Source organism: Perca fluviatilis, chromosome 21, assembly GCF_010015445.1.
Source record: "Perca fluviatilis chromosome 21, GENO_Pfluv_1.0, whole genome shotgun sequence".
Taxonomy (NCBI): Eukaryota; Metazoa; Chordata; class Actinopteri; order Perciformes; family Percidae; genus Perca; species Perca fluviatilis.
In genome coordinates, this window is record NC_053132.1 from 28,206,610 (window position 1) to 28,278,698 (window position 72,089).

General features: G+C 41.7%; 1 long non-coding RNA gene across 1 annotated transcript; it reads left to right on the top strand.

Moving 5' to 3' along the window:
* Nucleotides 1–36,130: 36,130 nt before the first annotated feature.
* LOC120551780 lies at nt 36,131–60,067 on the top strand. The gene is made up of 3 exons (XR_005637918.1): nt 36,131–36,215; nt 44,380–44,572; nt 59,933–60,067. It is a non-coding gene; the product is annotated as an uncharacterized LOC120551780 (long non-coding RNA).
* Nucleotides 60,068–72,089: the final 12,022 nt, after the last annotated feature.

A 72,089-nucleotide genomic window follows, 5' to 3' on the forward strand; every position in this document is an offset into this window, starting at 1 on the left:
TGGTCAAAAGTTTGGGGTCACTTAGAAATTTCCATTCCACTCCATTATAGAATACACAATACCAGCTGAGATCAGTTGCATTGTTTTTTTTAACCAGGACCATACTTAATTGAAAAGGGTTCTCCAATGTTTTCTCAGTTAGCCTTTTAAAATGATATCAGATTAGTAAACAGAATGTGCCTTTGGAACATTGGATGAATGGCTGCTGATAATGGGCAATGTAGATATTGCATTAAAGATCAGCCACCCACTCAGATCAGCTGTTATTCTGTCTATAATGGAGTGGAATGGAAATTTCTAAGTGACCCCAAACTTTTGACCGGTAGTGTAATATAATCGTAAAGTAAAAAAGTAAGATTTATTGTAATGTTTAGATATGAAAAATATTGCACCCCAATAGCTCCCCGTGTACAGGCTGAACATTGTATTACTAAATTTTACCTGGCAGAGAAATCTTACTCACAAAATATCACACTTAAAATAGGATGCATTATTATTCAATAAACTATCCAGCATTAAATTAGAGTTAAAAAAAAAAACGACATTGTGCTGATAATTCCTCCGTGGTTATAAAGTAATTAATTATGGACAATTATGCGATTCATTGTGAATAAATATTTGAATTGATTGACAGCCCTATTTTCACAAACAAAAACACTTATAGTCACTTTAAGGATTGGGAAAGATTGGTTTAACTAAGCTTTAGCCAAAACCATGATCGTTCCCTAACCTTAACCAAAGTGCTTTTCTTACCTAAGCCTAGCCACAGATGGAGTCTGTGTGAACCCCAATTTCTCATGTCACAGTCCTGCAATGTGTTCACCAACACAATAAAAGTGAATGAAATGTAGTGTATGTTGCTCACAGCATGAAAAACAATGGAATCATCAGCAATATCTTTTTGCAGATCCAGTGTCTCTATAACTCAATAATCTTCAGAACACACAATTAAGAGATTTCAGTGGAACTACGTTCTATAAAACAAACAGTTTCTCATTTCAAAATCTGGCAAAATAAAACAAGCATCTGCATGGATAGATACCATGATAAGCGTGAAAATATCTTTTTCTTGTAATTTGAGTGTTCCAGGCCTTAAAGTAAAAGGAAGCTCATAGATGAAATAGTCATGACAAACAGGCCTACGATCAGACGAGCAGACAGACTGTCAGTTTGGATAAAGTCATGCAGTGTGTGCTGTGCATTACTTGCAGCCCTCCCCCAGGCAAGTGCTAGCTCATTGCATGACCTGCCCCATATTTTAGCACTTACCAGGTGGCTTCACCAAGATAGGAATAACAACTCGGCAATCTGCTGACACTGTGTAAGCTGCAGAGAATTTGATTTTTGTGCAACACTTTTGATCATTCAGCGTTAGATGGTGCGGATCTGATGAAGCCGCCGACACGCTCTGCTACTGTAAAAGGTGTTCGATGGAGAAATATATTTACTGGCAGTGATGCCACCCTCTGGGTCTGACTGGCTACCATAGTAACTAACGCCGACTTGCATCCTTTTCCAGCCTGACCTCCCACCTCTTTCCCCCCACTGACTGTGTCCTGTGGGGTATGGGGGAGGGGCTGGGCATGGTGTTTGTATGCCTACTTCTGTGCATGCATGTGGGTTGTATGCACCACAGTGGGGGGTACTGAGGGGTTTTCACTGTAAAAGCTTCAGGATACAAAACACGCTAATGGATCCCAACAAAACCCCTTTCAGAGCAGACTGTCAAACAATGAGGTCTCACGATAGAAAAGCACTTGGTGGCCTTTTTGCAGCACAAAAATGGGCTGCTAACTTTTCACTCCCAAACATCATGCTGGCAAACCCACAGTATAAATATATAAATGGCACTCAAAATACAGAAAAATGTATGAATTATTAATGCAACCTACGCTAGACAGGAGAAAGGCAGTTTCAATGAACAAACCCAATAAACAAAATGTTTGTGTCTACTGTACGTCCCACTGATTGTTCACCGCATTGTGTGTGTGTTCCTTCGCTGAAGATGCTTGTGACTGCACTGTATATGAGGATGTGAGGAAGAACGCCCACACATTTCGGCTCAGAGGTAATGTCTCATCACAGAGAGGATGTCTCTTGTAGCTCTTATACACAATGTGGGATAACGTACTGTAAAATGAAGCGATGAAAGAGCAAAAATTACAGCTTTTCTGCTTTGATTTCTGTTTAAAGGAGCTCCTGAGGTGGGTGGGTGTGTGTGCATTCTTTGATTTTGTCAATGCATTTCACTCCGGGCCTTTGCAGAATCCAGGGCCTTAACAGGCAAAAACACTCGTCTTCATTTGCATTGGAATCATCGCATATTTATTTATTTATTTATTTATTGGGATCAGTGACGGCTGATGAATAATTTAGTCCGCTTTTATACCTCGCCTCCAGGGTCACGCTGAAGGTCCACTTCCCAAAAACTCCCCATTATCTGCCGCTGACTGCATTAGCACTGGCACCGTGGAGCCTCATGCTGGGAGCCGCCTGACCTTGCTGATGAAGGAGTTCTGGGGAGAAGGAGGTGACATCATCAGACTCCGGCTTTTCTTAAAGAAATAATCTCAAACATTTTCATTTAAATAATAGTCTGTTACAGTTTTTTTTTTTTACATGCTAAGGCATAAAAAAAAATTGTTTGGTTCTGGTTTGTTGTCAGTTGAGGTCATGGGTCGATAGGGAATTTATTTTATTTTTTATTTTTATTTTTTTCCCAGTGGCAGCAAGGGATAGGTAGGATTTTTTACTCAATATTTTCATAACATAGCCTACCTGTTACTACATGTACAGTTGTCGCTTAATAAATTGAAAACATGTAATTCACGTGCATATTAAGTAGCCACATGTATTTGTTGTGGTCTTATAATACATCCATAGGTTTACCACTCCAGCGGAGAGGATGGTTCGTTTAGACAGTTGCTACGTTTACAAGAGTTTGTCCAAAAATCAAGATTCGTTGCAAACTAAGAAACAGTTAGACTACAAACTGACATCTTTCATTTTAGCTTGTTTGTAAAGTCGCTATTTGCAGAGTAGAGCTTTGTTTGCACAGCGCGGTGGACAAGAGTGGACAGCGCATGCAGAGCAGACTGAAATATCGGTTTCTACAAGTTTAAATTAAATAAAAAAATAAAATAGCTGTGATTCAGATTCTTTCTTCGAAAAAAAAAGGAAGTAGCCCTGCAGCGGGTATTTTTACACTGAAAAACAACTGAAAATCTATCTGTACAATTTCCTCCAACTCATGCCCTGATTCACACAAGCAGGGGGGACTGCTTTTTGGCAACCAGTTCCCTCCCAAAGTATGGCCGTTAGGTGTGTGTGTGTGTGTGTGTGTGTGTGTGTGTGTGTGTGTGTGTGTGTGTGTGTGTGTGTGTGTGTGTGTGTGTGTGTGTGTGTGTGTGTGTGTGTGTGTGTGTGTGCATCGCTGTTCAGAATCCCGTCTATCTTCCATAATGCAGCGCTTGTATCCAAATGAATTGTGTTGTGAAGTTGTCATTAGCTTCACTGCTGTTAGCCACCTCCATTGAGCCACGGGGACTTGCTGTAACGTTAGAGCACTCTAAATGGTGTTTACCTTTCTTTTGATCGTGTTTGCTTGCTACATTGCCATCCTCTTGAACGACATTAAACACAACAAATAGTTCATGAGTGGTTTCATCTGCCCTGTTTAACGTGTTGAAGCTCCCCGGCGGCGCAGTAGCGCTGTAGCTGGCCGCCGTGGCCGGTGAGGGCTGGTTGAAGGCGCCGTCCTCACGCTGCTGCTGCCGTAAAACTGGACACGGCAACGTTAAGTGCCGCTGCGGCGACATCGGGTCCTCTTCCAGCATTGCTGGAGGAAAACGGGCATGTTGCATCGCAAGAGTGCTGTACAAAAATGTAATTATAGTTCGCCTTAAACTTTTTATTTGTGTATTTATTTAATTAGTATCATTTCTTCCCCAAGCTTATAAAATAAATTTGGGTCGCACATTAATTGACAGGGTCGGTCGGAAACCGGAACCAAACAATTAATTTTGTTAGGTCTAACATGCATCAGTCAAAACTGAAGTCACATTGTCAAAACTCTTCACACAGTCAGAGAAGAAACAAAAGTCTGTGTGGACCAAACTGTCAATCACATTCATTGCTTTATATATTTCACCACAAAACACTATATATCTGCAGCACGTTGTTCACGTGCCAACACACTGTTTTAAAACTATTACAGTAACACATTCAAATGAATGATGCAAATTCTGTGCATTTCTGCAATAAGCATATTAAAGATAAGGCAAATAGCTCATTCCCCAGGCTGGATCACCAGTCACTTTATAAAAGAAAACACTCAGGAACTCTTCCTTTTATATTGCACATTTTCAGTATCTTTAGTTTTCTGTACTGTTTGGATTTGCCTTACATTTAAATCATTTAGAATGTATTATTGTATTGAACATATTACTTATCTTTCTTTATCTTATTTGCACATATTACGTATCTTTTATATTATACTTGTTGCACCGTGGGTCGGAGAGAAACGTATATTCAATTGCTCTGTATGTCTGGCACATATTGCAGAATTGACAATAAAGTTGACTTGAAATATATAGAAAATCTTAGAAGAATCAAATGAAGTTATCAGCTGAAAGAGAAGACAGAAGATGAGATGTTGAGAACTCGTGGAACCCTCACAGTACTGCAGCAGAGTGATTATACTATACATGTTTGTTTTGTCATTAGCATTTTGGTTATTTTTTTTGTTTTAGTTACATTGCTCAAACATTAAGCTACATTTATGACTTTTTGTAATTACAGTATTATTGCAGCTCTGGAATTTCATTTTTTGTTTCAACGTTTTTTTTTTATTACTATATGCACAGATATAGAAAACATAAAGGATATTGTAGCAAATTTCAGATTCATTCTTGTAACATAACCTTTAGTACAGTCAAAGTGAAAGGTGTTATTCTTATTATTTAATTAGATATGTGTTATTCTTATTATTTAATTAGATACAGATTTATGTGAAAAATCATTCAAACTTCAAAAAGTTCATAATTTATGTAATGCTCTCTGTTGTTGGTGTTTTATAGGCCAGTGTGTTCTGAGTTCTGAGTGGAGATGTTTGCCGTTTGTGGAGACATGTATGAAGTATTTTAATGGTTGGAGTTTTGGAGGTAAGACTAACTGCTTGGCCAAGATGCATGTTGGGAATGCCGACTGTATGAAGAGTTTGAAAAAGTGGATTCAGTATTGCCCGATGCTTGTTAGAAATCTAAATGAGGTAACAGAATGGTGGTTGAGCCTACGGTCCACTGATGAAAGCACTTGCATTTGCAGTATTATCAATTGGCTCAATGGTGTTTTAAGCCCCCAACGTCTCCTTCCAGGCAACACTGCGACCGTTGACTTCAAGGCACCTAACCCTAACCTTAACCTTAACCCTAACCCTAACCATAACCATTGCCTAATCCTAGTGCCTTCCAGGCAGCGCTATTAACTATTAACTGTCCCTGGAAAAATCACAAGACACACACAATTAGTGACTGTTTCTCATCACCCAGCAGTGGTTGGTCCGCCAGAGGGTGGGCGGAGGTAACGCAACCGACTCACTTTTCATTTGACCACTCACTGATGTCATACAGACAACACTTTGAAACTCCGAGAGGTGGGATCAGAGATGGCAAAAGTACTCACTTCCCGTACTTAAGTAGAAGTACAGATACTTGTGTTAAAAATTACTCTGGTAAAAGTAGAAGTACTGATTTAACTTCTTTACTTAAGTAAAAGTAACAAAGTACAGGCTTTGAAATGTACTTAAAGTATAAAAGTAAAAGTAGCCTTGCGAATGACAACCACTTTTTAAACAAAGCTACCTGGACCACACACGTTACTAGAGTGCAAGATGAGAAACTTCAGTGGACATAAAAGCCAGGCTCTTTATATGCCATTGTCTACATTTTAAATGGATGTCTGCCAAACATCACATATATGATTATTGTGACAGAGACTGGGACTCCAGCTTAATAAGATTCGGACTGAGTAGCAAGATATGAATTCAATTGTGATTCTGTGAGAATTCACAGATCCAGTTTCTCTTTTTTAATCGTCCCCTTAACATTTAAAGGAATCTACATGTATGTGTGTGTGCTCAAATATAGAAAGAAAATAAAGGATACAATATGAATTACTAAACATAGATTAATTAAGAAGTTCCCCATACTTTTAGAGTTACACAGCACATTGGCCAGGAGTCATACTTGACGCCTTCTAGCCTATCTCAAACATCTCTCTCAGATAAGGCCAGGGATGATTGGGAATGTCTTGCTGCTTGTCTGCCTAATCTCTGGGATCTCTGTTTTCTTCATTTTCAATCATGTCGCCGTCCATACTACTAGTGCTAACGTTACACCAGCGCAATTATTTGCTGCAAATGAATGCAGAATGCGGCCGAATCTGTCGAGTCGTCTTATAGTGGTGCGTTACATGCAACGTAGCGTAACAGTATATTCCCAACCCAATTAGATTGAATTCGGTATTGATCACGTGAAAAATAATAACGGTAACTCCAGTGAAATTATTTGAAACTTGCTAGTGAGGACTAGATTAGGACCGTATTTAAAGCTGATGCTGGTTTCAAACTTCGCCCCCCCCCCAACCCCCCCAGGTGTGTCTGTAAAACACGGACAGAGACAACTTCTTTCTTTTGATGCATTACAAGCAACGTGAAACCTAGCTAACAGGTGAAGAGCACAAACAACTAAATCACTAGCTAACCTACTTTAACTGTGCAGGAACTATAGACCAATACAACAACAGGCTTACATTAACTGACAACATAAGTTATACTACTTACAGTTCTCAAGGACGCACACACACCATCTCAACTGATTATCCTCCGGACAGCAGTCTCTCTTTCTTTTTTCTCACTTTTTTCTGTGTGGCGCACGCGCCCGCTCGCGGTGTGAGGCGCGTGTCCGCGCTATTCTCCGACATTACGACCTCTTGTACAAAACTAAAGTAACGAGCCAATTTTAAAAATGTAAGGAGTAGAAAGTACCGATATTCGTGTTAAAATGTAAGGAGTAAAAGTAAAAAGTCGCCACAAAAAAAAATAGTAAAGTAAAGTAGAAATATCCGAAATATCTACTTAAGTAGGGTGATATCAGGTAAAATGGGCCATCAGGTAAAATGGGCCATTTAAGGTTTGGGGGTCCCAGCCCCTCTGGAATTTAGAGCCAATGACTGCAAAGGATTTCAAACTGTTGTCATAACTGTACTTGACAAGTAACAGGTGATTTGATTGGTTCATGGTTGCTATGGTGGGCAGTGCAATAATTCAAATCAAGACTGCACCAGAAAGCTGCATGGTGAGTAGCCTGGCATACCAAATCTAACTAAACTATTATAAGGATGATAAATCTGTAAAAAAACAACAACATGCCCATAAAAAACTATGCATAATATCTGTCTTGATGGCATCAATCAGAAATAATGTTGTTAGTTTGGTATATGAACATATTTTTTGAAAAAGTGATGCTTTTTTGGGGGGCCCAATTTACCTTAACCCCTTGAGGTAAAATGGGCCACATGGTTTCAGCTAAAATGGGCCATCATTTGTGTCACTCACAAACACACATACACATGTGTTTGAGTGTGTGTGAGTGAGTTTGTGTGTAAGGGTGTGTGTTTGTGTTTGTATGTGTATGTACGTGCATACACACACACACACACACACACACACACACACACACATCACACCATGACCCCCCCCAACAGTAATAATGGTAGTATTTTATTTACAGTGAGTATGGACGAAACGAGAAGGAAGCGAGAGGAGGAGAGGGAAGAAGTGGAGAGGAAAAGGAGGGAAGAGAGGGGAGACAAGCAGAGGCAGAAGTGAGAGAAGTGGAGTGAAAGGAAAAGAAATGGAGAGGAACAGACGAGAGAAAAGAGAAGAGGAGCAAGGACCAGAGAGGAAAGGATACAAAGATAAAACAGGGAGGGAAAGGAAGGCCAAAGCAACTACAATCTGTGGAAAGAGAGAAGGATGAAGGGTGCGTAACAGATGAGTAAAGAAGAGGATAAAGTAAGTGGATATACATGGAGTGTGTGCACTCTATCACGAATGCAGTAGGTGTTGCTATCACCAAGGCAAATAAAAGAGGGGTTTCCCACTTCAAAGCGTGATGTCCAGCAAGTGGCCTTTGATTTTGCAGCCAACAACGACATATCTGGTTTCTCCCTGACAGCAGGAAGGGGCCGGATATTACTGGTTTCAGAACTTTCTAAAGCGAAACTCAGATCTTGTGATGCGGAAGCAAGAGTTCCTGTCTGCAGCACGGCCTGCTGGACTTAACAAAGAGGTGGTTAGCCAGTGGTTTAACCAGTATGAGAACCTTTGTCGATCTGGGTATTGAGGGCACAACGTCACATATATCGAACTGTGACGAGTCTGGGCTTCAGGACCAGTTCAGTTCGACAAAGGTTGTTGGACAGGTTGGCCAGCCATGTGTGGAGGTGTGTGCCGGAGAGAAGGGGAGACAACAACTTGTCTGGCAGCGTTCAATGCAGAAGGTACATACAGTCGAACAATAATTATTTTTAAGGGAAGCGTGTTCGTTCTGAGTGGCGCTACAAGGGATGCCCGGAGAACACCAGCGTAAAGTGTTCGGACAATGGCTGGATTACCTCTGACCTCTTTCTGGAATGGGGTCAAATGTTCATTCAGTCCCTCCCCAGGGATGACCCCAGGCCCCATCTTCTCCTCCTTGACGGCCACAGTAGCCACGTCTATAATCTGGAATTTATTAAGCTACTGAAAAGCAAGAATGTGCACATCATGTGCTACCCTCCCCACACAACCCATGCGCTGCAACCGGCGGACAAGGCCCTCTTCAAGAGTCTAAAGCACCACTGGGACCAGGAAGGGAGGAAGTGGACAAGGATGATGGCTGGGCAGAAGCTGTCAAGGATGGAGTTCTTTGCGGTGTTCAGCAGGGCTTGGGCAAAGGCTGCCACTATTGAAAATGCCCAGGCAGGGTTCCGGGGGACAGGGATGTTCCCTCTCAATAAAGATATTCTCCCTGAGACTACTTTTGCCCCCAGCAAGACCACCGAAAGAATGCTACCATCCACTCTACCATCCCCGCCCACAAGGCTGCAGTCTCTCCCACCCCCGCCCACTAGACCATGGTCGCCCCTGCTGACCTTGACCCACTCTGCCCGCCAGCCATCAGCCCTGCTCTCTGGACCTCAGCCCTCCCACCCGCCAGCCAGGCGTCAGTCGCCTGCCCGATCCGCCAGCCAGACCTCAGTCCTCTGCTTCCCTGACACCCCTGCTACCTCGGGAACCACTGCACTTTTTCCCAGAAGATGAGGTGGTGCTTGAAGAGGTTGTGTTGGAGGATGTACCGGAAGAAGATAATGACCTCTTCAATCAGTTCACACCACAGGAAGAAACCCACTCCCAGGATGAGGGACCTTCAACCTCCACAGTAAGTGATATTTTATACTACTTTTCAAACTTAGGCTACATGACATGTTACACATGCATGCTCACGCAAACATGCGCATGCACATTCATGCACGCACGCACGCACACACACATACATACACACAATTTAGTCCCTAATCATATAAAATGTACACCAAATAATTATTCTATTTCTTGCAATAATATAGGCTCTTTTTGTTATTTTCTTTCTGTTCAGTCTGTGAGATCGGTCACATTCAATGACTTGATCTCAATGCCGCAAAGGGAGAGGGCCATCAGAAAGAGAGTGAAGCCACCATCGTATAAAACCTAACAAGTGAGCAACACATTGAATATATTCAAACAAAAAATCATCCAGCAAGCATCCAGCCAAGCAAGCCAGCTGGTACCCGGACGCAAGCACCGAAGGGAAAAAAAGCAGGGCAAGAGAAGCAAATCACCTTGCAAAGTCTGCAACACACCTATGGTGACCCAAATGACCCTAAGGCTACTGAGGAATGGTTAAAATGTGTTCCATGTTCTGCCTGGTTTCATGAGAGCTGTGGTGAAGACAATGGTATCTGTGCTGACGATGGTTTCATTTGCAAAGACTGTGTTTGAAAAGTTTTCACACAAACATATCAGTTAATAATTTGGAATGTGAATTTTTGTATTTTTGTGAATGCACATTTTGTTCTAAAACAACACACACACACACACACACACACACACACACACACACACACACACACACACACACACACACACACACACACACACCACTGACAGTTCACTGATCTATGCTGTTCCAAAATGGATTTTTTAATTGCACATTTGAATATGTGGGTTTGCACCCAAAATGTTTTTGAATGGCACATATGAATTTTTGTTTAATGCAGTTTAAATGTTATGTGGCTGTATAAGCAACTGTGTTTTAAAATTAAAATTGATGATAAATGACTATTTCCCTTTGGAGTTTTTGGACCGGCCCATTTTACCTGAAGCTGTGGCCCACATTTTACCTGAAACTGCTCATGCAACAAATGTTGGCAGAGCTGATGTTTCAAGAACTGTAGGGCCTAAATAATTATATTTTATTACATAATTTCAACACAAAATTATCAAAAACAGTCATTATTAATCATAAAAACACATGGAAAAGGCATATATGGTATTGTATTATTGTCCCAAACGATTTACCAAAAAGTGGCCCAATTTAGCTGATGTCACCCTACAGTAACGAAGTATTTGTACTTCGTTACTTCCCATCTCTGGGTGGGATACAAACACACAATTACAGAACGAAACGGAGATCTTGGCGATTGTAACTTTAAGGGCAGCGCTTTGAGGCTGCGCTGAAACAGACTTTTTTCATCTGTAAATATTACAGTTTTTCTCAATCGATTTGGCACATTTACTGAAACAAACTTACAATTGTCAAAACTCTAAGTACAATCCTCACACCACGTGGTACATTCAGCACACCACTCTGTGACCTGCAAAAGGTAATTACTCAATAAAAAGAATTAACTCCTATTTAAAATGTAAATAAATCCATCAATGAATAAATAATTGCCATCAAAACAAAAAGGTTCATTTATCATTGCTTAGACCAAGACAGTCAAAATGCAAATACATCTTGTCAAATGAGAGCGTGTTCTGAAAGGGTGATAGTTCTATTTCATCCTTATTGACCGCCAGAAGCAGTGCTTAACACTGAATATATTCCGTATAATGCTTGCGCAGGTCGAGTATTTATATCAACAAAGTCACCTGTGACCTCGGGGTAACCCTGGCCAAGGTATTAAGTTCCGGTGTCATCCCCGAGCTCATTCCTTTTTCATCTTCTCGCTAAGCAGGTCGTCTACCATCTGTGGTAGCATTATCATCAGCTTTAGTTGGAACTGTATACTATTGATAGTTACAAAGTTCGCCGCTTGTAAACTTAAGAGTACGGTCGGAGTTGCGGATTTTTCGCCCTCCAAAGGCTGCGGCCAAGCTGTCCCTGTTCAGAGTAGCAGTATTCGCCGTTTGGCTTCAGACAAAGCCCCAGACTGGCGGATGCTCCAGACCCACTCGCAACTTCTACACTCGGTAAGATTGATTTTGCTTGTGTTGACATTGTGTCAGTGAAGGTAGTGTGCTCGCTTCCCTTTCCTGTATACAATTGTATACAGAATGTATACAACTGTGGCTGAGCGCTTTCGCTGTGCTGAGTGACATTAATGACTGATAACGTGTAACCTCAATTACTAACGTGAGCGTTTTCGCTCTATGTTAGTGTTTACGGTAGCTGTATTAATTACCAGTGTAACGTATTCACCGACACATCATTTTGTGTCGGTAAAGAGAGTGTCCTCGCTCCCCTCTTGCTTTACCGTTGCCCATCGTCTTACCAAATTTGCAATTAGCCATAAATTTCCGTAAAACGGCCCATATTTGAGGTTTATATAGTTGATTTCTCGCATAAAAAAGTCTCAGAAGTGAATTTAATAAAGAAATAGTAGACAAACAATGTATAACTTTGCAGTGTCTGAAATATGAGACCTGCTTTCTCGTCTCCAATGTGTTTCTATATGGTTCACTCAAACCAATCAGAGCTCATCTAAATATCTCATCTAAATATTCATGAGCATACCATATTTGGAAGAAAAGCTCTTGTTACAAATAGGGCCATAAAATAATCAAATAAATGAGCATTCGGGCAATTTTCAGCCCAACCAATGTTACATACCCTATTAGGAGACCTTAAATGTGTGTAATTCCACTGACTGCAGAATGGCTGCGTTCCGACTGCGTCCCAGCTCCGGCGATCCGCAGCCCTCCAGAGCAGATAAGCAGAGCTTCTATTTTTGCCGGACGCCGGAAAGCTCCGCAGCAATTCACCACACGACAGATAGTGCGGCACAGAAACAAAATAAACATCCAGTTAATTTTCAAAATAAAATACACTCACAGTGGATCATATTTCCCTGCACTACACCTTGAAAACACAGCACAGAGTAGTTTCCCCTCTATTCCTCTGGATGGAAACAAACTGTTGTTGGTTTTGTGGTTCTATTCTACCTGAATAACTTGTGAGGCCTCTCAGAGGACCCTGCATGAACTGCAGCTACATGCGTCGCATGGTGTGGACTGCTAGGCTGGCCAAGATGGGACTCCTGAGGTCGTACTGTCCTGTCCTTTTCTGAGCAGTTGACCCCAGCCCAACCTACCCTATCCAAGAATGCATCAGACAGCAGGCTGTGGGTGCTCCTTCTGGGAGGAAGGCTGAGTCTAGCAGGCTGAGAAATTTGGTTGTGGTTGCATGCCAGCTACTGGGCCAGCCATTGCTTCCCTCATAGTTTCCGCTGACGAGGCTCCGAGGCCGGATGCCAGATGCCTCGACCCCAGTGTCGGGTCACTGACAGTCTTCTGTGTAAGGCGTATGATACTGTGGATACATATGTATGGGCTGAAATATGTGCCACCAGAAACTGAATTTGAATCATTTATATTTGAATTTGAATTGCTAAACTTGAATAATTGCATTGAAAAACTGAATTTGAATCACATAATTTGAAATTGTATTGTTTAATTTGAATCATTGCATTGAAAAATTTAATCTGAATAGTATAATTTGAAATTGAATTTATTCGTTTGTAACTGAAGTCCAATACAATTTGATCTTCACTGAAAATTCAACTCTCTATATATCCTCACATTCAGTTCTCACAATTCAGATTACCAAATTCAATTTCAAGTTACTGAGACAGACATCCGGGTACTTGGAGGATGAAGGAAGAGCAATCGAGCGCAGAGTGATAGGTAGAGTTCAGATACACAGGACTCCACTTGGCCAATCAGCACCTACGTTTTGGAACACAGCCTCGCCTTGACCCAGAGACTCATAGATAATATAATCTACCTGTTCACAATGTTCACAATGTAATGCCTGGTGTTAATAGGCCTAGGTTTATTAGTCACATTCTTCCACTTAAGTAAACTTAAAATGAACTATTGCTACTTACCTTAGCCTAGCCTACTGCATGCAAAATATTGTGACTATCCATATTTGAAAATACATGTTAATTAATTTAAACATTTGAATTGCATTGGTTTACTTTGTACATCAGCAAGCCTGCAATACAATGTGATGTAAGAGCCAGTCCCCTGAGTTTATACAAGATGTTTCCACATTAAAACGCAAAATAGTAAATTATTATTTTAGTATTTTTAATCAACTCTAATATCTGATCGTTTGTCTCCTTCCTTAGAGCGTTTATATACATATTAAAGTTAGTTTTGTTTGTGATTTAAAAGTGTAGCTTTATCATCATGTGCAGTAACAAACAAAACAAAGAGATTAATTCATGTGTTTATAAAAAGAAAATTTATTATAATCAGTTCACAGATCTGAGTCCAAACAGAAACTTCACCAATCTGAACTAAGAGGTTCTGCTTCAAAGTGAAGTTTAAACAGACTGAAATGTCCAGGCTCACTCCTCCACTATTCATTTCATTTATTTCTGCATGTAGTTATTTATTTAACGAGACTTAAAATCATGTTACGTCGTCCACAGTCCGAGTCCCGCCATACTCCCTTTAGGAAACCTCTGATTTAAACTTCAGCAGGCTGTGACAGTCTGCTCTGCTGAGTCCTGGTTCTAGTTCTCCCGGGCTTCCCTTCCCTCCAGCCGTCCCAGCAGTACGGCCCGGGCCTCCAGCAGCGTGGTGTCGGTTTTGGCTTCCAGGAACCGGGCAGTGAGCTTCAGATCCTGCAGCCGCAAACGGACTCTGCTGCCCCGTTTTAGCTTCTCTCCGTCCGCCGGCAAACGCAGTGGAACTTCCAGCCGAAATCTACATACAGGTCGTCCTGGACTACGTGGAAGATCCTGCCGATCACCATTCTGTCTTTCACCTGTGAACTGTTATCCCTTGCTGTTTGGTTTTTGTCATTTCTTTCGTTCCAACATCCAAAAACAGTTTGGTATCTTTAGTGCTATTCCTGCGCCACTGAACTCTACCTATCGATCTGCGCTCGATTGCTCTTCCTTCATCCTCCAAGTACCCGGATGTCTGTCTCAGTAACTTGAAATTGAATTTGCTGATCTGAATCTGAATAGTGAGAACTGAATGTGAGAATATATAGAGTTCAATTTTCAGTGAAGATCAAATTTTATTGGACTTCAGTTACAAACGAATAAATTCAATTTCAAATTATACTATTCAGATTCAATTTTTCAATGCAATTATTCAAATTAAACAATACAATTTCAAATTATGTGATTTAATTTCAGTTTTTCAATGCAATTATTCAAGTTTAGCAATTCAAATTCAAATATAAATGATTCAAATTCAGTTTCTGATGGCACATATTTCAGCCCATACATATGGCCCGCATTGGTAACTCCCTCTCTCACCTCATGCTTGCCCTCTCGGCTTCTCTGCAGCGGGCAGCATTCAACGCTTCCTCCACCAGCCTCAGTGATGCTTCATTGCAGGCTTTTGCTCTAATGTCTAGTGAACTAGGGCGCCTAATGTCCACTCTGGTTCAGACTCGCCGCAAGGGTGGCTTGCGCAGTCACCATTGTCTGAGATGTGTAGGCGGACCCTCTGTACTGTCCAAGTGGAGCCTGGGGAACTTTTCGGCTGCTTTACAGGTGCTTGAGCAGACTGTCCAGGCTAATCAGACCAGGCAGCAGTTCACTGATCTTCACAGGGACATGCCCCTTCCTGGCATGCTAAGGGGTCCACATCTGCCCCCCCCCACCCCCCTTAACAGGGCCTCTGAGGTTTCCCCCGAGCGCCCCAATGGCTCCTGCATGGGACCCGCCCCTGGTGCTGGATGCCCTATGCTCGCCTCCCTTTGAACCCTTGGCACAGGCAGACCTGAGGTGATTGTCAGCCAAGGCTGCATTTCTCCTTGCAATCACTTCCACAAACGTGTTGGTGAGCTACATGCCTTGTCCGTGGGTGATTTCTGTTTGTGGCGGAACTCAAATGGCTCAGGTGTCACTCTGTGGCCTGTTACGGTGTTCCTCCCTAAAGTGCCTGCACGCTCACACCTCAATCAGCCTACCCATCTGGCACAGTTTGACTCCCCTTTCGGAGAAGGGGGGGGACAAGTCGGGAATATTGTGCCCAGTGTGGGCCCTTAGTGCTTATGTGGACATTACCGCATGCTAGGTTGGAATGAATTCCGAAAGTCTAATACAATTCCAAAATTAAAAAATCTATTCTATTTGAATGCTGAAATAACTATTCAAATGTGATTTTTTTTTATGAATAGGTTGGCTAACATTAGCTAATCTCCCTCTTCTCATGTCACGTCTGATGAACAATAAGTTACAGAAGTGAGAAACACAAGGTATTGTGAGCTAACGTTACGTACCGAGTAAAGTTAGTACAGGGGGGAGTGCCAGGCTGTGGCTGGAAATCAAAAGAAGGATGGGAAATTGTTTTAACATGACTTTAAAATCGACATCCACCGAGCCAAAATGCTTATTTTATCAATAGTTAGCTCGTTCTGGTTTTCTAACTGCGTCGTGAGTTATAGGAGCTTAGCTGGGAGCTTCATGGAGACAGCTAAAGATTGTTAGCTGCCCTACAGCTGTCAGAGTTAGCTTCGACTTCATATATTACCTTCTAACAGCTGCATTCTCAGTAACATGACAATCTGCAAGAAACAGGTTGCTTTTAACCTCTCAAGGATCACTGTCCCATCAACGGGACACTTTGTGACTGTGGCGTCGCTGTAACCTCGATAAAACTTCCACTCATTAGCGTTTTTATATCTTTAAAGCATTAAATCTTCCAAATATACAGCCATGCGACACACCAATTGAAAGCTTAGTATCTAATGATTAATTTAAGCCCATATACAAAGCATAAGATGATTTATAGCAGTTACACAACTGTTACAAAGTAACAGAAAATATAACAATTCAGCCATAACCTGTGCAGCTGGTCGTTAGAGCTGAGAGTGCATGCATACCTGTTTTCGTTGTCCTTTCAGCAACAAAGTTGTATTTTGCCCAAAACTTGATTTTCATAAATCCCCAGGAGTCCAAGGAAATGTAATATCCAAGCTTTATATTCCAAAACGATCTGTTCGCCTCACAATGTTGAAGTTTCTGACCGAATCACAACGGAAAAATGCGAAACAGTTTTCCTTTTCCGCACTTCAATCGCCGATTAGTGTTGACGAACTGACCGAAGAGCCGGTTAATTAACCCGACTCGTGTCACTGAGCCGGGAGAATCGAGTGCCATACGTCAATGAACCGACTCACTCCTGTTTTTTTCTTTTACTTCATTAGGCCGTTGGCCGTTGGCATTATATATATGTCAATGTTTGGCCGTTGTGTAGCTGGTATTCTTCTGCTACTGTGTGTGTTGTAATCTAGCTCATTAGCGCCTCCACTGGACTGGAGTGGTGGTGGTAGAATCAATCAGGAAATGAGCTATGTAACCCATGATGTAACCGTGCAACCGGTCGGCCGCTAGACTCTAATGTAACCGTGCAACCGGTCGGCCCGCTCGAGTCTAATGTAACCGTGCAACCGGTCGGCCCGCTAGACTCTAATGTTACCGTGCAACCGACTCTAATGTAATCAAGCGGTGTCTTGGTTCTCGGCAAGTTTGAGCATCTTAGAGGATTGTGTTCACGGCAATTTACACATTATCGATGGGGAAGTACAGTACATCACATACAAATACACGTCATGTTATCTTGGTAGTTATGTTAAGTTACATGTTAGAGAAGTAAATGTTGCTACATGGTAGCTAGGCTAGGCTGTCACAAGGAGACCGTAAGGACCGTAACCGAGGGTAGGCTACTGCATGAGTCTATGTAATCAAACAGGTGTCTAGGTTCTCGGCAAGTTTGACTTATCAACCGATAGCAGAAGCCTTTATCTCGTGCATTTTAGAATTGTGTTGATGGAAATTCATATGCTACATTACCAAGGGGAATGTATTAGGCCTATATCACATACAAATACACGTAATGTTATCTTGATAGATATTAAAGTTAAATGTTAGAGAAGTGAATGATACAGGCTGTCACGAGCAGACCGGGCGGGCACCCGGCTAGTGCCGAGACCGGGAGTCGAGACCGAATGTAACCGTTAACAACCGCTCGAGTATATAAGCAAACGGTTTGTCTAACGGTTCTCGGCAAGTTGGAGTTATTAACCAAGCCTTGTTTCTGATGCATCTTAGGTGATTGTGTTCGGAAATTCACACATTATTGATTGGGAAGTGCATCACATACAAATACACATGTTATCTTATTTATGTTAGTTAAAAGTGTGTTTGTGTATTTGAGAAGTGTTTTATTATGTATTTATTGGCTTTTTTCTCTGCACTTTTCAAATTGAAATAAGAAAAACGAACAGACATTTCTGTAGAAAAAAATTCATATAAAATCAATTGTTAAGTCTTTTGGCTTCTGGATTTTTTCTATAGTAAGCTGAGACATGTGGCTATGGCATGGGTGTATCTGTATCTTACCAGATGTGTTTACAGTATTTTATTTTAATCATTTAACAGATGTATGAATTGGACGGAAATAAAAAACCTCCATTCTAGCCTCTGTAACTCTGTGTCAGTAAGGCCTAGAATCACACTTTTAACAAAAAATTTAGAGTGTTTCCTTTACAATGATGTCAGGCACACCCCAGAGTGTTAGGCTATGTTTACACGGAAACGATCTGGAGAGAAAACGCAAAAGTGGCGTTGCGTTATCACTTTTTATTCTGCGTTTAGACGAGCGTTATGGGGGGGAAATCTGCGTGCATATGGTGATGCAACACCACCAAGGCACCCGCCTGCGTAGAACCTTCATTCTACTTCTCTCCTTAGTAGCACGAAACCAAAACATGTCGAAGCGAACAACAAAAGCTTGTCTGGAAAGACGAGGAGGTGGAGTTGCATGTTTGTCTGATGATGACCGTGATAAGCCACAACACAGCACCCACGGGAGCACTACCAATACCCTGAGCCTCGCGGCCCTTCAGCCGCCGCTTGAGAGTGAGAGGCAGCGGGCAGAGGAGGCTGAAGCAGACCCTCCTCTGCCCGCTGGCCGCTGCCACTAGCTCTGTCTCTCTCTCTCTCTCTCTTCATCCGCAAGGTTGTCGCCTGCTCTGGCTCAAATGAATAGCCTATACATATCATCATCGAACTGTAACAACCTTATCCACGTTGTCGAAATCATTTAAATATTGAGCCATTACATTGAAATTCTAACAGGAGCCTATAATTTCTGTAGCCTATTCCGTAACAACAGACACCTTTTTCTCGTCTCTCTCCACACCTCTGTCTTCAGACTTTTGCGTTTTTACCCTTTAGACGGTAACGCGACGGTGGAGCGTTTTTAAGATTTCCACTCTGGAGGGTGGTTTCACTTTTTTGCGTTTTTAAGCCCCAAAAACGCCGTCGCCATATAAACGAAAGGCACATCCGATAAAATATTTTTTTGTTTTCACCCGAGAGCGTCATCGTGTAAACAGGGCCTCAAAGTATATGGGAGCTGTACCACTTTTAATTTGGGAATGTCGTTTAGACCAAAAAGCATGAAATTTCAGCCGTTTCTTAACAGGTTAAATCACTAAAATAGTAGTGACAGCACCGTTTGGCTTCGTTATCAATGCAGTTAGCATCGTGGCTAACACTATTGTTAGTGTTACTCAGTTTATGACAAATCGTTTCGGCTGTGCTTTCTAACATGATATCATTGTTAACGTTAACCGAGCAACATTAGCCTTTACAACAGAGCTGCTTCAATACACTTGTTAGATAATGTTGTATTACAGAGTTCTCTGTTGATTTGTGTTTGTCGCTGTGTGCGTGGTGGAATATAATGTAAAGAGAGAGCGGCGTGCCAGAAATGCAATGCGCCATGACATAGTTCCCCTTCAAGGCCAGGCTGATGTTGGAAGTCCCTCTAGTGGACAGAATGTGTAACGACAACCACATGCTTATAGTGGCATTGACAATGGCCTGAGTAGTGTAGTACATATTTATAACAGGCTGCATATGAGCATTAAATATTTGAATATTATTTGAATAATTAAAAAGATAACAAATGCAATTTGAATGGTATTATAGAGGAAGACTGACAGCTCTACCACATGCATACAAAGGTCAGAGCAATTTTTTGTCTGTTATGGTAGTCGTATGAAAGGCTGTGCGCTCTCGTAGCAGCGCCTGTCCCACTGGATTGTGGATGCCTTTGCCTCTGCAGGGCAAGTGGACAATCTCTACAATCTGGAGTGAAATGCCACTCTAACAGGAGCGTCTCCATGTCATGAGAGACTTTGAAAGGGGTGCCCTTGGGGGAAATATGTGCTGCGGCCTCATAGGGATTGCCGAGCACATTCTCCCGATATTACAGGGTGAATGTTGCCACCCCCCATCCATTGGGCATGGTTCTCTGGCCGAGGTCCTCTGCTGCATCCTTGTGTGGTGGGTACTCTGGCTTCCGCATGACTCTGTTGATATGAGTCATCCAGTGTTAAGCACTGCCTCTGGCGTTCAGTAAGGATGAAATAGAACGAAAGTTACGAATGTCACTACGGTTCTATGAATCCTGGATGACCGCCAGAGTTCTTGCTCACTCGGAATATTGAGATTCTGTAGGAATGAGCTCGGGGATGACACCAGAACTTAAAGTGCTCATTTATGCTCATTTTCAGATTCATAATTGTATTTAGAGGTTGTACCAGAATAGGTTTATGTGGTTTAATTTTCAGAAAACACCATATATTTGTTGTACTGCACATTGCTGCAGCTCCTCTTTTGTCTGTTTTAGCTACAGAGTGAGGCATCTCACTTCTGTACCATCTTTGTTGGGAGTCGCACATGCGTAGTCAGTACTGCTAGGTAGTCTGAGAGAGTGCCATGCTAACAGCAAGGTGAGCATTATAACGTGTGTTACAAAGTGACGCACGTTCATCACGGAAGTAAAGGCTGGACTACAATAGAGTTGTTTGGAGCAGTTTGTGAACAGTGTTTTCTCTGGACGATGATAAGTTCCTTTGGGCTGGACTTTGGGCTTTTTCACTTTGTAAACCTATAACGTGCACAAAAAGATATATAACACAATATAGGAAAGGGGAAAAGCCAAAAAGCATAATATGAGCACTTGAATACCTTGGCCAGGGTCACCCCGAGGTCACAGATGACTGTTGATATAAATTCTCGACCTGCGCAAACGCGAAACGGAATATATTCAGTGTTAAGCACTGCCTCTGGCGGTCATCCAGGATTCATAGAACCATAGTTACATTCGTAACTTTTGTTACCCTCTGTAATATTGTCCAGTTGCTAACATTGTATATTTAGGCATTAATGTCAGCCATGGCACACACTATACTTTCTCATTGTATGTACACACGAGCCAACCGCAAATACATTAGGAAAGCTTTTATAGAAAAAAGGTATACTACAGCTATATAACCAGGATCTACTGCACAGTATGTGCAAGAAACAAGAATATGTTGCAAATGTATCGACCTCAAGGGTCATCCAATCTCCTCTCTGTCACACCACAATATTTTATCGACATCACACCTGATGTCCTCCCTTGCAATGCAACGAGGGAAAGTTATTTTGTCATGACACAGCATGCCCATAATATGATTGAATAGCATATGAATGCAAACTATTTTGATATGCAATTCCTCAATGCATTTATAACAACTGACCTAATGTTCATATAGTCATATAGTTTGACAGAGTTTAATAGTCATTCAACGATTGTGCGAAAGTGAGAAAAACTGTAATCTTTTGACTCCTTTATTAATTTTGCTCTGCAGCCAATATGTGTCTCATCATCATTCTTACAGTTTTTTTCGATTGCTAAACGACAGTGGGCACAACTGGAGTCACATGTGCAAAACTCAAACTACAGTCTGCACTACCTACAGTCACCTGAGCTAAACAGTTCACATCACCTGCAAAACTCATTCAAAGCAACACAACTCTTAACACACGTCTCAAACAGTATGCACAGGCCTCACTGAGATAACACACACTGTCACTCAGAACACACTGAGAGTAAAAACACTAGCATCAAACACCAATACAGAAATTACAAACTTTCTCATCTTTACAGTTTGAACAATTTGAGTGATTTGACACTACTCAACAGTTTATTTAAGGAAAAAATATAGATTGTATAGCATACCAATTTTTACATAAGGTAAACAAGAAGGAATGAAAATCATCAGTTTTCTTCAATAAAGTATTTTGTCTCTAGTAATTTATGGAATTACTGGGGGGAAAAAACTAAAGGTAACATAACAGTACCAACGAATAGTGTGACTAATCCTGCCTCTCTCCAGCATCATGTGGCAAGTTCATCACATTGGATGTATGCATTATCTCTAAATACAAATTACTGTAATGTGGTGTTTCTATTGCTTTCACCTCCATTACTTTCTGAAAAACAGTAAGAACACAGTTTTACTATTGTAAAGATATAGTGTTTTTCACTTTTTTTTATAGCTGCGTACATAACCTCAGACATCTTACCTGGACATATTGGTATCTTTGCTCTTTTACCGGTTTCTCTCAAACAGTACAGTGTAGAATTGTTTCATTCTTATTTGGTGTTTGTATACAAAAAAGACTTTCTGAGCTTTCTCTGTATAAATACCATATATGTTCACTAACTAGTCTAAAACAAGACACCTGCTTAGGCTTTCAGCTAAAATTGCAATCAGCAGTGTTTGATAGGCACCAGACTGAAATCTATTCTGTTTTGAATGTGTGGTTTACAGTTTTGACAGCAGTGTGTTAGCATTTGAACAAAGTGCTGTAAATCTACAGTGTTGTGCACGTTGTGGTTAAAGTCATGGGATAAGTGTGTAGAGTTTTGAAAACTGTGTTCAAGCAATGAAAAATGAACTAGAGTTTGGTCCACATGAACTGCTGCTGTGCAGACTGTAGTTAGAGTTTTGCACATGTGACTCCAGTTGTGCCCACTGTCGTTTAGCAATCGAAAAAAACTGTAATCTTTACATTTAGTTGAGTATTGTGCTGAAAAATGTGGAAAGACACAGACATCTTTGAAGTGGAGACAAAACTGTTGAAAAGCATCAACTTCCAATGCCAATCACCAAATCATAGCTGTGATTCAGATTCTTTCTTTGAAAAAAAAGGAAGTAGCCCTGCAGCGGGTATTTTTACACTGAAAAAGAACTGAAAATCTATCTGTACAATTTCCTCCAACTCATGCCCTGATTCACACAAGCAGGGGGGACAAGGCTGCTTTTTGGCAACCAGTTCCCTCCCAAAGTATGGCCGTTAGGTGTGTGTGTGTGTGTGTGTGTGTGTGTGTGTGTGTGTGTGTGTGTGTGTGTGTGTGTGTGTGTGTGTGTGTGTGTGTGTGTGTGTGTGTGTGTGTGTGTGTGTGTGTGTGTGTGTGTTGGAGCTTTGATTAATGTCCTAAATGAAACACAGTTTGGACGTGAGGGAAATGATTTCTTAAATAGAGATTCTATTTACTGTGCGCTCCCTCCCTCTGTGTCCTTTCTGTCTCTCTTACTCTTTCATATCTCTCTTTATGATCTTGCCCTTACACTCATCCCATCTCTGTCTTTTTGTTCTTTTGATTTTCCCTCTGTCTTTACTCAGCCATCAGTCTATATTTCACTCTCTGCCTGTTATTACGGTCTCACTCTATATCCATCTCTGGTCTCAGTTCTCACCCTGTCCAAACCTATTTACTCTCATGTTCTCTACCTATTCCCATTGCTCACCCATTCATTTATTCCAAACTGTATTGATACTGCTGTCATTTACATACTGTTAACCAATGTGTTTAGGATTGTCATTTGCATGTGTTGTTGTCAGTCCAGCCCCCTGAGGTTTTTCTGTTCCACTGTGTACTAATAATCAATTACAATACATTTCTGTGTTTTTACTCATTTCATTTAAAGCAGAGATCTTCAACAGGGGGTCTGCAACCTAAGGTAAGTGGTTCTTAGAGTTACCACAGGCTGCCTGCATGTTTTGAAATTTCAAAAATTATAATATGTCTGAAAATATACATTAACATTGAATCTAACACATTATTAGCAAAGCCTTTTTGCTAAAAACATTTAATTAACTCTGTAGCTAAAACAGAGAGCTCAACACACAGGGTGAAAAGAGGAGCTGCAGCAATGTGCATTACTAACAAAAATATGGTGTTTTTTGAAAATGACACCATGTAAACCTATTATGATATAACCTCTAAATACAATTATGAACCTGAAAATGAGCATAATTTGAGCACTTTAATGTTAAAAAAACTAAAACATTATGTTTCTCATACTGTCTGTCTGAATATACCTGTATTCACCACCTGTATGAAACGCTCCAATTTAGCACCTGTCTCCTTAAGCCCCCCCCCCCTCCTTAAAAAGCCCAGTCTGGTCTGACTGGTCAGTGTGCCCAGGTTTTCCACATCTGTGCTCTCCAAGTCACATTACAGCCGGGGAAAGACTGTAATGGCACTGTAAGAACTGTAATTTGATCGATTGATTGATATATTGTATATAGGGAGTCCTGGCGGCTTGTTTCTGAATGAGGCTGTTTCCCTGTGGATAGAGCGTTTTGATGCTTTCAAAGGATAGCACCTCCACTCCCGCCAAAAAAGACATGGAAATCTCACTTTTTTTACAATATGTGACATTTAAGGAAATAACTTCACATGCAGTTCAAGGCCTTACAGTTGGTAAGAAACAACTGGCCTGACACTGAGAGTTAATGAGCTCATCAAAATGCTGGAGCAGTATTACAGACTTCATAGGATTGGTATCCGTCAACACTCAGACGTCTTCAACACACATCCTATAGACAAGGCAACACACATGAGCCCGGCAGGACCCAGCTGTGGCTCCGTCCATACAAATGCATGTTGTGCAAATATGTATTGTTCAAATCTGCAGAACTTTATTTTACTGTTTATTTGAGATGCATTTTTTGGAATAAGAATTGGTACAGAAATTATCATGAATTCATGCATGACTTCATGCATGCAAAATCATGAATACCTCATGAACTATCAGTATTTTACCACTATTAATTGTATCTCATGCATGAATTAATGCAGGAACAATATCTTTATTAATGCATCAATTAAGGAATTTGAATCATCATGATTTCTGATTTATTAATGATGTTCAAGTCTTCTTCGTAGGTAAATCTGTAGTTAAAATGACATGCTAAAACACTGAATTGTAGTGTTGAAAGTGTTACCAAAATACTTTATGTATTTTCACTATGCTTTATCTTGCCTGTCATTAACATTAGGCTACAGCTGCATACACCTTCCATTAGTCTATAGCAACGACGTTCCACTTCCGGGATTGCTCTCGTCCCTTTTCGAATGTCGGTCATCTTTCTCTGTCTTTGTGTTGGCGTTCTAAACTCCGGTGGATTTTGTGTTTAACTGCTTCTCAGATCTCTAGCTAGACTATCTGTCCAATCTGCATTTTCTGTTGAACAACCAAAGTAACTTTTCAACTTACACGTTCCACCAAAACAAGTTCCTTCCCGAGGCTATTTTGCAGAGGCACCGTGGCTCCATCCGGAGCTTAGCACCGCCCAAGACGATTGTGATTGGTTTATAGAAATGCCAATTAACCAGAGCATGTTTTTCTGCCATCCAAGATTGCTGTGTGGACTAGCCAGACCTTCCTCCGCAGCACTGTGGAGGAAGGTCTGGCAATGAAAGATTAACCTTCCATCAACATGCTGAAAACGTATTGACAAGAAGAGCCGTAGATACACAGGCACTGAACTGCCCAAGAGTTTGTGTAACAGCAGGTGAGTGTGTCCTGCAACAACAGAGCAAAGTCGCTTCAACTCTCGCTTCATCTCTCACTTCATCTCTTTCTATTTCTCCGCTGACTTCACGTGCGGTCGACAATTTTGAAATATTCGCTGTTAATAAGTACCGAAGCTTCGAAGCTTAAAAAATGGTATTTGGTACAGCTCTAGAAATTTAAAAAGTAGAATCAGAGTTTCAAATACTGCGTTAAAGGTGAAGCAATCGTGAAGTTCTGTCAATTATCATACAAAAAAATCATAAAAAAGGATTGTGTTTTTACTATTAAAAGACTATGTTAGATGCTGCTGCTTGAACTGATCCTAACATTGACTAATGTGATTCACTCCTTGTTTGCACATGATGTTGACACCTGACACTCGACTTCTGACAGCAGCTTCCTTGTGGTGAAGGTAAACGGCTGACTGCTGTGTGTCGCCCCGCTGAAACAAGCCCTCTCTGGTCTCTGATGATTCTGTGAAGCTCATCTCCCCCCCCCCCCCCCCCCTGGACCACAACAACTTTGATTTCTGTGGGAGTGGGAGGGGGCGAGGCTGAGCATGAAGGCAATGCATCAAAACGCCTTTGCAGTGCTACTGATAACACAGCGCTGCCTCAGGAATAATAGACTTGATTGAATTAGCCATCCATTTTTCTCCCCATCCCCTCTCCTCATATCTGGCTGTGGCATGATCCCACTGGCAGCCAAACGCTTGTGATTGAAGACTCAGAGAAGGGGGTGGTTGACAGAAAAAAAGAGGAGAAAGTCAAGAGGTGAGAGGACGAGTTTGAAAGATGAAGACGGAATGTGAAAAAGGGGAAGGCTGAAATGGGAAGACCGGGCCGGTGAATGTGTTTGAGTTGGGTTGGAGGGGGTCGTAATGGACGCCCAAGTCTCTCTTTTGTCTCTTGTCCTTCAGATCTTGTCCTTCAGCCTCTGAAATGGAAGGACGGTACAATAGTGCTTTCCCTAACGGGAGCATTCAACCATCAAACAGAATTAGGGGAATGAGGTCTTCTCGGCTCTCTACAATTAGAGACGCCCAACAAGAAAGAGTCCTTCACATGAATGATTAGAGTGCGAGCCACATGAATCGATGGTGTACTGAGAGGAAGTGTGCTGCAGCATGTTTGAAAAGCATTTCCACTGGAAACATCTGAGACCTGTGGTATAAAAGACGCATGCTACTCTTTGTATTCAACACGCCACACACCAGGAGAATATAAAGCATGAAATGGTGGCCACTCACAGAGGAGGAGGGAAGAGGTGTCAGTGTGGATCATGTAAGATTCTACGGGCCCAGACTTTGAACGCCGCGGCTGCTTATTAATATTCCGGTCTCACCGCATGCTTTTGTGGAGGCTGAGATGGGATTGCAGTGATAACTGAAGTACATGGCGTAGGATGCAATCCCCTAAATTACTGGAACCTGACCGGCAAGCTAAGCCACCCATAAGGCCGCCTGGAAGTAAATCAATGCCTGTAATTGGTTTGTTTCCCTTCCTCTCCCTGGCCCTCGCTCTCCCTCGCTAACTTCTCATGAACATAGTTGACACAGTCCCAATTTGTTTTCTTTGTTGCCATTTATGAAAGGATAGGAACTAATGAGAGTGTGTTGAGAGGGTGACAGAGTGGAAGAGAACTTGAATGTAGGCATCTCCTATTCATACCTCATCTCCAGCCAAAATAGTGTTCTTTGGCTCATCTGCCTTTGTTGTATTTCTGTTTAAAGATGCGATCAGGGAAAGTCATTCTTAGGTTCTATTCAAAGTTAAACTTAGTAGACAGAAAAAAAGATTTGTAACTTGAATAAATGGACTGTATTTATATAGCACTTTTCTAGTCTTGGCACCATTCACCTACTGAAATGTGGGGTTCAGGACACTTGGACATGTAGTCTGCAGGGGCCAGGGATCAAACCACCGACCTTCTGATTGCCACAGCCACCCTACAACTTGATTGCAAACACAGTGAGTCACTTTGAATCTGAAGCTCAGTCTTTGTTTATAAAAAACACTTCATAACTATATCTTTAACATCTGTATCTTAAATGTTTGTAAATGATAAGTTGTGCTTAAATGTGCTGATTCAAAAGCCACTCCACAATTTTCAATTCCGCTTACTAAATGACTGAATAGGCTGTTTGTCATGGCTTTCCAAAGTGACCCTGGCTGTCTAACAAAGTATACCAACCTAGCGTGTTCATATTGGATAATTCTGCAGCACACACTTTACATCCAGAGTCAATGCAGGAAGTTGTGTAGCAAATAATATATTAAACTAAACTAAACTAAATTTTATACAGCAAAGCAGGAAGTCAGGCTGTGGGGGTCAGGCAGGGTGCAAGAGACCACAGCTAGGTCCCAGAACAATCCAGGTAAGCTCTTCTGAAATTGTGATCTTTCCCTACCCTTAAGCCCAGTTCTGACCAAAGATTGGCGATGAGACAAAACAGTTTTAGAACGTCGCAGAGAAAAGTTTCAGCGGTCTAAACAGGCCCGTCTCAGCTCTACTCAAACTAGCTGATGGTATCACTCAGCTGGTTGATTCTCCGGAGGCTGGTTTTAGAACATGAGGGATGTATCCTGTTTCAACAGCCAATAAAGAAGTCATCTTGTAAAGTCAGCTACAATAAAATGATCCATAATCCATTTTATTTCTGTTACAAACTGTTAACGGATGCTCAACGTGCGCCCGCGAGCACGTACGGTGGAGCAAGCTAGAGAGTGACTGAAGAGAGGGCGCGCCTAGGACAAAGCCGTGAATCAGAAAAATAAAACGTGTTTTCGCCGATTCATCACTGCAAATGTAACTGTAGCAAGCATTTCACTATCACAAACGTCATTTGTCATTCATATTTAAATGCAACAAACCAGGGACGGACTGACAATCTGTGCGTTCGGGAAAAGTCCAGAATGGCCATCCAACGGATCACTTATATGCTACATGTAGAGTAGGCCTACTAATCTGGCTATCACCAGACCAAGCTCGCTGGTAGATCGGGCTGGGTTTACCCTGTCTATAGGCCTGCATCGTTAGACGTGACAATGGCTAGTAGAAAACATAAGGAGAAAGGTGGATGGGAAAAATTCAAAGAAAAGAGTCCCAAGTCTCTCGAGACTGATGACAGAGCTTTTTGGTTGCAGTGCAACTGCCAGCAGCAGTAATGTTGTAGTCCTTGACGACCAAAGCAGCACTGCATCACTTAGCCAGAGTGTAGAGGACCAAGTGGAAGCTGAGCCTGAGCATCCACAGCCTGGTCATGATGAGGGACAGACAGCAGAGTTAATTTCACATCAGCAAGACATACTGGTAAGTGCCAGGAGCAGGACACATTATAACAGGCTGCCTTTATCCCTATCTTAGCGAATTGCATAGTCAGCTATCAACAAGGGTGTGCATCATTATTATGAAAATTATCGTGCCATTTAGTGCTGTCAAACTTAACGTGTTTAATAATTTAAGTTTAACAATTAGCACTTGGATGGTAACTCACTCATGACGTCAAACTGCACACAGCAAGTTCATATATGTAAAATACATAAAAGTAAAAAGACGCAAGTGAAATTGTCTTCCTTTTAAAAGCTGAAAACAGTCTGCCTTTACAAAGCTGTAGCGCTAACAGCCAACTTGACACCTTGTACGCTCGTAAAATATTCATCAGTTTGGGTTCGTCACTAGTGTGCGCTAAGATTTATATCCAGTAGTTTGTGGGAAAACCCAGAAAGTGTCAGGTAATGATGATGGGAAGGTTTTCTCATGTTCATTCCACAAACAATGACAATAATAAATATCTATTATTTTACCATCAGAAAATAAATCAACCATTGTTTTTTATGTGTATGACAATTTTGAACAGATGCTGTTGATAGTGACAGTTTTAATTGTTCTCCCGCCTGGTCGCCATCAAGAGTCATCCTTTTTATGATTTGCTGGGTCATGATTCGGAAACCATGATGACTCGACGGATGGAGCAGCGGCGCCATGTCAGACTGTGGATTGAGAGCCAGCTTTTCTAATGTCCCACCTCTGATCTCAGCCATTCAGAGCCCAAACTGCCCACGGACCAGGGTTTACAGGTCTGCTCATCTGCTCTCTGCAGTTCTGTACGCAGATAAATGGCTCGGTCTATTTTCTGCTTTCTGGGGTTGAACAGGGCTGCAGTCGTGCTGAGATGAAACGGGGATGGTGGGGGGGGTGATGCACTCCTTCACCTCTACCCCCTTCATTCCTCTGCATCACATCTACCCCTTCTTCCTTCACTTCCAGCCCTGCAATCTCCCCCATTCCTCCCCTTTCACTCCTTCTCCGTTCCTTTCACCATCCATCTGTTTTCTCTCCTCTCCTTTCTGCACAGCCTCTTTAGATTTATCACCGGCTTGCCTATACCTCTGCTTAGCTCTCGGGCCCCGTCACCGAGCAGAGGGGGCAGGTGAGCCACCTCACTTCTGAATGAGGTGACACCCACCAACTGACGTGAGGTCAGACGCAGCAGAATGAGGTGGTGTGCCCATGTCGCTCTGCCTATTACACATGGCAGAGGTGAAATGTGTGGCCACATTACTGTCTTCATAATAACCCCCCCTCATGCTACCTGTCATTGTCGTTGACAAGATTGGGTTCATGAGAGAAGATTTTACCACTATTTTAAAAAAAACTCAAATGATGAAATATTATGGGAAAAATTGTCTTTTATTCAAGAAAGTCAGAAAATGAAAAATGAGCACTGGGGTTTTGCCACAAACTCAAAAGTTTTCTATCCTGTATAACTAACTTCTTCAGACCTAATAATTGTGACGTCCCTCTCTCCTACCAAACCCTTGCCTACAACCTATTAAATCAAATATTTCCTACACTTCACTATAACTTTTATTCTTGTATTTGTATCTTATTCTTTTTTAGCCTGTTTCATGGTCATGACTGTTCTTAATTGCTCTTTAATGTTTTAAGCACTTTAAATTGCCTTGTTGCTAAAAGGTGCATTTAGAAAAACAATTCCCTTGGCTTGCCCTACAACCTCCGCCTGTCAGTCAGTCACCAGGGCATATGAAGGCTTTTATCTTCTGCCTGTCAGTCAGTCACCAGGGAAATAGAGAATGTAAATGTAAATGGACTGTATTTATATAGCGCTTTTCTAGTCTTAACGACTACTCAAAGCGCTTTTACATAGTACAGGAACCATTCACCATTCACACACATTCATACACTGTGGCCGAGGCTGGTGTACAAGGTGCCACCTACTCATCAGATAAACTTTAAGCTTTACCAAGGTACCCAAATTTGGCACCGACTGATTTATGAATTGGTCCTTGGTTATTCTGCACTTGTGTACTGATGTCACAATGTACTTTTAACCTCGACGAGAAATATTGTAACGTTTTAACCTCGCGAGATCTCTTGGGATGAGCTAACGGTCGGTAGATAATGTTAGCAAATAACGGCGACGTTATTGTTCATATTTTGTAATTACAGTAGTATTGGTCATAGTGAGTGCAAATGTGATGTGAAATGCACATTGCAAAAAGTGTTATTTATCTGGAATTGTTCATATCTGTAAAGCTGAACGGACTCACAGTAGTAACATTAGGCTTAAACAGATTTTATTCTGATCCAGAGATTCTTTCTGTGAGAAAGGACAGAGAAGGGACACTAACATTATATCCTGGCATGTAATTGTAAGACATATGATGCTTTTGAAAAACAATTGCAAATAAAGCAAACTGTTGCTAAAAAGGAACTACACACTGTTTCACTTAGGTAACGTTACTCCCCCGCTGCTAAAAAGAATTCTAGTGAAAACAATGACATGGACTCGCCATGTTAAATGCTGAGATCTGAATGCGACATCACTAAAAAGAAATCAGATGCGTCAAGAAATATGAGCAGTCTGATAATCAGACAACAAACCTCCAGGTTAGCAGAATGAAGTCAAATGGGCTTTCTGGTTCACCGTACTTCACCATAGTTGTGTTGTCCAAATAAAGTGATTGAGATAATCTGGCAAAACTGCAGCTCGTAGTATTCCTGGATCTCAACAATTACTTTGTGAGTACAGGGTTAGGATAAGCAATAAAAATGATGGGTAAAATTACTAAAATAAGAGCAAAGATGTAAGAAAGCGTAACTGTCCTTTAGGGTGAGGACAGCATGGAGACAAATCGATCTGCCACAAGGTGCACAAGCCCAGGATAACATTTAGAGGTGGACCAGTGGTTCTGCATTGATGACTTTGTTCTCCGATCTTTCAAAGTTTGTGTGTGTGTGTGTGTGTGTGTGTGTGTGTGTGTGTGTGTGTGTGTGTGTGTGTGTGTGTGTGTGTGTGTGTGTGTGTGTGCAGTGAATGTGACAGCATTGTCAAGGACACGGCTACGAGGCAAAGGCCCCTGCCTCACACGGGGACAGAGGTCTGGTGTAATCAGGTCTCTGCAGGCACCACGTCAACCTGCCTGTCATACATACACACAAACACACACATATCAGAATCACATTAAGCCGGGCCACTGTGTTCCACTCAAGTCGTTCCATTTGCTTTGATCGATACATGAAAAGTGATCCAAGACTGGTCCAATGCCTTCTACTGACAAACAAGGGCCAGAGTGTCTGTCAATCGAAAGCCATGCATTGCATTTTGTTCTGCTGCGCTGCTTATCGGGTAAGAGCAGGACTCTCTGTCTCTCTCTGGCCGATAATCAAACCCATGCATGCCTCTTTGACCCTTTCTATAACAGCTTCTCCCATACTACCCCCTCCTTAATAAATCAGCGCGTTGATACTTAGCAGATTGCATGGCTGTTTTTTTCCCCTGGTAGTTCCAACAACCATGGCGATGCTGAGAGCATACAGTAAACACGCTCAGTAACACCTTGGTGGTAGCAGGAACAGAGAGACTCTCATCACGAGTTCTGCAATCCAATTTTCACATTATGCCGGGCGAATTGTTGTTGCCAGGCAATAGTGTATCGATGGTTCGCTTAAGTTGGCAGGACAAGCTCCGTCTGCATTCCTGTGTCTATTTAATGGCAGCCCAAGATGTTCCGTCACGTCTGTTGTCTGTTTTATTCAGAGTGTCACTGACAATGGCATCCTCAGGGGGGAAGTAAGGGAAACTGAAGATGGTGCTCAAATAGTGCTTTATATGAGTAAGATCTGAAAAAGCTGGCAAGAATATCCCAATACATAAAAAAATGAAAGAACTGTGCTGCTTAAACATGAAAAGTAACCAGCATTTCAAACAAGAGTAGCATTTATTATTATTGTCTTGTTGCTTCATTGCATATGAATATCAGTATCTGAATTTAAGAGTACAGCTTCTTTTCTCTCAGTAATAATGTGCATGGGAAGTGAAGCTCCTTATTAGGAATAAACACCGCCATCTAGTGCTGGTTGTGGCTGGTAACTGCAGATGAGCAATCAGAAGCTGTTGCAAAGGATGAAAGAACCAGAGATAGAAACTACACTGTCATCTGCACCAGCTCATCTCAGGCTCCGCTCCCTGTTTCCTTATCGAGTCCACAGCCAGACAAACAGATGAACACAAGCCCCGTCGAAATCCATAGCACAGAACATCTAGGATCAATAGCTTTCTGGGAACGCAGCCAGAGACACTAGTATCCTCACTGTAGCCTGCGCTCACTACCTGTGTCACTTTACTCATGTTAACAGGGGTTCTATACTAGGCTAGGATGTATTTTCATATTGGACAACAGGGTCTCTCACAATACAAACACTTTCAACCAGCTTTATGGTGTCAGTCAGCTCCCAGTAAATCCTCACATATTCTCATCCTCTCTTCTTCCTCACGGGGAACAAAAAGCACCAGCTCATTCATCACAAGTGTGGATTTTCTTAGTGATATTGTGCATTCAGTGTGAGTCTCGATCGCAGAGATGCCTGATAGAGCCGGCTGACAGAAGGCAGGAGGAGAAATTCCTCCAAGACACCGAGATTGCAAAAGCATTTTTGTTGCTTGTGAGGATAATGATATGGCGTGTGTTGCAGAGAGGGGGCAGTGAAGGTGGAGTTGGAGGCAAGGAAAAATGTCTGTTCTGGCCAACGAAAAAGGAAACAACAGCAGACATAGCCCAGTTGATATGAGGACAGCATATATCCACCCCCCAAACACATAAGCCACCATCTAATATAGATTGTGTTGTTCTCTGCAAAACTCTGCAAAGGATCTGCAGAGAACCGTAAATAGAAGAGAGCTGTCATTTGGGGGGAAAGGCAGTGGCCTGATATCAAAGGTGCAATTTCCACTAGGGATGGAGGGGACATTTTATTATTTCAGGTTTACTTTTTCTGTTAAGCCACCACAGTCCAGATGAGAGACGATCTGTGTTAATAAAAATGGTGATATTTACATCTGAGTTGCTTTTAGTTATTAGCATGTGCTCAGAGAAATGAGCTCAGCGAGGAGCAGCAGGTGGCACGTGAGGCATGTCGCCTCTCAGGCTACAGCCTGTCCACCCTAATGGTGAAGGTTGTTGTGGCTGTATGGGACCTGAAATAAAGACCTGCAGAATTCAAAATGATACTGCCCACTACATTTTTCCAGATTAATATTTCATACAAATACATGCATATTTCATTGTGCCCCCCACACTTCCGAAACCAAACCTACACCATTCCCCAATCGAATGCACTTTTGAATTGAAGAGGGTATTTTATAGATCTTTAGTTTTGAATCCATGTCTTTATATTTTATATTTTAAGTGTTATCCAAAATATCCCAAACATGTTTTGTCTTTATTCTGCTGCCGCCCCAATACAATGGCTGTGAATGGAATTTTGATTATCACAGCATTGAAAAATTACCTTCGAATTTTAAACCACTGACGCATTCCCCTGATTGTCTGCTGTTGTCCATTTATGAATTGTGTCTTTAAAGAGCACGGTGTCTTCCAGAAACAGTGTCCCCATTACTCTGGATAATCATCAGAACATGCTGTAAATTGTTTCCTAGTGGAAAGTAGTTCCAGTGAAAACTGTGAGGTCTATGGAATATTAAATTGGGCCAATACACACCAGTACATGGAACTTACTGTAATGTCGACCTACCATCTTTTTTCTGGAGCTTTCAACCATTTCCTCAGCAAATGGAGTTTGCTTAGTTGTCATTGAGAAATCTAATGTGACCTAAGGTAGTTGTATCTGGGGGAAGGTGGTGACCCCTGTCTTGATCTTGAAGTCATAACATATTATTTACTTTCACATTACATTTATACTTTCTAATAAATGTAGGTATTAAAGAGTACAGTCGATAAGAATGTGGGCTTTTACAATGCTATATAAAGAGCAGCAGCAAGTGATAACATAGTTTTAGGTAAGTGGGGTGGCAGCAAGCATGCAGCAAAAGAGTGAGCAGAACATTGATAGCTCAGACCAAAGTACTGAGTGTGGACTGGTAGCTGGAGAGGTGCGAGTTCACCTCCTAGGCAATGGCAAGGTGCCCTTCAGCAAGGCACCGCACACCCAACTGCTCAGGGCGCCTGTCCATGAGCAGCCCACTCACTCTTTCATCTCTAAATTAGTGCATGTTTAGGTCCTGGGCATGTGTGTGTATTTCGGCCCTGTGTAATGTGTGTAATAACTAACAACAGAGTGAAAAAGTTTAATTTCCCCTTGCGGGATTATTTAAAGTATGCCTCAATCTTAATCTTAGTTTGCAGGCTTTGGTTCTTTTTAAGTGTCAGCCAAATACCTTTTTATTGCACAAACAATCTGTAAAAGGCACAATATGTGGTCTAATACACTCAAAAAGCTGCCGGAGAAGATTTATGCTGTGTTTTAGCTGCTGCCTCCAAAATCAGCTGTCCATAAAGAGCCTGAATGATTATTTGCTCTCAAGAATTACTGTTAGTGTTTTGTATAATGAAGTAGTAATTTACTGTCAATCAATTATTTTTAAAGGCAATTTGTGCATTTGTGCATGCTATGCAGGCTGCTTGCTTTTTTTATTTTATTACAATTCAAGCACGGATCCAGAGTAACAGGGACACTGTTTCTGAAAAGACATGTTGGTGTTCAATTTTGAAAAAATATTTTTTTAGTGCTGTGAGCACTACAAACAGAATTCTATGCACTGGTATTGGAGAAGAGACAGTTATATAAAACCTAGGTGATAAACCCAAAACTATCAGCATAGCTAGATACAACAAATATGCTTTTTGTAATTTGTGTGAACTGACCCTTTAACATTCTTGCCGTGGTCACAACAATGAAGAGTTTCCAGTGGTAAATGATTAATTTCATCAAATTAATGAGACATGGTCTTATTGTCCTGGAATTCATTTCTAAAGGGACATGCACTGAGGTTATCTGAAATTCACTAATTTGAAAAATGTAATGACTCCTTAAATCTGGGACAGTGACATGATTTATAGTGCTTATTTTCTCACCACAATATGTCCACTGCATCAGAATAGAAATCACACTTTATCCAGGTCTATCCGGAGCTGTGTTCTCCCACCGCTATTCATTTGTGTTCCCCATTAGTAATCCAATTACGCACACTGGCTCCTGCCACCGACGTCGCTGATCGGTTTTTAATCTTATTAAGCCTTTCAACTCGTTCAATTGTTTGTTTCAAATCGGCTAGAAACATAGTCGCTGGGAGGACAGAGGAATGACACTTGGGCCAAAATCCGACGAATGGAAAATCAACAGAAAGCTGGGGGTGCTGCTGCTGCCAAGCATTTCTCCTCAATCACAGACTGTTCCAGGCAGGTTATACATGAGATGATAATAATGATAATAATCATAATAGTATTATATATTAAAAATAATATTAAAAATACATTATATTTATATTGGATTTTCAGGGGCCTTTTCATAGATGGGCAGGGTGTTGGCCTCTCGGATGTGGTAGGCGAGGGTGTTCCAGAGGGACGGGACAGCAGCTGCAAAGGCCCTGTTGCCCCTGGTTTGGCGCTTGGTCCGGATGGTTTGCAGCAGGTTGGTGTCTGCAGATCAGTGTGTGTGTGTGTGTGTGTGTGTGTGTGTGTGTGTGTGTGTGTGTGTGTGTGTGTGTGTGTGTGTGTGTGTGTGTGTGTTTGTGTGTTTTGTGTGTGTGTGTGTGTGTGTGTGTGTGTGTGTAGAATTTTGAAATGGATCCGGTGTTCAACACCAGGAGCCAGTGGACGTCTTGGAGGACAGGTGTGATGTGGTCTCTGCTCTCTCAGTGCCAGTGAGCATGCTGGCGGCAGAGTTTTAGACATATTGGAGTTTATGGATCTTGTTGGGTGAACCATAGAGGATGCTATTGCAGTAGTCAAGTCTGGAGGTTATGAGGGCATGGATAAGTTTTTCGGCAGCGGCAGAGGGCAGGGAGGGCCGGAGGCGGGCAATGTCTTTGAGGTAGAAGAAGGCGAATTTTGTAAACTGGTTAACATGTGGTAGGAACAAAAGGGTAGGATCAAGGGTGATTCCGAGGTTGTGGACCTAGGTGGAGGGGGTGACGATGTAGCCGTCGATGTTGAGTAAGAAGGGTCAGTGTCAGGATTTCAGATTAATTGCAGTTCAGTTTGAGGAAGTTCTGTTGCATCCACGACTTAATGTCTGCAAGGGAGGTGATAAGGGTAGAGTGAGTGGCTGGGATGATGGTTTTGGAGGAAGAAAGAGTTGAGTGTTGTCGTCGTAGCATTTGAAAAGGTGGCCATGACGGCAGAGGATCTGTCCCAAAGGAAGGATGTATACAGGATGAAGAGAAGGGAACCAAACACTGAACCCTGTAGGACTCTGTGGATGACTGGGGCAGATTTGCAGTTGTTAATGGAGATGTATTTATGTCTTTCAAAGAGGTTTGAGTGAAACCAGGATAGTGCGGTGCCAATTAAGCCGACGTGCTGGAGCCGTGTGAGTAGGATGGAATGGTTGGTGGTGTTGAAAGTGTCTGTAATACATTCACTCAGGACTTGTTATTTAGGGATTTTGTGTTGAAGAGTGCGAATTTGAGATGTGGTTAATTCTGAGTTGGCTGGTTTGCTTTGGCCAGGGGTCGTAGGTAGGTAGAGTGCACGTGTTGATGATTCAATAGAGCTGTGACTTAGCCTGCATGACCGTATGGTTGGGATGAAATGTTCCGACCCCGAGTGAAGAAAGTTTTGCCAGGATCCTCTGTGGATGTAACTGGGTCAACGCAACAGCTGAAGGTTCATGATGGGTGTCATGCACAGAGGTGGAGCGGTGAGGATGCAAAGTTTGAGGAGTTGAGAGGTGGAGAATCTTAGCATCATGAAAGCTGGGGAGGATGCTTGGCACAGTGGTAACTGCCTAGCTGCTGGCTAACTGAGAGACGGCGGCCGCAGCCAACAGGGGCTAACCGCACAGAGACAGCTGAGATGCTGTCCGGAACAAAACTCATAGGGTGATCAAGCAGTGGATTTTAGTGCTGTGCTAGTTGCTAGCTAGCTAAAGAGGCAACGTCCCAGCCAACAAAGTGCTGAACGCACTGGGGCAGCAAGGGGCTGCCCGGAGAAGAGCTCTCAGTAGAAGTGGCAGTGCTGGCCAGAGATGGAGAGATTCGGCAGTGGGAACTGTTGGCAGAGCCTCAAGCAGCAGCAGCAGCAGAAGCAGCAGGAGTAGCTGCTACAATTAGCTGAGGCGGCAGGTGGAAGGAGGTAATATAGCTGCTTACATCCAGCGAAACAGCAATCGTGCAGGGAATGTTTCCAGGCAGATAACAAGGTCGACAGCAAATCTAGCTAGCCAGAACCCAAAACTAAAAACAAGTTTCCAAAAAAGTAGCAGAAGCCAAAACAATGTCAAGTTAAAGGTCCCATGGCATGAACATTTCACTTTATGATTTTTTTTAACATTAATATGAGTTCCCCCAGCCTGCCTATGGTCCCCCAGTGGCTAGAAATGGTGATAGGTGTAAACCGAGCCCTGGGTATCCTGCTCTGCCTTTGAGAAAATGAAAGCTCAGATGGGCCGATCTGGAATCTACTCCTTATGAGGTCATAAGGAGCAAGGTTACCTCCCCTTTCTCTGCTTCACCCATGAGAAAGAGAGAGACATCATGGCTTGCAAACAAGCAAAGTGGCAGTTGGTCAAAGCCACACCCCCACCCTCCACCTTGCCCCCCCTCTCTCCTCTTCAATAGCATTTAAAGCTACAGACACAGAAATGGCACATTCTGAGGAAAGCTCATTATGGGACTGGCTCTAGTGGCTGTAATTGTGCACCAAGGCTGAATTTCGGGAAAGAGACTTCAGATACAGTATTAGGGGACCACTGAGGCCTATATAAAAGCATCCAAAAAGCAGCATGTCATGGGACCTTTAAGAAGCAGTGAATACAATGACAGCTCCCCGTGCACTAGAACAGTGGTTCCCAACCTGGGGTCCGGGCACCCCCAGGGGGGGCGTTAAAGATCACAGGGGGGGCGCGAGTCTTTATCTGGTTTGAGGTTGAGGTAAAAAAAAAAATATTTGCACATGTTAAATAAATTATGATAATACACTAGAATATATAATGTATACAAAAGTCTGTATGAAAACTATATATTTTGTTGTATCCTCGTTTTTCCTGCCTCCAAGGCATCACTATTTTATGAACGAAACATGGCGGAGAAACGTAACAGTGCTGATAACTCCTCTGTATCAAAAAAGAAAGTAAGGCTCTATCTCGAGAGTTACCTCAACTTCGGTTTCGGGGGGGGCTCAGCTTTTCTTAGACATGAGTAGGGGGGGTGCCAAGGAAAAAAGGTTGGGAACCACTGCACTATAAGATGTTAAAGAAACAGGATACGCCATGTTAATTAGTGATGTGTAATTGATACACTACTGTTTTTTTTAGTTCAGTTTATTTTATGAAAGGGGACAGTGCAAATGAATAAAACACATGATTTCCCATGGGTTAAAAAAGCCAGAATTAGCCAAAAGGCTATTTTTCATCTGTAGTCCCCTGCCCTCGATGTTAAAAAAGGCTTTTTAAAATACAGAGACAAAAGGGAAGACAACACAGAACTTAGCACAAGACACAACACAAAAGCAGAAAGATATACAATAAAACAAAAAAAATTAAATAAAAATTAGAATAGACACAGCCGTTAAGAACAATAAAAGCAGTATTAAACTAGGAGGTTTGGGATTGAATTCCACTCTCTTGACCCTCTGATGGACCAGGCTGACTGACTAAAAGAACTTTAATAACACAGTCTCCTCTTGAGGATTCCCTTGTGACTCGAACAGTATCTGATCTTCTGTTGATGTAGGCAACAAGTGGCGGTGGAGCTAGGTTGTGAGTGACTTTATATACCAAGCATACGTTTACATATTTCATTAGGTCTTCCCAGCTTAAAAGATGGTACTTCTTTAAAATTAAGCAGTGATGGAAACGCTTAGTTTGCTAGTATTATAGTTTCGCTTAGAGTGGTTTCAGTGTGCTGTGGTTGGCCTGGGACCAGCTTGTCAAACAATAATTCAGATGGGTGAAAATCATAGAATGTAAAAACATTTTGGCAGCCTCTGTAGACATGTGATTTCTGATGGAACAAAAATTAGCAATATTTAAAGGGGTGATAGAATGATTATATAGGGTATTTTACACTGTTCCTTAAGGTCTCCTAATGGGGTATGTAACATTGGTTGGGCTGAAAATTGCCCGAATGATATTTTATTAGGCCCTTAACTACCCTGTGAATATGGCTCTATTTGGAACAAGAGCTTTTCTTCCAAATATGGTATGCTGATGAATATTCAGAATGAGCTACGCGCTGATTGGTTTGAGCAAACTACATAGAAACACATGGGAGACTCTCATATTTCAGACACTGCAAAGTTATACATTGTTTATCGGGCTATTTCGTTATTAAATTCACTTCTGATATTTTTTTAAGCGAGAAATCAACTATATAAAGCTAAATATGGCTCAAATATGGGCGTTTTACGAAAATTGATGGCTAATTGCAAATTTGGTAAGACTGTGTGTCGGAGTTCAGCCGGCCGGTGCTGCCTCTTCGCCCCGCCTGCCTTCCTTCACAGACCCCGGCCTGCTATGAGGTACTTGGAGCTCGGTCACGGCTGCAGCCCACAGCAGGGACTACCAACACCGCTGCCCTGACAGAGCTCCAGGGCCTTCAACTCCCCTCTTCCTGCTAGCTAAATGGCCTGTTGTGTGAGAGTGAGGGCCCGCAGCGAGCTTGTTACACCAGCAATCTGTTACCACATGTTACACAGTACCACTTATACAAAATCTAATTAAAGGTCTTATAAATCTAACAACGGTGTCCAATTTCAAGTTAATGAATATTTGTGAAGACAAAGTGTTTTGTTAGCTGTGACTGTCCCTTCAATCCTAGCTATGTGTAGCTACAAACCACGGATAGTTAGCTTCCTTTTCGCCTTTAATTCGATTATATTTACAGTTTGAATTCTCGCCACGCCACTTACACAACATCTAACTATATGTCTTATAAACGCAACAACGGTGTCCGATTTCAATTTAATGAATATTTGTGAAAACTAGGGTGTGTTTCGTTCGCGACTGTCCCTTCAATCCTAGCTATGTGTAGCTACAAACCACGGATAGTTAGCTTCCTTTTCGCTTTAATTCGATTATATTTAGAGTTTGAATTTTACACGCCACTTACACAACATCTAAATATATGTCTTATAAAGCTAACAACGGTGTCCGATTTCAATTTAATGAATATTTGTGAAAACTAGGTGTTCCGTTAGCTGCGACTGTCCCTTCAATCTTAGCTATGTGTAGCTACAAACCACGGATAGTTAGCTAGCTTCCTTTCGCCTTAATTCGATTATATTTACAGTTTGAATTTCGGTCACGCCACTATACACAAAATCTAACTATATGTCTTATAAAGCTAACAACGGTGTCCGATTTCAAGTTAATGAATATTTGTGAAGACTAGGTGTTTCGTTAGCTGTGACTGTCCCTTCAATCCTAGCTACAAATCACGGATAGTTAGCTTCCTTTTCGCCTTAATTTGAGTATATTTACAGTTTGAATTTCGTCACGCCACTTATACAACATCTCCCTAAAGGTTTTATAAAGCTAACAACGGTGTCCGATTTCAAGATAATGAATATTTGTGAATTCCGAGAGAAATTCTAAGAGGAGGCTAGCTAGCTCTCATTGATAGAGCTACATCCAGCCCGCAGGCTATATCAATAAGACTTCGCGGACAAGCGGTGTTTATTTCCCCAATAGTTTGTTTAAATAACTTAACACATTATAATTACACACATTAAAAGATTAACTGGAACCTGTGGTAACAGATTGCTGGCGTAACAAGCTCGCTGACCGTGCTCTCACCACACACACCGCATAGCATTAGTAGCAGGAAGAGGGGAGCTGCAAGCCCTGGAGCTCTGTCAGAGCACCAGCGTTTAGTAGTCCATTATCCAAAAACCGGTGACTTTGCGCGGGTATGGAGTGCTGTGGGCTGCCAGTCGTGAAGGAGCTCCAAGTACCTCAGAGCAGGCCGGGGTGTGTGAAGGAAGGCAGGTCGGGCGGCGAGGCAGCAACACAGGCAGCACCGGCAGCTGAATTCCGACACACAGTTGGACAAAATTTGCAATTAGCCATCCATTTTCGTAAAGTGGCCCATATTTGAGCCTTACATAGTTGATTTCTTGCATAAAAAAGTTTCAGAAGTGAATTTTGTAATGGAATAGCAGAGATATGCGCGACCTAGATTCTGAAGACTACCTGATCTCAGGTCAGTTGTGTAGCCTATGTAAATGTTGGGGCGTGACCGTTCTCTTAATACACCCATGGGCTGACAAAGGTTCCGGTTTTTGGGAGGTTGACGTCAACTTCCAGCTTTGTTGGGATTCGCCCGTTTTCAGCGGCAGTTTCAAAATATGAAATTTTCATAGTAAAGGGGTGTCAGTGGGACTTTGAGCTTCTATGTATGTCCTATTTACCCACCGAACTGTCGTTATTCAACTATGACAGGGTAAAATCGGTTTTGCATTCTATCACCCCTTTAACTTGATTGTTTTTTCACATGTGACTTAAAGGAGAGGTTCGTGTAAATTAGCACCCCAAGATATTTAAATTCACTCACAACCTGTAATTTTGCACCCTCAACCATTATGTGATGATCACTTGTGGATCTATTGGTTTTGCAAAAGAACATGCTAACTGTTTTAGAGACATTTAGTTGCAGGCAGCACTCTTGTAACCATGTTGTAACCTGAGCCATGGATCTAGTGAGCTTAGCTGCAACGTCTGCTTTGGATCTGCCATGTACAAATTAAACAGTATCATCTGCGTACATTATGGTTTCAACCTCAGGACAAACAGTCGTTAATATATATGCTGAACAAGAGCGGACCAAGAATGGATCTTTGTGGGACACCAGTAACTGCACCAACTTCGATCTATGATTATCAATGGAAACTGACTGAGACCTGTTTGTTAAATAAGATTCTACCCATGTCATTGCACCATCACATAAATTAAATTTGGATAACATGGCAAGGAGAACTTTATGATTGACAGTATTTTTGATACTGTCAATCATAAAGTTCTCCTTGCCAAGTCAGCTTTTTAATTTCCTTCACTTCCTTGTTTCTTAACATTATGTGGTGATACTTGTCGTGATTGAATTTTGTTTTGATTACATTTTTTAGAGCAAGATCACGCTTCTTCATGAGTTTGAAAATGTAACAAGGGAGTTATTTTTGGCCCTATGTTTAATCTTATGGGTACATTTTGAGATAATTTCCTGTATTTTGCTTGAAAATGTTAGACAATCTTGTTCCAGATTATTCTGGAATATCAACTCATTCCAATTTACCTGTTGGATTGAGGTTTGGAAATTATTTTGCTCATTCCTTGGAATTCTATAAGATTCTGTTGCAACCAAGAGTTTAAATCGTTTGTTGTTTAGCTTCCTGGACACTGTAATCAAGTTATGATAAGACAGTCCTGTTAGCATATTAAACGATTTTAAGATTCTCTCAGGTCTATTGCTAAAAACTAAATCAATTTGTGTACTGGTGGAATTAGTTATTCTTATGGGCCCTTGGATTAGCCGAGTGAAATCAATCCCATCCATAACCTTTTTCAGATTTTTCCTATTTTGTTTATCCTCCCAGTTTATATTTAGGTCACCCATGATGATTACCTCTTTCTTAAAGTTGCATTCTTTCAACACATTATCAAGTTTTTCATAAAAATCAATTTTTGATGAAGGGGGTCTGTAAATAGCTATGAGGACAAATGACATTTGTGACGACAAAGTTACATTTAGACCAAGAAATTCCAGTCCATTTTCATTTGATACATGGATTTCATGACCATTAAAATATTTTTGACATATATAATAACCCCCCCCTCCCTTTGAGCCCAATCTGTCCCTTCTCTAGATATTATAAACTGGTACTGATACAACTGCTGAGGGTGAATATTCATGTAGCCAGGTTTCTGACAGGCAGGGAAAATCAAGATTAGATTCAATAAGAAGATGTTGGACTTGGTCACTTTTCAACTTGATGCTGCGTATGTTTAGATGTCCACATAATATACCTTTTGGCTTTGCTTTAGGATCCTAGATCCTAGTTATTAACTGTCTGAAACACTTTCCTTTTCCGTTTTTTTTGTGATTGCTGGATTTAGCAGTTTCCTGTGGCATCTGTTGACAGTCATACAGATTCAATTAAATTTTATTTATAGTATCAAATCATAACAAGAGTTATCTCAGGACACTTTACAGATAGAGTAGGTCTAGACCACACTCTATAAAGACCCAACAATTTCAGTAATTCTCCCAAGAGCAAGTATTTAGTGCGACGGTGGCGAGGAAAAACTTATTTTAGGAAGAAACCTCGGTGATGAGAAAAACTTCCTTTTAGGGAGAAACCTCGGACAGACCCAGGCTCTTGGTAGGCGGTGTCCGACGGTGCCGGTTTGGGGGTGTGATGAACAGTGGCAATAATAGTCACAATAAAGATAATGGAACAATGACCAGAAATAGTAGCTGTAGTAGTCCATGGCATAGTAGGGCGCTGCTCATTAGTTTCTATGTTGATTGATCAGTCATCTATGGCGCGGCTCTCATCATTTTGTGGCATTGTTATAGAAACAGGCATTATCTTGTTACTTGCTGTGGACGGGATGTGACTGTGGTTTGTTGTCATCGCAGCTGCACCATCCACTGGCAGCTCTGGAAACATGCCAGCCTCCAGCCACCGCGCTGGCGCAGCGCTGCTCCACACAGCCACCTGTGGTTGCCACCCGATTTCACATGCCGACACTCCAGATTCCCGACCTACTAACAAACGGAGCATTCCACACTGGGCTCCCACAGCACCGGAACAGCATTGACAACCAGCCAGGTTAGTTTGCCCGTTATCCGATATTGACACGCTGTTGAAGGAGCGTGTCAAGAAGAGTGTGGTTTTGCACCTGGCTGTAACTTCTCAGGTAGAAGTTCTTTCTTCTATCATTTCCGTGGAATAGCAGCAGTTCTAGCCATTTGTATGAACTGGGCCGGGGCATTGATGAATATCTCCGGATAATAAGAGACAGATCACGCTGATCAGCGTGTGGTTTCGCTGGAGTTTTACCACAGGGGGTTTGAAATGTTTGTTAAGACGGCCAGGTCTTTAAGGATCAGTTTGCTGGTTAAAAGGATCAGGATCCGCTTTAGCACTCGAAAAATGCATCAAGCACTGGCCATCTGGTTTTAAAATAATTACCAGAAATACAGTACATATACCTGGAGAGCCACAAGCACACCTTTACCACCTGCAGCCATTTTTGCTTAAGCAGTTGTGTGTAGGTTCGATCTTTAAATACTCGGCTGATTTAGATACAGAGTCATGCCTGGAGGGGCAATTTGGAATCCAACTTTACATTCTGTAGGAGTGGAAGTCAATATTCCCACACCTCACAGGGCTTTGAAAAGGGGAATTGGTGAGAAATGTTGTCAAATAGATAATCAGTCTAGATGAAGTTGGCCTCAAATGCCTCTCTGCCAGCTGAGATAGGAATCCACAAACTGTATCTGCCATAAAAGATAAGGGGGAATCTCATCTTGTCCCCATCTTCTTTCTCACAAACCTGCCACCGGCACCCATTTTTCTCTTAGTCTTGCTCTCTTTCCTTCACACTCTTCCTTCCAGGGAGCAGCTTTCTCAATCTGTAGCCCGCTGCATCGACACGTCAGCATTTGAAACAAAGAACACCGCATTACGTGGTGGTGGCACGTAATGTGTTAAATGAACTACTTGGTTAGGTTTAGGAAAAGATCATGGTTTTGGTTGAAGTAAGAATGGTTGTTACGTAACTTAAGTTGCGTACGTAAGTTAGTAAGGGTAATTTCAATAATTTTCAACCTGGACCTTTTGTCCCATGCATTTGAGTTTAAGTGACTAATCTTTGAAATTGGTCGGTTGGTGCATCCATCACATATAGATCACACCTACTCTCACGTGAAAGACAACCAAGAGTAGGAATGACAGCCATCTGTTTGCTGTCACACGGAACAGATCCCACCGGTGCATTACAACACGTGCGGACATAAACAGGGATGTAGTGGAGGCTAAACGCATGTAAACTCCGTTTACGCACCTCCCGAAATTCGGAAATAGCGTTTACCCACCTCTAAATTGTGTTTATGCACCTCTAAATAGCGTTTATCCACCTCTAAATAGCCTATCGTTCCTAAGCCATTCTAAATTAAGCTTATGTCATTTTAGTTTCATATTGTTCGTTATTAGTTTCATTGGTTGTTAAACCTAAAACGAAGTCTATCCATATTGCGCTGCATTATGGGACTGTCAGTGTTGACCAATTTCTTGCGTCTCCAGCAGGAAGCAGCAGACTGCATCAAAGATTTGTCAGTCATGGCCGGATTAGCTCAGTTGGTAGAGCAGGCACATATATGTAGAGGTTTACTCCTTGATGCAGCAGCCTTGATGCAGTTCGACTCCTACCTATGGCCCTTTGCTGCATGTCATTCCCCTTCTCTCTCCACTTTCATGTCTTCAGTTGTCCTGTCAAAATAAAGGCCTAAAATGCCCAGAAAATAATCTTAAAAAAAAAGATTATTCAGTCACTAGCCTACACTATATTGCGTCTCATGTAATGAATGGATTTTAAAAATGGATATCTGCCAGTTTTTTAAGCACCGTCAAGACAGCAGCCCTCCTCCTGATGCCAGCAAACAGCCTCGGCTACAAGCCCAAAGTGAGCGAGCTCAGAAAACATCACTAAACTTCCTGTTTTTGAGGTTAATTTGGTTCATGGTAGATTCATGCCACTGACTCAACAAGCCACGGCGTTGATTAGGTTACCCCTTTCAGATACGAAGTTGCAAGTCGTCTCTATCTTTTCCCATTAGCCCATGTTACAATTGTTAACAAGTACAATTCAGGATATATTGTCAGATAAATAACTGTGTGTAATTTCATGCATTCTCTGGAATTTAAGCCACTGAAAGTTAGTGACAACAAGCTCCCTTTGCTTGTCAGGTATTTAATGTTATAATAACACGTTTGCGGTGTAGCCTGAAATAGAGTTTAATTTATCATAATTAGCTCACCAATAAAACACAATCTAGAGTACAATGTCTTCACAACTAATTTATGCGACATGGCTTCAAATCCCAGACATAATAAAGAAATAACTGGGCTAGTTTACTCTGACTGGCTACCATTTGAAATGATTGACTGGGGAGTCCCCCCTCCCCCTTGCCCTTCTCGAAATGGTACTGGCACAGAGACAGTATTAAGTCAATTAACTTAAAGTTGTAGATAGGCTATAGCATTCAGACTGGATACCTAAACATTGAATGCATGCTAAATAATTTATTTTAATGGTTTGTCTGAAAGGGTTAACCTATAGGCCTTATAATGTGACCGGCTACCTGACAGGAAGTGGTGTGCTAAGCTGTCTTTTCTCCATTTTAACTTCATTTTACAGACAGAGGTGAGATAGACAATGATGCAGAGAGCACAGAGAGAGGAGATATAGAGAGGAGGGAGATAGAGAAAGGAGATGAGGAAAGAGGAGGAAAAGAGGTAAGACAAACAGAGAATGAAGAAACAGAGACAGGACAATACGAGAGAGAATTAATGTATGAATTGAATAGTGATTGTGTGACCTATGAGGGAACAACCAGTGATACCCTTGGTACCATCAAATGATAGCCTATAGTGATGTCATCAGGATACACATACACCGGTAGGCCGTGGCCCACCTTACCGCTGACCGTGTCATGGTCCACCTGATCACAGAATTTAGTTTACCCACCTCTTTTTTACCACTACACCCAGGGACGGACTGACAATCTGTGCGTTCGGGAAAAGTCCAGAACGGCCGTCCAACCGACAGCCGTCAGCACAAAAAAGTCTAATAAAGCGATATTAACAGCCAACAGCAGGGGGCGCTAATACGATCACTTATATGCTACGTGTAAAAAAAAAAAAAAACTGAGGAAGAAGAGTAGGCCTACTGCAGGCATGGATGTATTAAGACTGCAGAAATCAAATCGCTGGGAGATCGGGCTGGGTTTACCCAGTCTATAGGCCTACGTCATTAGACGTGACAATGGCTTGTGGAAAACGTAAGGAGAAAGGTGGATGGGAAAAATTCAAAGAAAAGAGGGCAGCAAAATGCAAAAAGCTCACAGAGAGACATGATGAGGGAAAGGCAGCAGAGATAATTTCACATCAGCAAGAGGTACTGGTAAGTGCCAGGAGCAGGACACATTATAATAGGCTGCCTTTATCTCTATCTTAGCGAATTGCATAGTCAGCTATCAACATGGGTGTGTATCATGATTATGAAAATGATCGTGGCATTTAGTGCTGTCAAACTTAACGTGTTTAATAATTTCTGTTAGGTTAATTTGAAACATTAAACACGTTAGAAATGAATCGCGGGTTTACCGCGATTTCACTTGGTTGTATATGAGAGGTTGTAGTGATCTCACTTTTGCTGCTAGGATGAAGACTATGGTATTGAATTAAATGGGAAAACATCAGGCATGCATTGGTACCACTCTAAACGTGCTAACAAACAGGGAAGGGGGCTAAATCATTCACCAAATTTAACCAAAAGTTTAACCAAAAAATCCTAGCTTGCACTTTGTCTGTCTTCCATCAGAGTGCAGTTTTTCCTTGTCTTTCATATTTGCGTTTACTATTGTGGAACCTGGTGGTTGTTTGTGAAAGCTTCACAAACAAAATTGATAGGGCCTAGTCATTTATGGTTCGGAGTAATTTCACCCTATTTGCACCATGACCTAGAGCCAAACAACCCCCCCAGAAGCTTTTTTCACCTGGGTCGAACAGCTTAGTGCAGGTGCTAATGGATCCGAGAGTGTCTCTTGTACATTACTCCACTAATAATGCCCGAAATGATACCAAACTTCTACACTAGTACAAATAGGTTATGTACTCATAAAACAATGGATTGTAAAGTTTGTAACTACACCAGAAGTTTATGTAAATAACACTTGCCTGTTGGCTTCTCATCTCTGCTGCTGCTGCTACTGCTACCGGGCAGTAAGAGTGCTTAGGGCCATCTACAAATTACAACACAGAAAAGAGATGCAACAAAAATATTTATTAATTTAATGATTAAATAAGGTAATGTCTCCAAACTTACCTCAATTATAACTTGTCTCCTGCTAGTTATACTACAGCACTTACTTTAAAAAATAAGTTAAATTAATAAATATTTTTGTTGCATCTTTTTCGGTGTTGTAATTTGTAGACGGCCCTAAGCACTCGTCTTACAGCAGCAACAACAACAGCAGAGAGCAGAAGCCAGCAGGCAAGTGTTATTTACATAAACTTCTGGTGTACTTACAAACTTTCCAATCCATCGTTTTATGAGTACATAACCTATTTGGACTAGTGTAGAAGTTTGGTATCATTTCGGGCATTATTAGTGGGGTAATGTTAAGAGACACTTTGGATCCATTAGCCCCTGTGCTAAGCTATTCAGCTGATAACGCTAACTCGTCCAATGTTCAACCCAGGTGAAAAAAGCTTCTGGGGGGGGGTGTTTGGCTCGAGGTCATGGTGCAAAGGACCCTAGGGTGAAATTACTCCGAACCATCACTTTAAGAATTGCTTAAGGAGCAGAAATTCTCAGGAACACCTGGAAACATTCATGTTAATGGCCACAGAGAAGGCCATCCTCATGTCCCTTGACAATGACCTCATAATACACAGAGTTGCTGAGAATAGTGCCCTTCTCAACTTCCCCAACATTAAATTTGCTTACATTATATTTGAATAGTTATAATTTATAGTATATAGTAACTAACACTCTCAGTGTAGTTTTGGTATAGGCCTACAGAATATCTAATCCCCATGTTCAGGTACAGCAAGTAGCCTACTTTATCTCTGAAAGTGTTGTCGGTAATACTCTGTACTAGTTTGTGTAATTCGGGGTTTCTGTTTTTTTATTTTATTTTCAATGCAGATGTAATGGCATTGTAAATTTTTTTGTTTTTATTTGAAGGCTTCATTAAAAAACACAACCCCAATTATCATCATTGATTTAGAGATATTACTTGCTGCGAATACCTTGTCTGATAGGCTACAGTATTTTGGCATAGTATCAAGACATCCTGGCTAGTGTCTGTCGCGCAGCTAGGGGGTGAATGGCCGGATGATGGGCCTATTTGGGAGAAAGTCCAGGGCTGTTTTTTAGCCGCAGTCCGTCCCTGACTACACCCCTGGACATAAACACCGAATGATGAGCGGAAGAAAAACCTGAAATACAGTTCACTAAAAATGGCCTCAGTAATGAGATTCTTAGTGATGTGTTGGCAGTTCTTCACTGAAGGGAGATCCAGACAAAATGATGCAAAGCTATGAAACATGGTCATGTATATTTCACCATGAGATTGTGTTGAAATTCTTGTAATGTGTTCCTTTAAGAGCTGTAAGGAATAGGAGGGCTCGAGGGCTCCAGAAATAAAATTTGCTTTGGAACAGATGACACACGCTGCAGACTGGACATTTCCCATCCTCCTCACGCTAACCCAATCACCGTGACCACCTTGAAGAGGACAGTTTGGCCATAAGACCCGTTTCTCTTTTTTTCTCCTCCACTCCATCTTCCTCTGTCCCTCCCTCCCTCTTCTTCTTTTAATCCTCCTCCGCTCTCGCACACCGTCTGATTTATATGACCGGGGTGAAGACAATAGCCACTCAGACAGGAGGATGGGAGTTGAGGGGGAGAGATTTCATTGGCGTCACCACTTTCCCAGTCACTTTCCTGGGCTGTGTTAAAGTGGAGTGGATGCGCAAAGGACTGTGACTATAAACAGACAGTGCTGTCCTTGGAGGTCTTTCAGGACAACAGCTGATGGGAGATGACCTTTAACCTCAAAGACAGTGGCCCTGGATGACTGCATGTTATCTGGAGGTGTGTGTTTGTACGAGGGAATAAAAGAAAAAAAGGTTCAGATGAGAAGACAGAGAATGCAAAAGCAATTTGGATTTTTACTTATTTTTAGTTGTCAAACATATTTTAGACTTAAGACTAGTCAAATTAATTATTAATTATTGTTATTATACACGGTGCAGTATGATTATACGGCACGTTTTCTTAAAAAATGTGATGGAATATGCAGGATATTTATGCAATTTTATGCGATGAAATTGCGGGAACTTGTAAAAATTTCGGGAACTTGCAACATCCTGCTTTTCGATGTTCACGTTGCGTAATTACGTCACTTCATAACGTTCCCATGGCAACAGGGGGAAATGGCTGCTCTTGTGTGGAGTAAACGCAACATTTTTTAACTTTCTGCTAAGATATATGTAACTTTTTTGCAACGAAAATGTGTAAAAATATAAAAGCACAAAAAAATAAAGTAACTAAGATTGGTCTCATCTTTTTTAATTTCTTGAAAGACGGGGCGGCCTCTAGCTCTCCCAGTAAGAGCGTTCGCCCCATGTTGGCTGAGTCCTACAGCGGTGCAGGGTTTGAATCCGACCTGCTGCCCTTTGCTGCGTGTCATCCCCCATCTCTCTCCCCCTTTCATATTTATCCACTTTCAAATAAAGGGAAAAGCCCCCAAAAAACAATCTTTAAATTTTATCCCCAGTGTGAAATCATGGTGTTGGATGTTATTAGTATTCAATGTCTAGCCAATAATGTTACAAAAGATCTTCTTAGAGCCTAGGCAATGGCAACAAAGGAATGCCAAACAGAGCAGTAATGGCATGAGGTTTGATAAGGTCCAATAACCAACCTCCGTAAGGGCATTGAAAAGCTCAGTCTAGTAGTTACACAGAGATGTACACAACTACAACATACACATGGTCTGCGGTCCAATTGTCCTTTTTGCTTAGGAAGGTTCCTAATGGAGTGAAATGATGCAGATGTATCTCAGTTGCAGCCATCATAAGAGCTGGGGCACGTTCAATCTCAAAATGGTGTTGCTACAGTTTCCGTGTTGAACGACATGTTTCCTCGGAACGGCGTGCAACGGCCTTGAGATATGTTTTCTCTCGTTTGGTGGCTGTGTCCCAGGTGATACCCAATCAGCAGAGACAAGTCTGTAAATAAAAAAGCAGAGCGCTTGCACAAACAAAAAAGTGTTCAACGCACCCCCGTTTCAGTTTAAAAAATTAATGTGGCTCTGGTGGAATTCTTCCTTTCTTATCTCCTTTAGCAGAGGATACATTGGACCATCCTTTACCAAAGGAAAGGAGATAATGACATCCTAAAATTCCTTTTAAAGGAACATTTAAAGGACAAATCCAGCGTAAAATGAACCTAGGGGTTAATAACGTGTACTGATGAATCCCTGAGGGGCTCAGTATGGACAGGCAAAGCTGCCATTCACACACACACACACACACACACGCAATCACATGCACACACACACACACACACGAATGTGACCAGTTTTATTGCAAACTGCTAATTAGCTTATAACGCTAGTTGTCAGGGCAAGGGTAAAGTAAAAAGAAATCGCTATTTCTATACCACTAAACAAGGCTCAAAATAGCACCACACTTCCATGGTAGCATAATGAGGGTCCCTACAAATAAACCGAAGCATTGAGAACTTTGCAAGCGTACAGACAGTTTATTAAAAAGATAGTTTAGAAAGACAGTACCGTTCAGGTATACAGGGGGCGCCATCTTGGGAAAGCAGTCACGACCAGTCGAACGACGAACGCAGTGCTTGAGCTATGTTACTGGTTACTGGTTGCACGGTTTTCGTTGTTCGACTGGCTGGCAATAAAACTGGTCACATTCAATTAGCATGAAAACAAATCCCAGAGAACAGTCAACTCGGTACACCTGTGTTATTAACCCCTAGGTTAATTTTGCACCGGATTTGTCCTTTAAAGCTACGCAGTGCCTTTCAGCTGTTCATAATCAGAATATTAACCATAACACAGAAGTCTGTCATTCAAGAAAAAGGGGTATGAGACATTTTATTGTTTTGTTAATGTTTGAAACGTAAAGGTCCAGTGTGTAACGTGTTCAGTTGTTCATTATCAAAATCTGTGTTGCCCGTTTGTTACTTGTCCTTTTTCATGAATATTTACCTCCACCATCAATTCCAAGTATTCCTTTTGGCTTGAAATTTTACATTTGCATTTGCATGAACTGGGGTAGACACTCTATATTAATGCGGCATCTTGAAATACGTTAGCCGGTAACGGACATACAGGACATACTGCTCAGCCTTTCACGTTTTCGCTGTCACATGATAAACTCACAGGTGCTGCTAATGCTGCTAATGGGTATCATAGCTTCTTGGCAAGTTTGAAGAAGGAAACATGGAGGACCACACATATTCAAACAAAATTTGTGATGATATGTACAGTAGTACATTTGCAGGCCTAACCGTTCTGCTTATCTTGCATAAATGTAAGTTATTTTCTTACAATCATACTGTTATTCATGTGGATGAATATGTGGACACGAGGGTGAGCTGAGCAACCATTTTCAATGTGACAACCATATTTTTTTATTCACTTCCAATCTTATTTGTGAAACACCTGAAATACAGCTCAAAGTGCTTAACAAAAAGGAAATGATATGCACTAAGTGCTTCACATGAAAATACGATAACTAATGCAAAATGATATGGAGAATAAAACCTACTTGATAATAATTGTACCTTATCGTATTGGATTGTAATAATTGTAATTACCTACACCGAGAGCTTCAAAATAGAGTTTTAGGTTCGGACATGAGTTTAAGTTCATGGTTCGGTAGGCTCGATGTGGCGGTGCAAGGCAGAGGTTAGGCTGTGAGACTATAAGGAATGTATTTCACTCACACATACAAAAGTGTGTGTATGTGTGTGTGTGTGTGTGTGTGTGCATGCGTGTGTGTGTGTGTGTGTGTGTGTGTGTGTGTGTGTGTGTGTGTGTGTGTGTGTGTGTGTGTGTGTGTGTGTGTGTGAGAGAATAGCAGCCCTGCCTGTCCATACTGAGCCCCTCAGGGATAAACAGGTAGAAATATACTCTATTAGTTGAAATGCAACCCTCCAATTTCCACCCCAGGTAGGGAAAAGATACCATCTCTGATTTGAAACCACGGCTTCATTGACTCCACATCCCTCACTTGTGTCTAAGGCAGTGTAAACATTTAATGAAATTACTCTGTTTAATCCCGCGAGTTCCTTAAAAGCGAATCCCTTTTTTACATCGCCAACAGGTGAAGCAGAAACAAAGCGGGCTTGACAGGGGAGGAGAAACAGGAAAGAGAGAGTGGATGAGAAGATAGAAGAGGCTGTAATAGGGAGCTGGGTGCCGTTTGGGAGCTTGGATGTGTGGGTGGGGTGGGGGCCTGACTGTTTAAACGCTCACAGACACCCATGCGTGTCGAGACTGCCAATCCTCTGGGAAATCAGGGCTCAGGAAGCCGTCAGGCTCCCTGGAAAGATCCCCATTTCTAAGGACAAAGCTCTGACAATTTGAAATGTGAAGCGGCCAAACCACCTGACACAACCAAAGGTTTGATATGAGGCTCTAAGGAGACAGACAGGGATGGGAAATGGGCCTCATTTGTTAAATTTTTAGATCACAGTGCTACCTTTCTCCTCCTCCTTCGTCTGTCTTTCTTTCTGCCTTTCTTTCCAGATTCATCATCATTAAGCTACAACTTTTGGAGGTGTCTCGGTATCTCCGTAATGAGAGCAACCCCCTAGATATTATTGATCTATGTCTTCAATTACCTTCCAACTCTCAATTATTAAACACAGTTCCAGCTCCTTTACTTCCAGAAGTTGTTCAAAGGGAAGTGAAGAAGGTTTACTCTCCAATCGTGCCTCTTCCTGGCACAGATGAAGTGTTTCTGTGCTACATGTCTTTTCTGATTGATTCTACACTATAATGCAATCTCTTCAGTCTTGATTTGTAAAGCAAGCGTTTCCAAAGTTATCCCACACTGCCAAGGTGACCAGGTCTCTGCAGTTCATAAACTCTCTGCAGCTCGACTTCCTCTGTGTCTTTAAAAGCAAATTTACTGTATTGCCTGTGGAACAATTTGTATTATTATCAAATTTTACCGAGGCTACGTGACAGAAAGCAGGGCTCTGATCGTAATGTGTGGTTATAATAAAAAGAAAATATGAGCAGGAGTGAGTTGAAGAGCCACCAAATGTCCTAGAGCAGAAAGAGGACATAGTAATGAGACAGTACCCTAATCAAGGGTTTATCAGCATACTTGACTTTATTGGAATCCCCCTGCATGCTAAAGACAAACTAAGTGAACTGTGCACGCTCAATAACGACCCTGCAGCACCAGCATCTCTTCATAAGCAGTCAATCAAAATGTTAAGCCCCAAAGTGGAGGGTGAGTGAGCTCCTCTTCACTCAGCTTTTAGAGGAAGAGCGGAGAAAAACAAGTATGTGCTGCAAATGGCTCTTAGGCATCATTTCTGAAGAATTTGATTTGGCTTGTTTTCATCTCTTTCAATGCCCTGAGGTTTGGTATATCATATAACAAAGTGTTTTTGTGTGCATTGATCAGACTCGCATGCACATGTTAAAAACTACTCTTGCTGATGTTGTTGTCGTCCGCTTTGCTAAAGATACGCGCCAGGTTTATTTTCACGTGAGCTGCCGGGCAGGAAGTGAAACCACGAGACCATCCAGTCAATTTACAAAAAGAAATACCCCCCCCAATACCGTGTACGTCTCTTCTACATGGACGACGTGAGATTCATCTTGGAGGTGTAACAACATGTAACAGACATCACATATATTATAAGGACAACGCCAGAAAAGAGAAGGCATGGAGTTTAATTACATGAGTGGTTGGAGTGGAGTGGATACTAGCTTAATAAACATAGGATTGTTCTGTAAAGTAGGGATAGACCAATAATCGGGCCATTTTTTGGCAGTTTGCGTATCTGCGTATTAAGGCCCTATTAAGACACACCAAGCCGATGGCCACCAACCACCGCCACCTGTGGCATCACCTCTCGTCGGCCCTCGTCACCTTTGTCTGGGCCAAAAATTAGCACTGGAACACACCACACAGACGACGGCCAAGTACCATGTACGTTTTGCACATGCGTACAAGGAAATAACTCCCCATACCAGCAAGCAGCGGTTATCTATTCGTCATACAACAAGGGAAACCAGATACCTTTGCTATGATATCCACAACAAACAGCGTTTGCTCTAGCAGTGGCAGAACCGAACAGAGCCTACGGTCCTTCTGCTTCACTCCCCGCTGGGAAGACAGCGGTACCAGGAGATGGCTAACTGGACTGTGCCTCTCCCGGGCTGTCATCCATTCCCTCACCAAAGAAGTCTCCCTACAGTTGGAGCGGAGTGAACGAACGGCTGGGTGCTGGCTCGTTAGCTAACGTTAGCTTGCTAATTTTACCCACCGAACATGCCTTCATCATACACTGGTTATAGAAAATTTGCCAAACTAAATTGTCACTTATCTGGCGATAGCAATGTGCTTTCCTATGATGTGACAAGAGTATGTGAATTAAACATGAAGTTGTTACATTTTGCTAATTTAGAGGCTGGCCGGCTAGTTTGCTGAGGGGGGGGGGGTTGTTTAGCAGTGCAGAGGGGGCAGAGAGAGAGAGAGAGTCTATTACGGTCTTTATATTAAATATCACGGTATAGGATATTAGTTTATTAACGTTAATTTAATTTGTAATGTGTATGTAGAGATCTTTTATAAGACATGTTATTGTTAGAATAAATATGCCTAAACAAGTAGTAATGTATATCTCGTTGTAGGCAACGTTTGCCATCTTATGGACATAATGTGCAAAAATAATTATTCCGATATAATAGTTCAAACCTGTTTTTGAGAAGCAACATTCAAACATAATTTTTGACAAGTTTTGACAGTTCTTTTTGTATTGGATTAATCAGATGAGATGAAAAATGAAAGGAGCTGGGGCCTGTTTCACAAAACCAGGATAAGGGATTAAGCCGGGATTTCCCAGTTATCCTGGCTCAATTTAGCCTTGACTCGGTTTCACAAAAGCGGAGGCACATAAATCACCATGGAGATTTATTCTGTGCAGCTAGCCTGCTCCTGACCAGGCTAACAGCCAGGATTTATTTAATCCTGGAACCTTTTCTGTTCACCCAGCACTGGTTTTACCCTATTGTTATTATCAGCCTGGATTAAAATACAGCATATTGCTGTTCATTTAAGAAAAGTTATTAGTTAAAGTTGTGACCATTATTTTTTTTATAATTATTCATGTGACAGTCATTGTTACTGTTATATTGCTGTATGAAGACTGATGTTCATATTGTTGTTAGAAGTTTGATGAATATATTATGGCAGTTTTTGAGATGATTAGAAAAGGCTGATAAAATTTAAAATGTGTTTCAAATGAAGTCTGTTACTAAGGGCAATATATACAATGCTGTACATTTCTATAGTTGACCAATTTACCTTGAATTATTTTAGTTGAGAATTAATTTTTTTATTATTCTTTAACAATAAGGATCGTGTTTATTCCTCTTTCATGTGCATTGTATTTGGAATTCTTAGCACACAATTTGTGTTGTCCAGTAAACTGGGACTATAATTTGGGAGGATTGAACAATTTTAAGAACATATTCTTATTGTACAATCCTCCCAAATTATAGTCTTAGTTCACTGGACCAGTAACTATCTAGTGATGTAGGCTACTGTACATTCATATAACAACAGGTAGAGGACAACTCAATGGTTTTTGAACTTTTTTGCTGGGGGGAAATAACTGATGAATATACTCTGTTCCATTCATGTTTACAGTGTGCATGGAATTTATCACTTAATTATCTTTATAGTTTCTAGATTTTAGTCCAATTTCTTCAGTGTCTTTATTTTCTATGTCCATACAGTATATGAGGGAGCAAGGCATATAATATGTAGAGAAAGAAACTCGTCCTCTATAAAAAATAAAAAAAAACGCGAGAAAAACCGTGGCAGATAATAGCGGACCGACTGGATGGACTGAATATCCATTTATGAACTACTGCTCTTAACTGAAACCATTCAATGAGTCACTGTCATTTGCAAAAACTAACAGTTGTATGCTACACTTTGCATTAAAAGCGAGCAGTGGAAGTTAATATGACTTAGGAAATTTATATTTTAGCCCATGAGAGAGAGAGAGAGAGAGAGAGAGAGAGAGAGAGGGAGGGAGGAACAGAGTGAAAGAGATATTTACGCATCATATTTTAGCGTTGTAGAAAATTGATCTTGATGGTAAATTTCAAAGCAAAGAGTACAACTGTTAATTTGTGAAAATGATTAGTAGCCTAATCCTTGAATGGTATGATTATGACGGTTTCAATTCAGAGTGGTTAGTTATGTTTAGGCTGCTTACACATTCAGTCGGTCCGTGATCGTCTGCTGCGCTTTTTCTCGCTGTTTCATTACAGCGGCCGTGTTTCTTTTCTTTTTATACAAATCATGTGTTTCACGTCATCATACTTCCACAAGAAGCTGCTGCTCACTCTGTATAAAGTATGAACAATACGTATTCTCCATTTTGGCATCACTAAATCTGTGATCGACCTCGCGGTCTTTTGAGGAAAGCCGTGGACGCGCATCTATCTGAATTACTTCAGCCTGGCTCGACCTAGTCGCTCCTCCTCAGCCTGGCTTGGCCTTCGTGAAACGCACCAAGCCAGGATGCACAGATTAGACTAGGTCAAGCCTCGCTTTATCAGTTATCCTGGATTTAGATATTCTGCTTTTGTGAAACAGGCCCCTGGTGTGCCAGTCACAGTCGTTTATTTGTTTTCCTCACTCTTGGTTCCAAGCTGAACAGCCAATCACATGAATTGGCCCCAAAAACAGGCCGACGAAGGCCGACGGTGCAGTTTTGCAGCTGCCATTTTCTTTTTTTTTAAACAGGGTTGAGTTAATAAAAAAAATGATGGCCCCTGTTGATGGTAGCTTGGCTATTTAAAAATAGCAGATTTGTTCAGGATGTCCCATGTCATGCTAGTGACGGTTCTCTCTGACCAATCAGTGGTCTGCAGTGTTTCAACTCTACGCTTTAGTATCAGCTCAGCTTAGGGCTGCACGATATTTTGTTTCATCATCTACATCGCGAAGTACGCATGAGCGATAGTCACATCGACATCGAAGAACTTGCAATGTTAACGCTACAACGTTTTTGCTGCATGATAGAAAAGTAAACTTTCACCGTTCTCCTTTTACATGATTGTTACGGGCCGAGCCTTCCCCTTTAAGACAGGTGGCCATGTGGGCAACGTGTGGATGTGATGTAACGTTAGTCCGACGTGAGGGAAGTGAGGCTCTCCGTGTGTAGAAAAGTACCGTAAGCGGAAGCTGCCGCAGACAGTGGTGCACATGCTTTTCCATGGGTAGTGAAGCTACAGTAGTCAGTGGTTTATGTTCGCTGCAAAGAACAAAAAAATTACCTGATAAATGCAACAAGATCACGACTTCTCCCGGCCATTTTTCACCGCAGAGTTGCCAGAAAGCTGCTTCCAGCGAGGCTAAAGCTAATATAGTTAGCCTTAAGAATCAAGGCGTCTGTCCCAACTAACGTTGTTATGATGATCAATTTATCAAACAAACAAAGCAGGCCCCGCTAGTCGACCACAACCTGAAATTTAGAGGAAGCAACGTGTATACATTATTAATACCATTGACTTTCTCCTGGATTGATAGTATTACATGAATACAATGGTGTCATGTCAATCAACCAGTGTATTTAAATACCTCATTTCCCTCTCTAAAATCACTTCAGAAGAGTAGTCACAGGCTTACTTGCTTTGGTGTTTGTTAAGCATTAAAGTTCAACAAAGAATGGTTCACATAAGAGAAGTATATTATTTTCTATGTAAATGCACTCCTCTACAAAATCACCGCAGCATTCAAGAATGATTTATTATTTCCAATATTGTGCAGCCCATGTAAAGCCCATGTACACTACCTTCTCAGCAGCGACAGACAGATGGTGAACAAAGTGGAGCATTTAGCAGCTAAAGAGAGACAGATATTTCCCTCAGGAGTTGGTGGAGTGACTAACTGTACATTCATTGCTCTGTCTCTGTGCTCCCCACAGCCCAGGTCTGTTCGAGGTTTCATCTCATTAAAAGGGGAGTTTTCCTTGCTGCTGTTGCTGATGAGGGAATGTTGAGTCTCTGTAAATTAAAGAGTGTGGCCTAGACCTGTGCTGTGTCTCAAATTGCACACTTCTGTACTTACGCTTGCTCTTTTCATTGTGTGTTCACACTGATGTAGTATGGCCAAATGCAGCACTACGACTAACCGGATGCTGCACTGAAAACGGTCAAAAAGTTGAGTGTGGAACGCTGGACACTACTCGCCCTCAACAGTCGCCATCTTTGCTACGGAGCGGAAGCTACGGGACCACCAACGGATTTTCAAACTTGTGAAAATGGCGGACAAATTTATATGTGTGTTTTTTTCAATAAGTACAACTATACTGTAGTCAGATAGTAAGAAAACAATCCAATGTATTTTTCAGGGTGACAATAGGTGGCAGTAACGCTCTACCCAGCTGCAATTTATCACTATCCTGTCAAAATGTTCATACTACACAAGTGAGTACATAGTGTACACAGTGTACTACATGTAAGTGTACTAACGGAAGTATATAGAGACACAGCACTGCTGTATATGAAAAGTGTCATGAGATAACTTCTGATAAAAACTAATTGATGAAATAAATTGTTTTGTGTATCTTTTTTACATAACATTGGCCATTGTTAATAACATACACAGTAATTAATCTAGCATACTTTCATTAAATAAATCAATTCAAGCTAAAAAAAAAAAAAATGTCTATAATTAGGCTATATCTTAGGCCTGATCTATTTATACCAGAGATTTTCTTAAAATGAAGTTAATACCTTTTTAGAAAAAAGTCACCTGGGGTAAAACTCCCCCTGCTGCTACCCTGATTTGCATTTGTATAGCTCACAGCATTTTCATTTACATGTTAAAGCCTACCCTAGAATTAGGGGGAGGGGGGTCATGGGGGGACAACTGCCAAGCAAGGCCCATGTCAATTTCCGACAATTCACCGCAGTTTTCTGCGTTGCCTGTAAATTGCCGTGTGCAGTCGTAAACCTGAACTTCCACGACAATCTACAGTGCCGCTTGCCCACTTTTCATGCAGTGTGATTTGGCACAAAATAAAGTAGCCAGTTTGCCATAACAACTTTATAAGGTGATATAATGTCTACAGTGTGTTTTCAGCTTATTCCTGGGCCCCAATAGGCCGAAATAATCAATGAATACAGCTTTAAGTGAAAATGTTGATTAAAGCAGTAACACTTTACAATAAGGTACAAAACATTTGGAGGAGGGTTAGTTTTAGGATTTATCAGCTCTGAAATCAGAATAATGAGAGATCAGATCATAGACCATAAAACCAAAACAATGACATAATACTATATAATAATAATACTATATAATAATAATAATATATATAATACTATATATACCATTAAAGCATTGCTGCAGTGTAGGGATAGACTGATTATCGGCATTGACCGATTATTGGCCCTGCCGATTTTTTGGCAGTTTGCAGATGATCTGTATCAGTGCTTTATTTGCCTGATAACCGATAGAGTTAATTAATTAAAAAGTGCTCGGCTACAGCTCTGTGTCTGTCCCTCTGCTTTGGTTTCACTCACCACTGAGTCTGACTTGTCCAGACATGTCCCGCCCACAACACTATATGACTCTCTGTTACTGGGTATTATGTTGAATGTTTCTAATTTACTAAATAAGTTTTGTGTTGGAGTTTGTAACACTAGTACAGTGCCCGTTTGGAATGGGCCAATTGCTTGGCCTGTGGTATTGCTGGTTGTAGAATTCTTCAAAACCAAATTGTACCCCAAAATTACTTATAGAAGGACGCCAAACCACTTAATATGCAACTCCACTGGATAGTTAACTTAGCTCTGGGGAGCTTATTCCCCGGAGTCCTTATGGTTTTTTTTCACCCAGTATGTTTCCTTGGATTAGGGTGGCACCTAAATCACGGTTGCAGCTGTCCCAGTGGTCCTGCTCCGCAGCCTGCTATGCCCTGTTACACCCTGCTATGCTCTGCAGTGCCCTGCTACGTCCTGCTGCATCCTGCTACGCCCTGCTATGCTCTGCTGTGCCCTGCTACGTCCTGTAACGCCCTGCAGTGCCCTGCAATGCCATGAACTACTACAACTACTATTTCTGGTCATTGTTCCATTATCTTTATTGTGACCTTCCTAAAAGGAGTTTTTCCTCACCAATGTCGCACTAAATGCTTGCTCTTGGGGGAATTACTGGAATTGTTGGGTCTTTGTAAATTATAGTGTGGTCTAGAGACCTACTCTATCTGTAAAGTGTCTTGAGATAACTCTTGTATGATTTTATACTATAAATAAAATTGAATTGATTTGAATTTAATTGAACTGATAGCCTACTACTGACTTACAGTCTACGTCTACATCAGAGGAAGACATTGTACTACTGTATGTACCTGACAGAGAATGTGGCAGATTCAAAATTGAATCACAAAATATCACAACTAAAATGTGGAGTAATCAGATATTAGCCTGTTGGACTCTATCCATCCGGCCCGTTATGAGAGCTCAATCAGCACCTATCTGCATTAATCAACCACCAGAACCGGATTGAGTATCCTACAGAGACAATCTCACATTTAGCTCCGGAGTGTGTGGTGTTTTGTAAAAGTATTTTAAGTACGCGCCGAGAGACATGTATCACGCTACTTCCAACTTTATTCTTCTTCTTCTTCTCTGCACATACCATTCACCTGTATCCTCACTGTGTACTCTAGCGCCCCCAGTGTTCACTAACAGTTATTAACAGGACACAACATTTCCCCTTTTCTTAAAGGAATTAATAAATTAGGGCGTTTTCACACATACCTCGTTTGGTCCGGACTTTCAGACTTTTTAGTTTGATCCGAACCAAAATTACAGGTGTGAAACCTCCCCCGGACCACGGTCCGGATCAAAAGACCAAATTTTGGTCCGATAAAAAGAGGTGGTCTCGGTCCGGACCAAACTGAACCATGGTTCGGTTCGTTTGTAGTGTGAAAGCATTTTTTGGATGGTTCGGACTTTCGGACCAAATACAAGAAGCTCTGGCAGGCTCCCCTTGTGTTACAAGACCGGGAAGCTCCCCTTAAGGAACAGTCGGTGCTTAGTGAGAGAGAGAGAGACGGTGAATGCGTGCGCAAAGAAGACAGCTGTCGGCTATCAGAGCAGAGAATACATCAGCAGTTTATTTGTTAAGTGGTAGTAAATGTACAGTGTAGGTTTCAGTTTGTCTCTGAATAAATGCTCCAGAAAGAAAGTTCCCCTTATCTTGCATCTCAACATCACAACAAAAGGGGAGAGCAGCAGTCAGTTGAAAAAACTCCGACACAGAGAGAGGGACGGGGATGCCCGCCTACAAACCAATCAATTATAATTATCTGGAGACGCAGCTCACGTATGTGATGACGGCAGGACGTAGTTTTGTCACGTATAGATCTTTAGTGCGCTTGCAAAACTGCAGTGTGAAACCAAAACTTACCAGATCAAATGTATACAATGTAACAAAAACCTGAACCTTGGTCCGGACCTTGGTTCGGACTTTCATGTGTGAAAACGCCCTTAGTCACATGGTACCCTCAACCACTGTAAAATAACCCTTTCATTAAGGATAGTACCTGGAAACCTAAATTGGACATGAAATTAGGTTATTGTTGTTTTAGCTAGTATAACTCAGACCTCAAAACAGTATGACATTTTTTTTCACATAGCAGAACAGTATGAATATTTTGTTTCAATTTGCACAGTTCACACGTTGATCCTGTATCATATTCATCTCTCAAAGTCTGTTAAACACTGAGGTGGGTTTCTGACTCTGGTGGTACGTCTAGGGTCTGGTTCTTGCCCAACATGCACATTCTCAGTCACAGTGAGTCCGTTCACTCTCATTGTTCTCACTGATGCAAGCTAGAGCCTCCTTAGGGAAACGCGCCAGCTTTAAGGCATTCCATTTCAGACCATCGCTGAGAAGGTAAGTACCTTCTTTACGACGATGTCAGAGGTTCCGTGTATTTGGATGACCCCTTGTAGACATGTTCCGGTCTCCGGACTCGCACAGCATCATTCACATGGACGGTGGGCACTTTTGCTCCTCGCTTTCTGTCTGTATACTCCTTACTGTTTTGTTGATTTTGTCTCACAGTTTCTTTGACTTGCTGGTGTGATGTAATTTTTGTGTGAGACAGGAAGAATGTTCAGTTTTGTGCGCATCTTCCTCTTTCTCAGCAACTCAAATGGAGGAGCTCCTGTAGTAGCGTGCGGTGTAGCACGCTAAATCTGTAAGAACTCTGTCACAGCTTGTTTTCAAGGCTTGTGTGTTCTTTCTGTAGTCTGGAGACACTCTTTTAATACCCTATTAAATCTCTCAATCGCTCCATTGGCTCTTGGGTAGTAAACACTGGACCGCAGATGCTTTATCTCTCTCTCTCTCTCAGAAACTCTGCAAACTCATGGGAAGTAAACTGACATCCATTGTCAGAGACCAGGCAGGTCGGATTTCCTTCACGACTGAACACTCAGCTAAGAAACGGGTAGTCACCTCTGTTGTGACTGTAGAGGCAAATGCTACTTCTGGCCATTTACTGTAATAGTCTGTAAGAGTGATGGCATAATGACAGTCCCATGTAGCACGTTCGAGAGGACCGTTTATGTCAATTGCCACCTTTTCCCATGGTCCATCTGGCAGTTCGACAGGTGTAAGTGGTGCAGGTGCAGTCTTCACTGCTTTGTCTTTGTATTGGCATGACACACGAAGCTATCTTACTGTGTACATCTCTGTCCATTTGTGGCCACCAATACAGTTCTCACAGTCTCTGTTTAGTGCGCCCCACTCTTTGAGTGAGGTGCCCCTCGTGTTAAGTCTACCACTTTGGTTGGGGTGTTTTTTGGGAAAAAAAACCCCCCTCCCTTTCTTATTACTATTTTTTTTTTTTTTTACATCTTTTTTTTTTTTTTAAATTTTAAATTAAGCTTTTTTTTTTTTTTTATAAAAAACACTTTAAATAAAAAAAAAAAAAAAAAAAAAAACAAAAAACACCCCTCATAAAAAATTTTTTTTTTTACAAAAAAAAACCCTTTTAAAAAAAAAAAAAAAAAAACACATTTTTTATATTTCTGCATTTTGGCCAGCCATTCTGTATTTGCTGTCGCAATTGAGTCAGTTCAGGACAAGTGTCACATGCAGCGGTGAACTCTGACACGGACATGGCATGCAAAGACTCCATGAAGACAGTAGCTACTATGTCTGGTTCCACTTCAGCTTCTCCTGTGTAAGGCAGTGGAAGCCTGGAAAGGCAGTCAGCAGTCACATTCAGTTTCCCAGGGCGGTAAGCAACATCATATGTAAAGCAAAGTAGTCATGCAGACCACCTCGCAATCCGCAGTCCAGCACGGGCAGTACCCTTGGATGTGAACAGGATAGTAAGTGCTTGATGATCTGTGCATAACACAAAGTGATGTCCCCACAAATAGGTTCTCCACCTTTCTACTGCCCAAACGCATGCCAGCGCTTCACGTTCCACAGTGGAGTATTTCCTTTCAGCAAGAGAAAGTGTTCTGGATGCAAACACCACGACTCTCTCTGTGTTGTATGAATGAAATTGGCTCAGTACACCCTCTAGTCCGTAATCAGAGGCATCCGTAGTTACATATGTAGGCAGTTCAGGGTCGTATAGTGCTAGGACAGGGCTCTCAACAATCAGTCTCTTAATGTCAGTAAAACTATGCTCAGCCTCAGCAGTACAGTTGAACTGTCGTTCTGTAGACTCCCTGAGTGTTTCACATAGAGGTTCAACAACAGTAGAAAAGTCAGGAATAAATGTACTGTACCATGACGCAAGACCCAAGAAGGATCGCAGGGAGGATGTGTCATGTGGGGAAGGTGCATTGGCCACAGCGGTGATCTGATCTTGATCTGGGTGAAGCCCCTCTTTGGATATGGTGTGGCCTAGGAACCGCAAAGAAGTCTGGTTAAACTTGCACTTCAGCATGTTCAGCTTAAGTCCTGCTTCATTCAAAGCATGCAGCACCCTCCATAGGTTGGCATCATGCTGCTGTTGAGTGGTTCCGTAGCAAATCACGTCATCCAGGTATGCCTGCCAGTATAGTCGTCATCATCTTCTGTAAAGCTGATGGAGCTGAAGCAAGGTCAAATGGGACTCAGCAGAAACGGAAAAGTCCATCATCTGGAATGCATAGTCGTCTCACAACTACAAACCAATCTTCATGCCAATAACCATTGATAATAATAATCCATTGATAATCATAGATCGACATTGATGCATTTACCTACTGGCGTCCCGCAAGAATCCATTCTTGGTCCGCTCTTGTTCATCATATATATTAACGACTGTTTGTCCTGAGGTTGAAACCATAATGTACGCAGATAATACTGTTTTATTTGTACATGGCAGATCCAAAGCAGATGATGCAGATACGCTCACAAGATCCATGGCTAAAGTTACATCATGGTTACAAGAGTGCTGCCTGCAACTAAATGTCTCTAAAACAGTTAGCATGTTCTTTTCTAAAACCAATAGATCCACAAGTGATCATCACATAATGGTTGAGGGTGCAAATTTACAGGTTGTGAAGGAATTTAAGTATCTTGGGGTGCTAATTGACTCAAACCTCTCCTTTAAGTTACATGTGAAAAAACAATCAAGTTAAATGTTGCTAATTTTTGTTCCATCAGAAATCACATGTTTACAGAGGCTGCCAAAATGTTTTTACATTCTATGACTTTCACCCATCTGAATTATTGTTTGACAAGCTGGTCCCAGGCCAACAATAGCACACTGAAACCACTTTAATCACTATACAAACAAGCCATAAAAACTTTAGACAAAAAAACTAAGCGTTTCCATCACTTCTTAATTTTGAAGAAGTACCAGCTTTTAAGCTGGGAAGACCTAATAAAATATGTAAACGTATGTTTGGTATATAAAGTCATTCATAACCTAGCTCCACCGCCACTTGTTGCCTATATCAACAGAAGATCAGATACTGTTCGAGTCACAAGGGGATCCTTAAGAGGAGACTGTGTTATTCCGATGCGGAAAAGTTCTTTTAGTCAGTCAGCCTGGTCCATTAGAGGGTCAAGAGAGTGGAACTCAATCCCAAACCCCATCAGACAGTTAAACACATATACGTCTTTTGCTGAGCAGCTAAAACACTGGATGGTCAATACATATACATGTTAAAACTAACACTATTTATGATACATATTCTGTTAGTTTGAGTAAACATACATGAACATTTTGTGATTGATTGATGATTTAATGATATTAATGTCTGTTCTAATTTATATGTATGTGTATATATGTATAGATGTATTTATGTATATATATGTGTGTGTGTATGTGTATATATATATATATTTTTTATTATTTATTTTTTTTACTTTATACCCTGTTGTTTTGCTTTGTTGTATATCCTTCTGCTTTTGTGTTGTGTCTTGTTTTGTGCTACGTTGAGCTCTGTTTTGTTGTTTTCTGTTTTTGTGAAACAGAAAACAACAAGATTTCATTTGAGGAAACATCCAGGTGTAGGGAATAAATGTGTGATCCGGAGAAAGATTCGGGGCTTGTGTTTGCTTGCCTGCTTGTGTTTGCTTGCCTCCTTTTCCAACACAAGCAAACACAAGTCTTGTTTGCTTATGTTTTTTTTTTGTTTTTTTTGTTTCTTTGTATTTTAAAAAGCCTTTTTTAACATCGAAGGCAGGGGACTACAGATGAAAAATAGCCTTTTGGCTAATTCTGGCTTTTTTAACCCATGGGAAATCATGTGTTTTATTAATTTGCGCTGTCCTCTTTTATAAATAAACTAAACTCCAACTCAAACCAATTTGAACCTCTCCAATCTGGTTTTCGCCCCCTCCACATCACAGAAACTGCTCTCCTCAAAGTCCTCAACGACCTCCTCACCTCTGCTGACACCGGTTCCCTCAACATCCTTATCCTCCTCGACCTGTGTGCAGCCTTCGATACTGTGAGCCATAACATCCTGCTCACCAGACTAAAAGACCTCGTTATCGAAGGTACTGTACTCAGCTGGCTCCGCTCCTACCTTTTCAACAGATCCCACTTCATCTCTCTCCATAACCACACCTCTGCCACAGCCACAGTCACTCAAGGTGTTCCCCAAGGCTCCGTACTCGGTCCCCTCCTCTTCATCATCTACATCCTCCCTCTTGGTCAGATACTCCGCCACTTCAACCTGGACTTCCACTGTTACGCCGATGACACCCAGATCTACCTCAGCACCAAATCCCCTCACAATCCTCCCCTCTCCCACATCAACTCCTGTCTGTCAGCTACTAAAACCTGGATGCAACACAACTTCCTCAAACTCAACAGCGATAAAACAGAATTCCTCCTCATAGGCTCCAAATCCACACTCCGCAAAATCAATAATCCCACTCTCATCATCGACAGCACCATTGTCTCCCCATCTCTCCAGGCCCATAACCTTGGTGTGATCTTTGACTCCACCCTCTCCCTTGAGCCCCACATCCGTCATGTCATTAAAACCTCCTTCTTTCACCTCCGCAACATCGCCAAAATCAGACCCTCTGCTGTAAGACTCATTCACGCCTTCATCTCCTCCCGACTGGTCTGCTGCAACTCAATTCTTCTCGGCATCAGCTCTACCAACATCAACTGACTGCAACTGGTCCAGAACTCAGCCACCCGACTCCTCACCCGCTCCAAATCCTGCCACCACATCACTCTAGTCCTTAAACAACTCCACTGGCTTCCTATCTCCCACCGGATCATCTACAAAATCCTGGTCCTCACCTACAAAGCCCTCCACCATCTGGCCCCCTCATACCTCACTGACCTCCTCTCCCCGTACCAACCCTCACGGTCCCTCAGATCCACCTCAGCTGGTCTCCTCTGCATCCAAAAGCTGTTTTGTTTGTTCGTCTTTATTATCTATACCCTGTAAAGCGACTTTGAGTTCATGAAAAGCGCTATATAAATTAAATTTAGTATTATTATTATTATTATCATGTGTGATAAATGCAGTTATATCACGGCTGTCTGGATGCAGTAACATTTGATGGTAGGCAGAGACCAGGTCAATGGCAGAGAAGACTGTGGCTCCTCTCAGCTCAGAGAATAGTTTGTCCATGTGTGGTAATGGGTGACAGTCACTGACATGGCTTTGTTAGGTTCCCTGAGGTCAATACACATGCACACAACATTTTCCTCCATCTTTTCTCTGTATCACAACTATCGGAGAGACCCATGGAGATGCATCAATGCGTTCTATAATGCCCTTTTCCTGTATGTCTTTGAGCTCATCACTCACGGCCTGCCTCACAGAGAAGGGAAGTCTCCTGAGTTTTTGTTGTATTGGCACAGCCTCTGGTTTGAGTTGAATTCTGTGCACAAATCCCTTTGCACAGCTAATCTCCTATACCTGGATCTCGGGTGCAATCTGTGGTATTGTGCCTGGTACAGTAAAGGTAAGGTAAAGTTACTTTATTGTCACATACACATACATGTAGCGAAATTCATTCTCTGCATTTAACCCATCCCTCAAGGGAGCAGTGGGCAGCCATTTACAGCGCCCGGGGACCAACTCCAGATCTGAGCCAGTGCCTTGATCAAGGGCACTGACTGAAGAACCTAGTACATGTTTTTGATGGTGGGGGAAACCGGAGCACCCGGAGGAAACCCACGCAAACATGGGGAGAACATGCAAACTCCACACAGAAATGCCAGGAATGACCTGGATTCGAACCTTCTTGCTGTGAGGCCACAGTGCTAACCATTGGGTCACTATGCTGCAGTAGGTGCCCTCGATGCAGTAGGATCATCAGAGCTGTCAGCTGTAATAACGTTTGTGCCCTTAATACGCATGTGCAATGCCACAACTAGATCTATCCCTAATAGAGCAGTGTCTGACTTTATCACTACGAATGAGCCTGTAGTAGAATGTCCATTATGAGTAACTGTGGCACGCATACACCCTTTAACGAGTATTTTCTCTCTTGAATATGTGAACAGGTTCAATGCAGGCTCAGAAAGTTCACATGTAAGAAAGAGAGTCTGGTAAGTGCTCTCTGGACTGATAGAAACTGATGAACCAGTGTCTGCTATTAGGTCAATGTCATGACAGTGTCCATTTGCATTCACTTGCACAGTACAGATAATTTTATCTTGCACATTATCAGTCATTAAAAGCACAGTCAGCTCGTTTATCACTATTTCACGCACCTCCCTTTGTCCAGATCGACATGGGATGAAGGTTTATTTGCTAGGTGGTTGGTAGATCCACAACAGTAGCAGGAACGGTGGCTAGTTGTAGGCGACTTTGATGAAGCAGGTGTCCTTTGTTCTTTTTGGCGGGCCTTCCTTTGCTGTTTATGTATGGCCCTCACCGACACAGCAGCAGCAGTACCCGTCGTGGTAGCGGCATTTGTAGTACTGTCGGAGAGAACGTCAACATTCCGTAGCCCAGCCTCAATCTGCAGGGCCAGCGAAGTAGCTTTAGCCAGGGTCAGATCCACTTCTAACAACAGTCTGTCTCGTACACCTGTGTTGGCAACACAAGCTATCAGATGATCTTGAAGAATTTGCTCCTCCATATCACCAAACTCACACAGTGCAGCCAGTTCACGTAATGAGGCTAGATACTGATTTATCGACTCATCTGGTTGCTGTGCCCTTTTTTTGTGACGTTCCGCAAACACATTTACTTTAGGTAAGGTAAGGTAAGTGCATGGAGAAGAACAGTCTTGCTTCGGGCCACTTCTCCCCGTTAGCATCGATTACTAGCATATAGTTCTCGAACATTTTTAGCCATGTAGGGAAAGGAATAGCAGGTTCACCTGGGCAAGGCATGAACAGTGTAGACACGTTGATAGCCATCCTCGTCGGCAAAATGTGGTGTTTTGTAAAAGTATTTTAAGTACGAGCCAAGAGACATGTATCATGCTACTTCCAACTTTAATCTTCTTCTTCTTCTCTGCACATGCCATTCACCTGTATCCTCACTGTGCACTCTAGCGCCACCAGTGTTCACTAACAGTTATTAACAGGACACAACAGACTGTTTGTGTGTGTGTGTGTGTGTGTGTGTGTGTGTGTGTGTGTGTGTGTGTGTGTGTGTGTGTGTGTGTGTGTGTGTGTGTGCAGAGAGAGAGAGAGAGAGAGAGAGAGAGAGAGAGAGAGAGAGAGAAAACATTATAGTGTTGTCTTTTTCATCAACGATATTGCATGATATCACCACATTTTAATGACGGCGGCGTTGTCTTCTCTCGTCTCATCTCTGGTGCAATGTCCATGTAAGCAATCCGCTGTTGCTCCTGGAAGAAAAGTTTGGTTGGTAACGTTACATCCAGTAAATCATGTAACCGTCAAAGTCAGTCAAAAGTCAAAGTCAAAGCTGTTGAACCTCCCCCCGATGTTGTACATCGTCAACATTTTTTTTTAAATTGCTGCAGTCAACCGAGAGGAAAGACTGTTTAATACATTCAAGTATTCTGTGTTGTTTCAAAGTTTGTTTGTGATTGTAGTAATCTATTGTTTGCAATAAGTATATTGGCCAGGTTTTCAGTTTTTGTGAGGGAGATATACGTTATAGGCGTAACTTTACAGGTACCCTGGTAATAGGTGTATGATTTGCTTTTTTTAAACAACGGTATTAACATAATAAATTATAAGTGGTGAAAGTAAGAGTTGTGATGTTCCTGAATGCTATCCGCTCCTGCTCCAGGAAAGTGAAGAAATATGGTATATCCAGCAATTGTGTAACGTTGAATGTATATGGTGCTAAAACAGTCTCATAAGTATTTGCAACTTGTAAAACACATTGCACAAATGAATGCAAAGTGATTCGTATCCGTAAATCTGTGTTGCATCTGTGTCTCTAATTTGTGACTTGTGAAACACAATACAGAAATGAATGCAGAGCGATTTGTATCCACAAACACAATTCACAAATGAATGCAGAGCGATTTCTACCTGCTAATGCGTGTCTGTGTCCGTGCATCTAATTTGTAACTCGTATTTCATCATTTCAACTGTCACTGCCGCTATAACAACATAAAGCAAATTGCAAATGCACTGCAACAATGATGCTGAAAACATAAATGTAATTTATTTGACGAAAAAGTCCCAATAATATCAACTTACCCGGAGGAACGTCAAGTAGATTTTGCCAACCGTCTCTGAAAAATTTGACAAGGCTTCTTCATAGTCTTCATGTAGTTTAACAGCAGTTGGCATCCATAATGTTGCATTACCGCCATCTACTAGAGAGCGCTGGGATCGTCACTTGAGACAAAAATTGTTTGTGACGGCGCGGAAAAACAGTCT